The sequence below is a fragment of the Carya illinoinensis genome, chromosome 4 (genome assembly GCF_018687715.1).
Source record: "Carya illinoinensis cultivar Pawnee chromosome 4, C.illinoinensisPawnee_v1, whole genome shotgun sequence".
NCBI lineage: Eukaryota > Viridiplantae > Streptophyta > Magnoliopsida > Fagales > Juglandaceae > Carya > Carya illinoinensis.
Genome location: NC_056755.1, coordinates 28524525 through 28596613, shown reverse-complemented (window position 1 = coordinate 28596613; position 72089 = coordinate 28524525). Strand labels below are relative to the sequence as shown.

The 72089-nt window shown below is 37.5% G+C and overlaps 1 protein-coding gene across 3 annotated transcripts; it reads right to left on the bottom strand.

Moving 5' to 3' along the window:
• Nucleotides 1–45810: 45810 nt before the first annotated feature.
• LOC122307712 (phenylalanine--tRNA ligase beta subunit, cytoplasmic-like) lies at nt 45811–61324 on the bottom strand. Of its 3 annotated transcripts, none has more exons than XR_006241801.1 (20): nt 60943–61324; nt 60721–60821; nt 58816–58945; nt 58587–58702; nt 57978–58044; nt 57215–57256; nt 56598–56639; nt 56381–56457; nt 55929–56055; nt 55679–55846; nt 54191–54319; nt 53950–54084; nt 53689–53823; nt 51890–51964; nt 49262–49369; nt 47154–47243; nt 46970–47053; nt 46498–46588; nt 46195–46371; nt 45811–46068 (listed from the first exon to the last, which is right to left on the bottom strand). XR_006241801.1 is itself a non-coding variant. In XM_043120765.1 (20 exons), the coding sequence occupies exons 1-19, from the start codon at nt 61153–61155 to the stop codon at nt 46520–46522; spliced, it is 1809 nt and encodes a 602-aa protein (XP_042976699.1). In that variant the 5' UTR covers nt 61156–61322; the 3' UTR covers nt 45811–46371; nt 46498–46519. The 3 variants fall into 3 exon arrangements, 2 of the variants coding, with proteins under 2 accessions (XP_042976699.1, XP_042976697.1); XM_043120765.1 differs by having other exon boundaries at nt 45811–46371; nt 60943–60998; nt 61098–61322; XM_043120763.1 differs by having other exon boundaries at nt 45811–46371.
• Between the last annotated feature and the right edge of the window lie 10765 nt (nt 61325–72089).

Genomic DNA, 72089 nt, shown 5'->3' with positions numbered 1-72089 from the left:
TGTGGCCATAAAACGCTGAGAAAAACATTCTGCAGCGTTGCTTCAATGTCGCAAATAACACTAAATTTGCAAATAATCCAGTTTATTTGTAGCGCTATCAAGCAACGCTGCCACTATCAGTACATTATTAATAGCGTTTTAAAATTACGCTGCAAATAAGTTTATGAACAACGCTATAAAACGCTGTAGAAGCCTGTTAGAACACTGCAAATATTCGTTAATTATTGGTAGCGTTTTAATATAACGTTGAGAATATTTTTTTAGCAGCGTTAGAAAATCTAATAACAGGAAAGCCAACATATTAGTTGCAGCGGGATGTAAAACGCTGCAAATAATATTCCTAAGCTAGAGTTTATTAACAGCGCCTCATTCAACGCCAAGAATGACCTTGTTTTTAGACATACCCAATACGTAATTGTTACGTACTGTTTGGTACCTAATTCAATCCAAGTCAGACCACAATCCAAGATAGAAGCATATTTGCCTTTTAACAACCATAACATTTTCAATATATTATAAATTCAGAAATCCAATACAACATTGTTACAATCTTTTAGTAATAAATACATTAGCTTGGTGCATTAATGGAAGGGAATTTTAACTACTATGTTTCGGAGTCAAGCTAACAGGAAATACATGTGTAAATTTCAAGTTCTCTCCATAAATACAACCCAATACAACAGGTTTAGGTGTTCATGGAACTGGAGATCATGAAGCTTCTACCCCGAGAGCTGCTGGAACATCTACAGCACCCCCCCATGCATGAAATTTTACCATAGGTTACATACCCCTTCAATGTTAGTTGTTGCAAACAAATTAGATCCAGCTGCAAATGTACAAAATTAATTTCATGCTTCAACTCTTTGGCATTCCCAGCCTCTGCATATGAAAACAGTCCACTTGAAACAAAGTCTGGATCTTCTGACAGCAGTACACCAATGTATTCTACATGGGTTACACATAGATCTACTTATCTGCATATAATATATACATATATATCAAATAAAACATGATTAACTACTTTGCATTTAAGATCTAATTAAAAACATCCAGACTCTATATATATACACATTTCAAACTCATTAATAAATGGAGATTCAGATTGGGGTGTATGTTTGAACTGACAATAGAGTTTAGAGATGGAAGGCCTTTAAAGCATGAGGTGATGGAGGATTGATTGAACAGGACATTGAGGCTTTTAAGCTGCTACATACAGGTCCTTTAAACAATTAATAGACTCTTCTCAGCAGCTTGAAAAAAAGATCAACAATTTCAACTACACCAAACGTGAAGTATACCTAATCACTGGCTGCATGGGCCTAATTTTTCTGTATTGTCATTCTCTTGTATGTCTTTTGTAGAATCATGGACGGTTTTACTTGCATATGGTTGTAGCAGGGTTGCTAGTGTTAGATAAATTGCTATTTATTTCTGAATCCCTACTCTTTTGATTTCTTTTTCTTGCACATGGTTATAGCATACGTTCCTTCAAGTGGTCTACCAAAGAAAATCCTGGAAGCTTAAGACTTAATGGGCTACAATCTAGTGATAAAAGAGAACACTGAAAGAATATACTTTAAGGCCTTCTGCTGCTCTTGTACCAGAGGTTCAAAATGTTGCAGAATCTTTATGTAATTATTAAAAAAAAAAAAAAAAAACTTCACCAGTCATTTCTTTCTCTCTGGATGAATCGCATCAAACAGATCAAAGCATTATCATGTCAACTATATCTAGAATACTATATCATGTCCATCATGTCAAGTAGACCCATCATGTCAACTATATCATGCCAATTATCAACAATATCTAGTTGTGTTCATCCTATCAAACACCACAATTAGTAACAGGGCAAAGAAATTAGGAATAAAAACAACCCATTTTAAAATGCACAACTTCCTTTGGTTTCAGCATTATAAGCGTGGGTAAATAACCACCCCAATAATCACACCAAAAACCTAAACTAGCAGAAAACACCAAGTTCAGCCCCAATAATCGACATCTACAAGAATCGACCTGAGATCAATGATTATTGGGACTAGATAAGCAATCTTTTATAGTATATTCATAATTTTTCATAGACCAATACATGAGGCTAATAACAAGTGTAGATGTTTGACAAATGAAACTTTTCCTTTCCTTTCCATTACATGTAGCAACATGTGTTTTAACAATTTAAACTCAAATGATATGGCCTGTTACTAATGATGTTATCATGGTGTTTATTTATTTATCCTTCATTTATTCTTGTAACGTAGGTATCTTTTGGTAAAATCCGACGCATCAAAGCCCTATAAGCAGAAGTTAGGTTCTACACATTTTTTTTGGTTGGCTGACAAATAATATTGAATATGGGCGTTAGAAACAGAGAGTTTTTTTGCGTGGGGAAGATACAAAGATAAATGTGCAAAGATCGAATCCTCAAGCCCAATAGAACCAATTCCAAAGCTGAAAATTTGCCTGGCGTGGAAAGTGGCCACTGTTGACCAAGTAGTGTCTATCCCTCGCTTGAGTCGCTGATGAAAACTCTAAAAGAAATTTGACTGCAAGTAATCTTGAAAATGGGGGTAAAAGCCAAATCTTTAATTGCACTAAGAATCAACAAATCCAAAAGACCTAACTCGACAAAACCAAGCAAAATCAATCAACCAGAATTCACTTCGAACATTCAAATTCTCGAAACACTGACTGGCTCATAAAAAAATCCAGTTCTCCAAGCAAAACCCGTGAGTATTTTTTTTTTTTAAAACATCCTTGTGCCAGCATCACCCAGACCAGCAAACTAAAAACTTGATAAAAAATTCTTTTTATTAAGATGAGGCTGTATTGCTTCTTTAAAAGAGCAATACATGAGGCTAGTTCATTTCTAACAAGATGAGCAATAACATTTGGGAAAAACGAGAAACAAAAAAATAATCAAATATGAGCAGAAAACTGAGCGGATTACCAAGCACAGTAGATGACATCAATGATTATTAAATGGAAGAAGACACCAATTACATGGAAGAAGATATCCCTTTTAACAGTACATATCTATCAATGAGAAAATATATTGATAGATTCATATTTATGTATTGTAAGTTAGGTTTGGGCAGAACGGGAGTAAATAGGGAAGTACTTCTTTTTGGGATGTATAATAATTACCTCCAAGAGAACTTACAAAAATCATTAAGGTCATTAGTTTCAATATATATATATATATATTACAAAACAATGTATATATATCATGATCTCAATATTAGGGGTTAACTAGGCAAGCTCGATTGAGGATCTGAATAAAAGTACTACTTGCAGAATTTTGGTATCTTTCATGGGCCCCATTGGCCAGAGACTTTAAGCCATCAACAGAAAGATCGTGTCCCTCCTCAAAAGTTTATTAAGCCAAACGACATATCTCATGTATTAGCTAGCAAATGGATAGGTGTGTGTGTGTGTGTGTGTGTGTGATGGCTTATCCCAACTTATAAGTTAGGTTCTACACAATTATGCATATTTGATAAATAATGCATTGGCAACACGGCACTACATGAGATGGAGATCATAGGGTGAGCTAGCTGTGGAATCAGGTCAAAAGAAAAGCAAGCAGCATGGTGGAAATTAATCCAATATGCATTAATTATATTGCAATATGTTTAAAGTATTCCAACAGACAAATCTTGACAAATAAATGCTGACTTCCAACAGTACTAAGTTAAAAATGTTAGTTTGCATTTTTTATTTTTATAACACAAAAATCATAGCTTACCTAGCTAGCTAGCTAGGTGCATCTAGGTTCAATTCCAACAATTCCTCAATTACAGCGCGCATATATGCTAATGAAGAAATAATAATATATATAACAACTACACCAAACATGGAAGTGGGTCTGCTCTCATTTTTGTTCTCTATATATATCCAATATCCTCATAACTTTTCCCTCAAAAAGATTCTCATTTCATATTGAATGTTTTCTCTTTTCTTAAATGAAAAGAGAAAAATAATACAAAAACAAGTAAGTGGGACAGTTAGTAGATAGAGACTTGAGATCATGTTTAATAAAACTGTGTATGATTCTCTATAAGCAAGCTGCAAGTAGGCCCTTGGCGTGTTGGCATGTAAGTACCTTCCCCATGCCAACACGCCACTCCTCTTTCTTCATGCTAATTAAATGGTGATCGGTTGAACTAAATCATCTTACCTAAATATATATATACATATATATATATATATATATGCATCCTTACATACCCTACAAGATCATATTTAAAGTTACTATATATATTTACAGTTAACTAACTTTTCTGGTGGGACGTTTTGCTCAAGTCTTACCTAAGATAAAGACACCCCCATTTATAATTAATCTTCCCAGAATTCATCCTAAATATATAGTTTCTATATAACTAGAATACTTTCTATTTTGATGTCTTGCAATCAAATGCAATCCAACTTCATTTCAAAGGTCCTTCAGAGAAAAGATCAAGAAGAAGTACTGCATACTGATATGAAAGAGTTGACTGTTTCTGAAAAAATAATCTGAAGTGGTTGGTGTATCCATATTAATGTCAACTATAAGACCAAAAATAAAAATTCAAAAATGAGATTGGTGGTCGCACGATACTAAGAAAAGGTTGAAAGGAATTGTTGGGTTAACAAAAGAACTAACAAATTAAAAAGCTTACATGTCAACAAATTCATCTTGGATGACATGAAATTGAGATGGAAGATGGTTGAAGGGGTATGAAGATTTTGTAAGACGCTAAGCTAGTGAAAAAGTTTTTAAAAGAAATTGTTTACAAAATGGAGCATGGCTTCTACCACAGAACTATGATGCCATGATTGAAAATAAGAAATACAAGTAATAGAAATTGAGATTGTTTCAAAGAGAAAGAGGAGAATGAGAGAGACAAATGAATGCATAATCATTGCTATATTCAGTGGGTGATGAATACATTTTGGTTAATTAATATTTGTAGAAATATTAAATGGAGATGAGATTTTTGTTAGTATCTTAATGGAGTTGTCAATAAAATCTCCTAATTTGGTCAAGCAGGAAACCAACAACTCTTTGGTTGATAATTATGAAAACCAAATCTCTTAAGTTGATACATATGAAAATCACATGTAGATAATAATTATAGCAAATCTTTGATTTGATATTATCTCTAACATACCAAAAAAAAAAAAAGCAAAACAACTCTAAATCAGTTTTTCATTACTTCCATTATAGTCAAGTTATAGGTTACAGCATTGCTTGTATGAATCATGGATGAAATAGTTATTAAGAATAGATATCTATTTCATTTTATTTTCTTAAACTAGATATATCTATTAGTCCCTATTTTATCCAATATCAGTAGATTTTGTAAAAGAATAAAACTTATAACATCTCTAGCGAACGTATGATCAACGTAGTTGAGGTGCATGGGTTTATTCAAAACTTGGCCTTTTGATGTAATTAAGTTAATTACGGAGATACATTTATGATTCAACAAATAGAGTTCTTAAGATCTTATGACTATCCTTCATTAATTCCAGGAGGAATTATTATCAACAATAATAATCACTTAATCTCATGAGCAGTACTTCATGAGATGAAACTACAAAATCTTTATCTAATTTTTTCATTCCAAATGGGTAAAAGAAGTTTTTGTGGGCGTGTTGGCTTATCCACAAGATCATATTGAGAAGGGGAGGGTTACACTTGTAGTTTTCTCAGAAAATGAAACGCTGCAAATAAAGAGTTCAGAGATCTACTTATTTATGTTTTCTTTTGCTAACTGGACACCAACAACAAGCTGCAAGTAAACTATGGTCAATGCTTTTTTAACACAAGTCTACACCAACCGAAGGTTAGCATATTATTTCAGATTCTCAATATTTGACATGAAAGATATGGGAGAGGTTGAGATGATTCTTGGAATCAAGATTGTGAGGACAATCATTGGTTTGTCCTAGACTTTTTTTTTTAGAACAAATGATATTCCATTTGCTAGACATAGTTTCATTATATTGAGAAAGTGATCAAGAAGTATGGTCATGAAGACCAAAAATTAGTCTTAATTCCATGCGATCCTAGTCTTAAATTGAGAGAAAGCACAAGAAGATGTAGATACAAATTAGAATATGTGATGACCTGCTTTCGCTTGTATTTTCGCTGAAATGATTGTTTTTGTTTTAATTAATATATTAGCTTATTTATTTTAAATTATTGTGTTTTAAAATTAGTTTTTAATTTAATTGATGTTGTGTTTTATTTCTATTACTTGTTTACAGTTTTTAATATCTTTGCGGCGGTTTAGTGTTGTTTTCCCGGAATGAGGATTAGACCTCATCTTCTTTCCCTACACCTCTTTTCTTTTTCCTTTTTTCTTTTTTCCTTTTTCTCTTTTTTTTTCTTCTTTCTTTTTCCTTAATTTTTCTCTTTTTTCTTTCTTTTTCTTTTTTTTTTTCCTCTCCTTACCACTCGACCCCCCGTCCCTCTCTCTCTCCTCCTCTCTCACGCTGGAAAGCTTCCCGCCCACAAACCGCCGCCGTCTGGCCACCGTGTGGCTCACCGCCGGCACCGGTCGACTCGTCTCCCTCCGGCGCACCTTCCCACCAAAACCCACCCCCATCCGGCCTGCCGTTTGGCCGGAAAAGCCCTTCAAAGCCTGCACGGTTTTTGCTCCGCTCCACCTCCGGCCACCATTTCTTCACCACTTCATCACCGGTCCCTTACCGTCCTAACCCACCTATTTCCGGCCTCCAAAGACCACCGGAACAGCTCCCACGAGCTAGCTTTCCTTTTTGGGAAATCCGGCCTCTTTCCGGCGTTTTCGCCGCCACCCACGGCCAACCACCACTTCCAATAGCTTCACAATCATCCCCAGACCATTCCCTATCGATCCCAAGCCCTGGTTTGTCCCCATTCAAAAGTGAGTATTTCACAACCCACGGCCACAGTGATTTTTCACTGTAACGTTACTTTTTTATCGCCGTTTGCAACGCCGGGTGTTTTCTAAAATTACCGTATAGCGCTGTAAGTATTTTCCAAACCCTATTTTTAGATTTAAATATATATCGCTCATTCAATCTATTTTATCTGCTGGTTGGTTGATTCTGAACTGAGTCCGAGGAGTTCGGGGGTCGGATGGATGGAGGAAGGAGTTGCTTGATTTATTGTTTTATGGTTGGTTGTTTGTTTTGTGCATTGATAATTGCATTTGCATGGTGCATGCACGTGTATTTTATTTTATTTGAGAAATCCTGTTTTGCTGGCGTGATTGGATTTTCGGGTGCGTGTGTCTCACGAGCCCAAGCCGGGATGGTTTATTATCTCGGTGGAGCTCCTCTGGTCACTCGGGAGTGGATAATACTGAGTGACGCCCCCTGAGTTGTCGCTGGGTGACGACGGGAGCGGGGCTAGAGGATGGCCCGGCCAGGTACGCGCGGGGCGCGAGTCTGGACATCGCTCTACTCACCGATTCTGTGGCCCTTCGCTGGCGAGGGCTAGAGGATGGCCTGGCCAGGTATGCGCGGGGCGCGAGTCTGGGCATTGCTCGTTTAGGTGTCACATGCGTAGTCGTTACCTGCGGTGTGGCACAGAGCCAGGGTGTGCGGATGATCCCTAGGGGAGATCATGGTGCATGCATAACCGGTTTGTTTTTATGGTGTTCGGATGTGGGCCATTTTCTGGGAAAATGGCGATGTTGGTTTTTTTTGAGGCTTTTGATCCATTTTCTGGAAAAATGGTGGTTTGGGCCATTATCTGGGATAATGGCGAGGCGTGGTTTTTAAGGATATGTTTTTATTGGGCCAAATGGGTTTTTGGCGTGCGTGGTAAAAATGTGGTTTTGCGGGACATGTGCTTTGGCTTTTCTTGCATCTATGTTGTTTGAGTTCTATGTGTTTTTATCTGGTGGTGTTTGGGTTTTGCTTACCTGCGATACCATTTTTGGTTCCGTAGCTTTTGGTGCAGAGTTCGAGGATGAGGAGGAGGAGGCTGAGCCCGAGGATGCGGCTCCGCCAGAGGATGCGGCTCCGCCGGGTTGCTGAGGTTATGCTTTGTATTTGATATTATATTATATGCGTGTTTTGTAATATTTTATTTATGTACATTTTGGAATAGCTTTGTATTAAACAAGAAGAATTCTGGTACTTAGTTATTGACTTGCTTTTCGCTGCGTTTTTCACGTGCACTTTGTTGCCTTTGCACACACTTGGCACACGTCGTTAGGGTGGTGACCCGTGATGTCATCATCCGGACGTCTCGATTTCCCCGTGTCCGTGCGTGGGGATTTGGGGGCGCCACAGGTGGTATTAGAGCGGTTTGGCTCTGGGTAAAACCACATGTCCCGTAGGTAGTACCAGAATGCTTTTAAGGTTGTGTTTTAATTATGTTAAGTACAGTTAGTTTATTTGTTTTATTTGTTTTATTTGTTTGAGTTTGTTTATTTGTTTTATTTATTTAGTTATATTTTTACAAGTTGTTTCTTTTGTTTTGGTGTGATGTGGTGTTGGTTTTTGGTTCTGTTTTGTTGGTTGTTGGTTTTATTTGTTTTTATTTTTCTGAAAGGGGGTCAAAAGTTGTGGTGGCAGGAAAATGGGAAGGCCAAAGAAATCTACTCAAGAGCCACGGGACAATACATCAAGAGATGACTCCATAGCTCAAGCCATACGGCAGATGACGGAGTTTATGCAGCAAAATTATAAGCCACAACAGACAGGGCCTTGGCCACAACCAGGGGGACCTTGGCCACAACAAGGGGGTCCCTGGCAGCCACAAGGAGGGCCTTGTCCGCAACAAGAAGGATTTTGGCCACAACCAGGAGGTCCTTGGCCATATCAGGGAGGGCCTTGGCCTTACCCGGGAGGATCTAGCAGCATGGTGCAAGCCGAGTGCACCTATGAGCGCTTCCTGGCGCATAAGACTCCACACTTCACTGGAGAAGATGATCCGCTTCGAGCTAGAAAGTGGATCAAGGACCTGGAGAGAACATTTAAGGTGTGTGGATGCACCGAGGTGCAACAGGTACTCTACGCCAGCTATCTCTTGCAAGGCACGGCGTCTGATTGGTGGGATACCAAGAGGGTGATGCTGGAATCAGAATTGGGATCTTTCGCTGCGGTGACCTGGCAGCGCTTCAAGAAGGAGTTTAATGACCGCTTCTTTCCCGCATCGGTAAGGAAGCAAAAGGCAAGAGAGTTCTCAGATTTGGTCCAAGGGGGTGCGACAGTGGAACAGTACGCCCGGAGATTCATAGAACATGTGCCACAGAGAAGATGCGAGCTGATCGTTTTCAGGAGGGACTGCGCCCTGATATACGCCGTATGGTGGTCAGCCATCAGATATCCACTTTTCAGGAATTAGTGGATGTGGCCACCCTGGTGGAACGAGAGAACAATCTTAGTATGGGCTCCCCTCCAAGACATAAGAGGCGGAGTTTTTCTGGTGAAGGAAGCAGCTCGGGTTCGCCTAAGAAATTTGTTCAGCGGACCGGGACTCGACCGCAAGCATCCTCAAATGTTCGCATGGGGGGACGTGTGCCTGTTTGCGGAGTTTGTAATAGAGCCCATGTGGGTGAGTGCCTTTATGGTGGGGCTCGATGTTATAATTGTGGCCAGCAGGGTCACTTTGCCTGAGAATGTCCAAGAACAGTTCAAGGAAGCCGTGGAGGTAGACGCGGTGGAAGAACAAACCCGAGACAAACAGTGCAAGCCCGGGTTTATGCTGTCACACCCGGAGAGGTGGACGATGAGGCGCCAGCGACCCATGATGCTGGAGTAATCACTGGTATGGATTAATTTAATTTTAAGTTGGATTTAATTTTTGGTTTATTCTTTGCTTTTTGGATTTCATGGGTTGATGTGTTTGGTTCAGGAAGAGTCCATTTGTATGAGTTTTATGCTTGTACTTTGTTTGATTCCGGTGCATCGCAGTCATTTGTATCTTCCACATTTGCACGGGTGTGTAATTTGGTCACGGAACCGTTGCCGAAGGCTATGGTAGTGGCTCTACCCGATGGTGAAATGGTGTGGTGTTCCAAGGTTGCTTTGGGATGCCCGTTAAATTTTGAGGGGAGATTCTTGGATGCTGATTTGGTGGTGTTCAAGCTGTTGGGTTTTGATATCATCCTCGGAATGAATTGGCTATACCGATATTCTGCTAGTATTAATTGCAGAAGTCGGAAAATTAGCTTTCAGCTTCCAGATGGTGATTGTCTAGAATTTGCAGGGAGTAAGTTAAAGGAAAAGCCGGTAATTATATCGGCAATTCAAGCAAAAAGGGAGATTGCATGGGGAGCGGATGCATTCTTGGTTCAGATGGTGTCCACGCCGTCCGAGGAGAAGTCTTTGGCAGACATTCGGGTTGTGGAAGAATTCCTCGATGTGTTTGTGGATGACTTGCCCGGACTACCCCCTGTTCGGGAAATGGAGTTTGTTATAGACTTGGAACCTGGAGCGGCTCCTGTGCATAAAGCTCCTTATCGCATGGCACTGGCTGAATTAAAAGAGTTGAAGACTCAGTTGCAAGAGCTGGTAGAGAAGGGATTTATTCAGCCTAGTACTTCACCGTGGGGTGCACCAGTTTTGTTTGTTAAAAAGAAAGATGGAACCCTCCGTATGTGCATAGATTATCGGGAATTGAATAAGGTGACCATCAAAAATAAATATCCTCTCCCGCGGATTGATGATTTATTTGATCAACTTCAAGGAGCAGCCGTGTTCTCTAAAATTGATCTGAGGTCAGGATACTACCAGCTGAGGATCAGAGACAAGGATGTGTCTAAAACTGCCTTCAGGTCGAGGTATGGGCATTATGAATTTAAGGTGATGCCGTTTGGGTTAGCTAATGCCCCTGCTGCTTTCATGGATTTAATGAATCGAGTGTTTCAACCTTATCTGGATTCCTTTGTGGCAGTATTTATTGATGATATTCTGATTTATTCCCGAGATGTTGAAAAGCATGTGTATCATCTTCGTCTGGTACTTGGGAAATTGAGAGAACACCAACTGTACGCCAAGCTCAGCAAGTGTGAATTCTGGTTGGAAGAAGTTAAATTTCTTGGGCATGTAATTTTCCGAGACGGAGTGGCTGTCGATCCTAGTAAGGTAGAAGCCATTTTGTCATGGCAGCGCCCGACTACAATGCGCGAGATCAGGAGCTTCTTGGGGCTGGCTGGGTATTACCGAAGATTTTTAGAGGGTTTTGCTCGCTTATCCGGACCTCTCACAGCTTTGACTCGGAAGAATACAGAGTTTGTTTGGTCAGAGAAATGTGAGAGAAGCTTCCAGGAATTAAAGAACCGGTTGACGACGGCACCGGTGTTAGCACTCCCAGAACCGCATAAGCCATTCGTAGTCTTCAGTGATGCGTCTAAGTTTGGTTTGGGTTGTGTCCTTATGCATCTCGTCAACTAAAGGACCATGAGAAGAATTATCCGACGCACGATCTAGAATTGGCTGCGATTGTTGTTACCCTCAAGATCTGGCGGCACTTCTTGTATGGGGAAGCTTGCGAGGTCTTTACTGATCACAAGAACTTGAAGCATTTGTTTTCCAAGAAAAATCTGAATATGAGGCAGAGGCGATGGCTAGAGCTAATCAGTGACTATCAGTGTGAGATCAAGTACCATCCGAGGAAGGCTAATATAGTTGCTGATGCTTTGAGCCGGAAGTCACACTTGGAAGATGAAGCCGAGCCGTCAGAATTGGATTCGTTGCTTTGTGGGATGAGAAGGCTCCTTATAGAGAGTTCGCAGCAAGAAGAGGTTTTATCTTCAGTTCTTGATATTCGGGTAACTGATTTTGAAGAATTGAAGACTCTCCAAAGGAAGGATCCGAAGCTGCTGAACATCAGAAAAAGAGTCAGAAAATCTCAAGGGCCGTTGCACTATAGCATGGATAATGATGGGATACTTCGGTTCCGAGATCGCAGAGTGGTCCCCAAGGACTCAGATTTCAAAGAACGGATCATGGCAGAAGCTCATGCGGCCCCATATTCAATTCATCCCGACAGTACAAAGATGTATCGGGACTTGAGGAAAAATTACTGGTGGGATGGAATGAAGAAGGATATTGCCTTATATGTTGAGAAATGCCACACATGCCGTCAAGTGAAGGCCGAGCATCAAAGACCTGCAGGTATGCTCCAACCCCTCCCTATTCCTGAGTGGAAATGGGATGACATCACGATGGACTTTGTAGTGGGTTTGCCGAGAACGCCTAGTGGGAAAAATTCTGTTTGGGTAATTGTTGACCGGTTAACGAAGAGTGCTCATTTTCTGCCTGTTAATAACACCGACTCTTTGGCTAAGTTGACCCGCTTGTATGTCAAGGAGATAGTGCGGCTGCACGGCATACCAAAGAGTATAGTGTCGGATCGAGACTCGAGGTTCACGTCGCAGTTCTGGAAGAGTTTATAGGTAGCTTTGGGTACTAAGTTGAAGTTCAGTACTGCATATCACCCGCAGACAGACGGCCAGTCAGAGCGCACAATTCAGACCCTTGAAGACATGTTGCGAGCATGTGTCATGGATTTTCAAGGGAGTTGGGAAAACCATTTGCCGCTCATCGAGTTTGCATATAATAACAGCTTCAATGCGACCATTCAGATGGCTCCCTATGAAGCTCTTTATGGGAGAAAGTGCAGGTCGCCCTTGTGTTGGGATGAAGTCGGGGAGAGTAGGATATTTGGACCCGAAATAATTCAAGAAATGCAAAGCCAAGTCCGGATCATCAGAGATAAAATGGCGGCAGCTCAGAGTCACCAGAAAAGCTACGCTGATACCAGGAGGAGAGAGTTGTCTTTTGAAGTTGGTGATTGGGTTTATCTCAAAGTCTCTCCCATGAGAGGTGTTAAGCGTTTTGGTAAGAAGAGGAAGCTAGATCCGAGGTATGTCGGCCCTTTTCAGATTCTGGAGAAGGTAGGGTCCGTCGCCTATAGAGTTGCTTTGCCAGATTATTTTGGGGATGTTCATGATGTCTTCCACGTATCATCCCTGAAGAAGAGCTTTGGACAGCAAGAGCCACGCTTTGTCGACCCAGCGGGTATTCAGTTGCAACCGGATCTCACTTATGAGGTTGTTCCGTTGCAGATCATGGATTGGAAGGAGCAACAGTTGAGGTCTAAGACGATACCTTTGGTTAAAGTGGCTTGGGAAGATCCGTTAGCTCAAGATTTCTCTTGGGAGCGAGTAGCTGACATGAGGGAGCAATACCCATACTTGTTCGAATAATGAAGGTATGTATCTTAATCTTGGTCACAGTTGGTTTATGTGCTTTATTGTGGCTTGCTTTAAGTTGGTGATTGATCTTGCAAATTTTGAGGACGAAATTTGTTTTAAGGGGGGGAGGATGTGATGACCCACTTTCGCTTGTATTTTCGCTGAAATGGTTGTTTTTGTTTTCATTAATATATTAGCTTATTTATTTTAAATTATTGTGTTTTAAAATTAGTTTTTAATTTAATTGATGTTGTGTTTTATTTCTTTTAGTTGTTTACAGTTTTTAATATCTTTGTGGCGGTTTAGTGTTGTTTTCCCGGAATGAGGATTAGACCTCATCTTCTTTCCCTACACCTCTTTGCTTTTTTCCTTTTTTCTTTTTTCCTTTTTCTCTTTTTTTTTTCTTCTTTCTTTTTCCTTTCTTTTTCTCTTTTTTCTTTCTTTTTCTTTTTTTTCCTCTCCTTCCCGCTCGACCCCCCGTCCCTCTCTCTCTCCTCCTCTCTCACGCCGGAAAGCTTCCCGCCCTCGAACCGCAGCCGTCCGGCCACCGTGCAGCTCACCGCCGGCACCGATCAACTCATCTCCCTCCGGCGCACCTTCCCACCAAAACCCACCCCCATCCGGCCGGCCGTTTGGCCGGAAAAGCCCTTCAAAGCCTGCACGGTTTTTGCTCCGATCCGCCGCCGTCGCTCCACCTCCGGCCACCATTTCTTCACCACTTCATCACCGGTCCCTTGCCATCCTAACCCACCTATTTCCGGCCTCCAACGACCACCGGAACAGCTCCCACGAGCTAGCTTTCCTTTTTGGGAAATCCAGCCTCTTTCCGGCGTTTTCGCCGCGACCCACGGCCAACCACCACTTCCAATAGCTTCACAATCATCCCTAGACCATTCCCTATCGATCCCAAGCCCTGGTTTGTCCCCGTTCAAAAGTGGGTATTTCACAACCCACGACCACAGTGATTTTTCACTGTAACGTTGCTTTTTCATCGCTGTTTGCAACGCCGGGTGTTTTCTAGAATTACCGTATAGCGCTGTAAGTATTTTCCAAACCCTATTTTCATATTTAAATATATATCGCTCATTCAATTTATTTTATCTGCTGGTTGGTTGATTCCGAACTGAGTCCGAGGAGTTCGGGGGTAGGATGGATGGAGGACGGAGTTGCTTGATTTATTGTTTTATGGTTGGTTGTTTGTTTTGTGCATTGATAATTGCATTTGCATGGTGCATGCACGTGTATTTTATTTTATTTGAGAAATCCTGTTTTACTAGCGTGATTGGATTTTCGGGTGCGTGTGTCTCACGAGCCCAAGCCGGGATGGTTTATTATTTCGGTGGAGCTCCTTTGGTCACTCGGGAGTGGATAATACTGAGTGACGCCCCCTGAGTTGTCGCTGGGTGACGACGGGAGCGGGGCTAGAGGATGGCCCGGCCAGGTACGCACGGGGCGCGAGTCTAGGCATCGCTCTACTCACCGACTCCGTGGCCCTTCGCTGGCGAGGGCTAGAGGATGGCCTGGCCAGGTATGCGCGGGGCGCGAGTCTGGGCATCGCTCGTTTAGGTGTCACATGCGTAGTCGTTACCTGCGGTGTGGCACAGAGCCAGGGTGTGCGGATGATCCCTAGGGGAGATCATGGTGCATGCATAACCGGTTTGTTTTTATGGTGTTCGGATGTGGGCCATTTTCTGGGAAAATGGCGATGTTGGTTTTTTTCGAGGCTTTTGATCCATTTTCTGGGAAAATTGTGGTTTGGGCCATTATCTGGGATAATGGCGAGGCGTGGTTTTTAAGGATATGTTTTTATTGGGCCAAATGGGTTTTTGGCGTGTGTGGTAAAAATGTGGTTTTGCGGGACATGTGCTTTGGCTTTTCTTGCATCCATGTTGTTTGAGTTCTTTGTGTTTTTATCTGGTGGTGTTTGGGTTTTGCTTACCTGCGGTACCATTTTTGGTTCCGTAGCTTTTGGTGTAGAGTTCGAGGATGAGGAGGAGGAGGCTGAGCCCGAGGATGCGGCTCCGCCGGGTTGCTGATGTTATGCTTTGTATTTGATATTATATTATATGCGTGTTTTGTAATATTTTATTTATGTACGTTTTGGAATAGCTTTGTATTAAACAAGAAGAATTCTGGTACTTAGTTATTGACTTGCTTTTCGCTGCGTTTTTCTCGTGCACTTTGTTGCCTTTGCACACACTTGGCACACGTCGTTAGGGTGGTGACCCGTGATGTCATCATCCGGACGTCTCGATTTCCCCATGTCCGTGCGTGGGGATTTGGGAGCGCCACAGAATATTCTAGTGTGATTGCATAATCTAATGTATGCTATGCATTGTGCTAGACCTGATATTCCATTTGCTATTGGGATGCTAAGTAGATTTATTAGAAATCTAGGTAACGAGCATTGTGATGCTATTTCTCGAGTTCTAAAATACGTGAAAGGGACAACGAATTGTGGTTTACACCATCATGCTATTTCTCGGTTATATATAATTGCAATTCATGACATTGTATGCATATCCTATATTATATATTTATCCACCTTGTGAGACCTTGCACACACCCTTCAGCTCATCCTGCAATGAACAGACAAGCATTGGGACATTTCCATGTAACACACAGTCAGGAAATGAGCTGTTGTGCTTTCCAACCTTCACACCCACATGTTCTAGCTACGGAAAAGGGCCATGCATTTTACCCAGAAAAGCCTCTGTTTTTAGCTAGAATAGGTCACAGAAAAATGGGTAGAGTCATACCCACGAAATAGACCACCACGTACACAACAAAAACAAGCCATTGGTGCAAAAGGAAGAAGATGGGAATTGGATTGACAGTTCCAGAAATCTATTGTGCAAACAATCAGGCAAGGTTCGAAGAACATAAATTCATGCATGAAGGGGGAGCTTTTATGCGACTTAAGGGGAGAAGAAAATATTATACCTTGCTAATAAAACATGTCCCCGAGAAGAATACGCAGGTCGATTCCCCAAGATGAACCCAACACCGTGAGTTCCCAGCCGAAGTTTTCTGGCACTTGAACACCCAAACTATTTGAAGGGTCTTCGCTGGCTCAAATTTACAGGAAAGCCGCCGAGAAAATGCAGACTTGTGAGCTCCGTGAGACTCCAAAAATGTAGAGAATGCAAAGAAGGGGGTGGGAAAATTCAACTCCGAAAATGCAGAGAAGTCCATGGACGTGTGTGTGTTGTGAGGCCTTCAAGCCGAGCGTTTGCACGGATGGAAAATGCAGGGGATTTGCAGAGAATCGCTCCAGAGATTCGGTTTTTCTGAACATGGGTCGGGGGAATGATTTGGGGAGTGTCTTGGCCGGATCTGTTTGGGGGGAAAAGTGATGGGGGGAAATAAAGTAAAGTAGAAGTTTGGCGCCTCACTTTTTCCCGAAGTAATAAATCACTGCGCTAAATATTTTTTATCTGCAGCGCCAATAGTTGCCGCTATAATACCAACAGTCGCTGCAATAAAATAAATATCTTATTCCTTTCAATTATAACACGATTATCATGAGCGATATAAAAATCGTTGCAAATAAGAATCATATACAACGATTTTATTTGCAGCAATTAGAAAAATGCTGAGAAAAGCTTATTTTCTTGTAGTGTTAAGGGTATTAAGGTCTATAGAAGGACTCCTCAAAGGGTATTAAGGGTATTAAGGTCATATGCTTTTTGCAAATGACAGTGTGATTTTTTGCAAGGCAGATGTTGAAGAGAATAGAATAGTTCAAAGGCTACTGGATACCTATGAAAAGGCATCAGGATAGAAGATCTATGAGGAGAAAACATCTATGATTTTCTCAAGTGATTGAACTAAAATATTGCATATTTTATACATTTAGAAACAACATATTTTAATCATTTCATGACATTATTATTGGTTTTAGATGGAAAATTAGTTAATAGGCATAAATTTGAGTTATGATTTAAATTGATTAATATCATGATTTACGTTTAATTTTATAACTTATGATTTAATTGGGTAACAATTCTTCACATGCACAACACATTTTTAATATTCTAGTCTTGCTTTTTATTTTTATTTTTGTGGTTTCTAATTCTTTTTTGCATCTGCTCTACACACAAGAAGAGAGAGTTCTACATGTGCTTTCCACAGGCAGTTTTTTTTTTTTTTTTTTGGGACTCTGATGGCTTCAGCTTTCAAGAAAAAAAAAAAAAGAGACAGCAAGTGGACTTGAGCTAAAATAAGGGCAGCTTCATTTTTCATGAGGGACTTACAGACCTAAGAGGAGGCTCAATAAGCTTTTAGAGAATAGGGGGGATTTTTTTTTTTTTTTTGGAACAAAAAGCATGACATTTTGGGAGAAAGGTAGAGATTAGGAAGCTGAGGCTCTAGGTCAGTTTGGACAAAACGGGAAAGAAAAACAAAGCAAGATGCAAGGAGGGCTCTAGCATGAAAAAGGAAAAATGCATCACAAGAGAGAGGAACTTTTTCGTCTGGACTTTGGGCAAGAGCTTTTGGGGAAAAATAGAAGGAGAGCACATGGAGAGAGCATGGGAACTTTTTCATCGGGGCTGACTGGCTGTTGGAGAACCAACGGATTTAAGGAACGGGAGTCCAGAACGAGGAGAGTTCTTATTTTATGTTTTGGGTTTATGGGGGTTGAACGGACTGGAGGGAGAGTTAGTGGCACTTTTCGTGGGGAGGCAACTTTGGTCTAGGGCTTTGAGAAGGACGAGGCCACGTAGCTTGGAAGACCTGGGATGCTGGGCTCTTCAACAGGGAGGAAAAAAGAACATGCAGCAGGGGCTTCTACTGACTAGGCGACGCTGGACTAGAGAAAAAAAAGGACAGTTTCAGTTGAGATTTACATGGAGTTCTTTTTTAGCGCTATCTTTTCTCCATCCTTGTTCTCTTGCGAGGGTTGTTTTTTTAGTATTGATTTGTATGTTTTAATTTAGTTTTCAGATGGAGAACATTTATTTGATTTCTATGGTTCTTGTGATGAACATAGTTGCCTAAATCTCCGTACTAAGGTTAGAGATGAAGTCCAATGATTTAGACATTGTTTCAGATCAACAATAGAATTTATATTGTGAGTTTGATCTATATAATTATCTTAATTCATTGTGATTTCTGAATACATTGGATGTTTAAAAAATCCCCGTGATATTAAAACGGGTTTGTGAATATTTTAACCATCAATTGTTCATACTTAATCATTAGTGATTAGTTTTCATGGCCTTAAATGCTTAATCTTACAATTAAACAAAATCTTTATTCTAGTTTAATTGAAGTAAATTGATCAGAGACAGTATTCTAAATTATTAGGGAATCATTGAAATCTTAGTCATTCTCCATATCGATTTATTTTATCATTTTAGTTTTATTATGTTATTTTAAAGATCTTGATCTCAGTAATTTTCTTTTCTCTTTGATTGCACGTTCATTTTAGTAATTTCCTTTTATTGTTTGAGTTTATTTTCTTTATCATATAAGTCAATCCTTATGAATACGATCATATTAGGCACTACAACACCTATATACTTGTAGATAAAATTGTCCTAAATTTTTGGTTCACTAATTTGAGTCAAAATTTAAGCGCAACATCAAGTAATGTATCAAATGCAATGAAGGAAGATATCTTGTAGCTATTGGGGGTCACTAGTGCTCAACAGTATGAGAAGTATTTAGGCATTCCTCCAATGGTAGGTCAATCCAAAAGAAAGGCTTTTTAAGAAATAAAACAGAAAGTTGAGCACAAATTGCAAAGTTAGAAATATCAACTTCTTTCACAAGGGGGTAGGAAAATTCTAATAAAAGTTGTAGCCCTCTCTATCTCCACCTATTCAATAAGTTGTGATTACACCCAAACTATTACACGGTCGGTATAGTACAGTTCAGGTTGTCGATCCACAAGGAGTCGGAATAAACACTACAAGACGCAAGCTTACAGGAAAATATTAAATGACAACATGAGGAGAATATGAAAATTCTACCTAAAGTACATAATTAAAATGAGATTAGGATACGGATAAAGAGGTAAGTAAAAGGTTCGGGCTTTAATCAATCGGATCCAATATTCTGACTTTTTCAATCCAAACTATATACAAAATTAAGAATTATAGTACCAAATTCTTAATTGGAAGACATGACGTTATGTTCATCTACTTTCTCAAATTTAATTCTAGAATCTATTCCCCTCCAAACCACAACTTTCATATATAAAAATAAATATTAGGTCTAGAGATGACACTATGTTCACAAACAATAGTGCAATAAGAGATCACATCAATGGCATGAAAAACTTGTTTAAGTCACAATCATATATTCATAATCCTGTAACTTACGAAAAATCATAGCAAGATTTAATATAATTGTCTCAAACTTATAAAAATCCAAAACAAATAGAGGAATTCAATCCTAGAATCTTAAACAATAAAACTTAATCTATGAATTGAAATAATTCAAAATATTTTCACCAGTCAATCTCTACCCTAGGCTTTACCCAAGATTTAGTTCTCCATGGGAGAACTCAAAAAGTATTAAAATAAAAATAATTTTCTCCTCTATTCATATCTGTCTCTTGTATCTCTTCTTCCTCCACATTTTGCGCTAATGATATGCTTATATAGGGTAGGAAAGAAACCATAATGTCTTCATGATTTCCGTATAAAAAATCGCCTAAATTTTAGGACTCGTCTTGGCAGCCACGTATGTGCTTCATGAGGAGTTTGAATTTAGAAATCTTTATTAGAGACTAATTTATAGCTATTTAAAATATCTTTCCATCGCATTAAGAATTGCATCGATTCGATATGTGAGTAGAAAGTTATGATCAAAATACTAAAGCATGTCCAAGCTGTCTCTTAGCGAATTTCTGACTTGGACTTCTTATAATTTCCTTTTGTGATTTTTTTTCCTTTTATTTTTCTTGATCCAAATTGCTCTCAAACTCCATGAAAATCCTCATTTGAATTTGACTGGACTTTGACTTACTCTTTTATAGACTCTGAAATTAAACATAAAAGCCTACTTAGAAGTATCACAAAGTAAATAGAAACTCAATTCAAGAATACACATTGATTTTTGTAATTTCTATTTACATTTTAGCATTTTAGTCCAATAATAGAGCATTTAGATTACACTTTCGTACAATCATCAAATTGCTCCTTATTACTAGGAATTTTATGCAATGAGCTGGAATTTATGATAGCTAGATTTTGGTGGCATCAAAACAATGATGAGAGGAGGATACGTTGGATCAATTGGGAGAAGATGTGTGTGAACCAAAGTCTCAAGGAGGTTTGGGCTTTAAGGATTTGCATACTTTTAATATGGCCCTACTAGCTAAACAAGGATAGAAGATCTTGCAGGCAGAAAGTTCAGTGCTTCATAAAATAGCTAAGGCTAAATACTTCCCATGAGGCACCTTCTTTGATTCTAGGCTGAGCCACAATCCTTCATACACCTGGAAAGGAATATGGACAGCCAAGAAAAGGCTTCTCAAAGGCTGCAGGTGGTGGATTGGTGATAGTAAAATTGCAAAACTGTGGTCTGATAATTGGGTTCCAAGACATCCAAGCCTACTAAGGGATGGAAATGCTACAAGGATGGAGGATGAAACAGAGACAATTAATAGTATTATTGATAGTAACTCATGATGGTGGAATGTGGAGAAAGTTAGAACTCTCTTCAATCCAAAGGTAGCCACTGATATTCTGAAGATTATTATTGCTCCAGGAGAACAGCCAGATAGATGGGTATGGGGGTAGGAAAGAAGTGGCAATGTCAGTGTGAGAAGTGCATACAAACACATCAAAGGGCAACAACAAGCCAACATTGGTGAGTGTTCGTCTGCTAGCAGGTAACAGTCATTGTGGAAGGCTCTTTGGAAGATGAAAATTCCTCATAAAGTTAAGGTGTTTGCTTGGAAAGCTTGTAAGGGAGGCCTTCCCACTCTGTCCATTCTTAAAAAAGGAAAGTTCTAACATAAGACATTTGTTGCTTCTGCAATGTAAGTGTTGAAAACCTTTCTCATGCTTTATTTTATTGCCCTCAAATAAATAACTACTGGAGTAGTATATTGCCCATGATGGGTGAGATGGTAAGAGAGATGTCAATGATGGATATAGCTATGAAAATACATGAGGTTGGAAGAGATGAAGATGTGGCTGTATTTTTTCCTTTTAGCATGGGGTTTCTGGTTTCGGAGGAATAGGATGGTGAATGAAAAGATTTATATTGACCTTAGACAAGTAGCTAACTATGCTTTATCCTTAAAGAAGGAGTTTACTGCCATTCAAAATGTTCCTAGCAGTGGGTTGAAAATTCTGTAACTGGAAGCCTCCTAAAACAGGTTTTCTAAAATTAAATGTAGATAGAGCCATGTTTAGTGATTTACACAGAGAAAGTGTTGGGGCTATTTTAAGAGATGAAAAAGGTGATATCATCATGGCTGCTAGCAAAGTCGAGCATGCAGTTGCAAAACCAGAGGATATTGAACTTTTAGCAATTTTGAAAGGCCTTCAACGACGTGTTAATATGGGGATTCTGAAGATTATTGTTGAGAGTGATTGTTTATTACTTATTCAGGATCTTCAAGTTGAAGTTGGCTTATCATCTAGGCTTGGTATGCAAATGGCAGAAATAAGGAAACTTTTATCTCTGTTTAGTAAATACAAATTCTAGTATGTTGTTAGGTTACGAAGTGAAGTTGCTCATAGACTAGCTAGACATACTTGGAATATTGTTGAAACACTTGAGATGTGGTCGGATTGTTTTCCAGATTTTCTTTCTCAAGCCATCGAACTTGATAGATGTCTGTTATATCTTTTTTTGATGAATGATACTATTTTCCATTAAAAAAAAAAGCACCAATATTTATCCCTCCTAGCTGTGTGTGATCTCAACCAGTGTTTTAAATTTCGTACCGTACCGACCATTATAGCTAAAATATAGTGTACCAGAGTCCTAACCAGTACAGAAAATAGGTATGTTTCGTACTGATAAAAATATCGGCCGTACCGGTGTGTTTCGGCCGGTATTTCAGATTTCAGCCAAAATGATCTGGTCATTTTGGCCGATACGTATTATAGGGGCAGATTTGAGTGACATTTTTATGATTTTGTTAAAATGGTAGGGGCCATTTCGGACTGTTATGTTGCTGTCATTGCATTTGCATCTCGTTTTACAAAAAGAAAAGTAAAAAGTACAAATGGATATTACTGCACGTCTAAGTTGGTGTGACCTCATATTGAAAAGAATATTTTAATTTTTTTAATTAATTTAAAATATGTATGAATATTTTCTATTCTAAATAAAATAATAAAAATATATTATATCTTTTAATCATATTTTCTTGCTTGAAAGCTCATAATTATATTATTATTTTATGTGATCTTAATCAATTTTTTTATTATTTATTTTAGTTGGTACTATTATTTTTTACTTTTTATGTAATCTCAAGATGAATGCTTTTATTTTATTAATTGGATTTAAACTTATTTAATTTTATAAGTACGTGTATTGTGTTAAAACTTAAGACTTGTATTATTGAGTTTATGACTTATTTTATTTTTATTTTAAAATATAGTTTATATACATATATATATATATATATAATTTATACATATATAAACTATTTTGAAACAATATTAATATCGAAATATTTTATTAAATATCTTGACGAATACACGGTATCCAAAACTTTTATCTCATAACATGTAATTATGAATTCCCTCTAATTCATCACTTAAAGTACAGCAAATAGCAAACTTAATTCTCTCAATTAATAAAGCGGAAATTCACGGTAATCATGATGATGACGACTTTTGGTTTCATGATGACAGAGGGTATATATGATCAAGGAGCCAGAGGTCGTATTAGGGCTTAATTAAGAGTATTATAAATTAGTAGTAGCTAGCTAGACAAGTAACAACTGAAATGTATAACGTTAATAGAGTTAGCTAAATAGTAATGATGGTTTGCTGAGCTTTCATTTTATTTTTAATGAATTTAATCAATTATACCTATTCAAGAAAAACAAAAATATTAAAATGGAGGTCCTCTCCCCCAAATTTATCCAAAACAAAAAACTAAAATACAAAGTTCAAATATTAAGACAGTCTCATGATTCGGTCTGATGCACGCAATACTTGTGGTGGTCTATCCGTTGACTCTTCATAAGTATTATTAAAAAATAAAAACTTTATCGTCAAGCCAGCTAGCTAGCGAGACCCATGGCAACTTTTCCCAATATAGAGCGATCTCATTATATAAATAAAATTAAATGATAAACTTACGTACTTTTTTATTAACAATTTATATATAATTATATAATAAAATAATATTATTTTAAATTTTATTTTGACTTTATTAATGATTTGATAGGTTTAAATATAATAATATGATTTGACTTTATATTTAAAGTTATTTTTAAATATAATAATATGATTTGACTTTATATTTAAAGTTATTTTTAAATTCATATAAATGAGTTGATAGTATATCATTACCCTTATATAAACCGTATGCGGCATGATAGGAGCACATATTTCTTCAACAATTAAGCCTAGTCTTTGATCAAACATATACATTTCGATCTTCCTCGATCGATTAGCTGCTGAAAGCAAAGTATTCCAGTTCGATCTAGCAAAATGGGATTCCTGTCGTACTGGAGGAATGTTAATCTCCGCATTAATGCTGCGAAGGTGGTGTTTCTCGCGTTCTTTATCTTTACCACCACCAGTACTCATGCAAGGCCTTTGGATGACATGATGATGAAGTACTCATCATCAGTACTACCTGGTGCAAAAAAACTAGTGTCATCTCCAAATGAAGATCATCCAGGCCGACAGATGCTACGGCCTTCATGCCCTAACCCTCGCATCCCCCCCACACATGGCAATCTGCATAATCATTGCCACTAGCTCATGACCATATTAATGGAGCTTTATGAGTAGTTAATTTGTGTTTTTGTGGAGTACTGATCTAGCTCCTATATTATATATGTCACTCGAAATCATGTGTTACTTACTGCATAAAGAAAAGATGATTATAAGGCAAAATAATTCCCTATGTATGGATCGAAATGTTTATTTGATGTTCTTTTTCTATATATTATAATGTGTTCATTAAGCTAGAATTAATGTTGAGTATTGCACATGCATGAATTGATATAAGTAAACGATCCCAGCTAGCTAATTACAGAGAATGGTAATTTACATGATCAGTTAGAATTGTCTAGGCCGTACGCGTTATATCTAAATATATAGAAAACAACCCAGGCCGGCCGCTGAATGCATGCAAATTAGGTACTTAACTAAACACCGAACAAGCTAGCTAGTACTAGTTATAATTAGCCAGTTTTCCAGTTTCCAACGTACGTGATATTCTGGATAAGTTATGAGCAATACCAAGTGTTCAATAACTACTAATTGCGCGCTGATCTTTTGGAAATAATTATGTACTTCATGATCTTGTACCTATGCATAAATTCATGAAATGAACAGTAATTTTTGTTACAACATTTATGTTCCCATTTTATCCTTACATACATTTTAAAAACCTCTTTCATCCCTCATAATCCTCAATCCAAATTTTATTCTGGAAGATGAATCCACCACCGCTTATTGACGCACCATTTATTGAACTTGTTCCCCCCAACCACTTAGTGCTTAGTCAATTACAACTGTCAAAATCTAGAATATAACTTCTGCAATAGAACTTCACTGAGTGATTACCTCAGTCAAATCTAAGTTTCTTCACCGTCTTTTACTCTCTAGTTTTTCACACAAACTTCTACCTTTTTCAGCATTGGAAATTAAAACCAAACTGAGATGAAAATACATCACAAAACAATCAAACAGAAATTCGTACACATAATCTGGATTGAAATTTGACGAGAAATTGGTACACAATAAATTTTAACAACCAAATAGACATGAAACACATCATAAAACAAACATAAAAAAAATTAATGAGGTACACCCGTGTGTAGGGGTGGGCAACGGGGGTCCGCCCCCCGCTACCCCGCCCTCGTTCGCCCCGCCTCCGCATGAACGGACGAGGTACCCCGCACCGCACATGCCGGGTTAGGGTCCCCCGCCCCGCATGAAATATACTAAGCGGGGGCGGGGGGCGGGCAGGGCTCAACCCCGCCCCGCACTTTAGCTTATAGTTATAAATATATATTTATATTTTACAAATTGTATATATATAAATATATATTACAATTTGTTAGACTTGTTCACAAGAGTCACAAGAGGTAAGTCCCACATTGCTCAAATAAGACTCTTGTATGGCATTGGAGTTCTATATAAGGTGGCCTAGGGTGCCCGTGCCATTTGCAATCTTGTGAACAAGTCTCTCTCTCTTGTGACTCTTGTGAATAAGTCTAACAAATTATAAAATTAAAAACATAATTTTTATGTTAATAGTTTTTAAATTATTATTATATATATAAGTTTTTATTTACGATTTAATTATATAATAATTTAGGTCTAAAAAAATTTTTTTTAGATCCAATTTTTTTTAAGCCCAACGAAACATAGTGTTCCTAAAGTGGGCGGGGGGCAGGGCGGATGGGGTGTTCGCTCCACCCCCCCGGCACCGGGGCAGGGTGCAAGATGGAATTTCATCCCCCCGCATATGCGGGGGCGGGGTGCGGGGAAGGGGTGCCCCCGCACCTGTATATGCAGGTAGCACCCCTACCCGTGTGCTTGATGGTTAAAACCGAGAATAATTTCTATAGAATGAAACTTTATTTTGCCAAAACAAAAGTTAAAAGTTATAGATCTTAACAATAGACCAAAAAAAAAAAAAATTACCCAAGTACATCGGCAGATCTAAAGTAAAACTTCTGAGATCTAAACTAAAACGTTTATATATTTGTTGAAGTTTGTAAAGAAAAAAAAAAATTACCCATATACACCGACACCCAATGGATGCCATCTTCGTCGTGTTGGTTTGTTCAAGAAAAAAAAAAAACCATGGCGGTGAAACAGGGAGCTTCCGCGAGAGAGAGAGAGAGAGAGATGAAAAGCATGGAGAAGTTAGGTGAAACGAAACGTCGAGATCTTGTTAGTACGGTTGAGAGAAGGAGCAAATCGTGGTGTGTGGCGTGATGGTGTGGGTGTGAGACAGACAGAAGAAGAAAGAGAACAGAGAAATCGAGAAAGAGAGGAGAAGAAGCCCCTGAAATGTGGTTCTTATGAGAGAGAGAGAGAGAGAGAGAGAGAGAGAGAGAGATGAAAAGAATGGACAAGTACTTAGGTGAAACGAAACGCCGAGAGCTTGTTGGTGCAGCTAAGAGAATGAGTAAGTCGTGGTATGTGGCGTGATGGTGTGGGTGTGAGACAGAGAGAAGAAGAGAGAGAACGGAGAAATCGAGAAAGAGAGGAGAAGAAGTCTCTAAAATGTGGTTCTTATGAGTGTGTGTGAGAGAGAGAGAGAGAGAGAGAGAGAGGGGTAAGGATAATGAGAGAGTCGGCGGAGGAAAAGAAACAGAGAAAAGGAAAATAAGTTGGTTTCTTGGCATTGGCAAATGGGCTGTCAGATATCCTTAGTTTAATCGCTTTAAATAATATCTATATCAAACTTCTGTCTATCTAAAAGAAAAGTTGTACCGTCTCCCAAAATTAATTAAAAATTAATTATAAAAGGAAAACATTAGAAGAAGATGGCTTCACATTGTAGCTATTTCATGCGTCTCTCCCCTCCCTCGTTTTTTGCACCAATATTTTTTATTATATTATAATTCTATTGACATCTAATTATTTGAAATTGTCATATACGTTATATCGAATAGTCTTTTACTTAGAAAAGTCAAATCATAAAAAACTAAAAAAAAAAAAAAAAAACTATACCAACATGTAATTTGATTAAAAATAAATTCAATTTTATAAAACTTGACATGTTCTAAAATTTTTAATCTAAATTCAAATAGTAAAAAAAGAATAAAATAATTAAATAGTTAAAAAATAAAATAATAACAAAAAAAGTGTAAGTTATCAATACCTAATTTAAAATATGCCACTATTTAATTAGTGCATCCAAAGTTGCAAATTAAAATAGAAAATTTATATTCATCATTCTCACACACCACATTTGTTTTTTCTTTACTAAATGTGTAGTATATGGATAATGACTAAAAAAACTTAATTAATTTAAAGGTTATGCAAAATAAACTTATCCATAAAATTGCAATAAGGAAATAAAATATTTAAAAACCATTTATTGTTTTAGTATTTTATTTCCTTTAATTTGTACTTTAATAACTAATCCAATATTAATAACAATATTTGAGAATTTATAAAATATCTAATATATTACAATTTTTTAAAAATTGTTTTTTTGTTGTAAATAATGAAAATTTAAATTTAAATTATTTGATTAAATTATTTAGCACTTAGTAATGTACTTTCTAGGTTTAAAATTAACAAATTAGATATATATATATAATTTAGAAGTGAGAATTATACAATATATGCATTCGAGTGTAATTAATAAAATTAACAATAATAGTTTTATTAATATAATTATAAATTTTCATAACATAAGAAGGTATATTTTATTAATGAAGAGGTTTGATATTTTTAAAATCTAATATTAATTACTGAATATCAAATTTTATATTAGTAACAAATAGGTCTATAATGTTTTTTCTCAAGAGGATTGCAACAATTGTAAGACAATTACTATACTTATAAATAAATTTTATAAAAATTAATATATAAAAATATGTTATTTTATATTTTATAAAATAATATAAGAGAGGTCTAATCTCATAGTATTATTATTATTTTTGAAAATACAAGTTGAGAGGTGGGGTCGGTGTGACTGTGACCATTGAGCAAGACAATTATTTTTAAGATAGTCTCTGTCTCAGCCAATGTCAGTTGGCTTCTAGCTTTTGGTTACAAGTCAATGGGATTTGTTTCTATTTTATTTTTTATCTTTCCTTTTCCAATTTGGTAAATATTTTATTATAACTACTCTATAGTAATTTTATTTTCTTCTAAATTCATACTGCATGTTAGTACCTGGTACATGTTTTCTAAAAATAAGATATCCTTATATATGTTAAATTATATTTTCCATTATACATTTCATAACCGTTTTTATTTTCCAACATTTATGATTTCAAATAAAAATAAAATCTTATATTTTTAAACCAACAAAATTCTGGAATGCTTGGAAAAAATTGTGGATATATTAAGCTTTCCATACCATCGAATATCTTACATATTTTCATACTCCTCACAATTTAAACATAATTGATGTCGAACATTAATATTGACAATATTTTGTTGCTTTTATTATTATTTTCTTAGGTATAAATATAAAGATAAAGGGACCAGTGAAAGGGAGAGGCTCGCCGACGATGCAGATAGTAGGAGAGAGGATAGGGAAAAAAAAGAAAAAGATGATACGGGAAAGACAAAGAGGGGAGACAATAAAAGGGAAAAAAAAGATGAGAAAATGTTGAAGAAGATGAGAGACAAACATTTTTAAAGAAATAAATTAAAAATTTTCTAACATTATTATCTAATTTGATTTAGATTATTCGAATCCTATTGAAAGAAATATACTGGAAAATGATGTTAGATTAATTGATGATAATGATTTCCTCAATGTGTTGCGCAAAAAAAAAGAAAAAAAAAAACAACACATTTCTTATGCTGCTAATATGAGGCATGAAATATTTTCTACAAAAGAAGTCGGATGTTCTTCCAATGTTACTATACCCATAGTGACTTCATAAAACAATTCATCTATACCATTGGAAATGGATTGTTTAGATTTCAATAGTCCCACTCACAAATTTTATCTACCATGTATTCACTAGCCATCACCGTAGCTCTTGTTTTTTCTCAAAGCAAACCACCTTTCTTTCCACCACGATTTCATAAATTTACACCTCATGACCAGTTTTGCTGATCTATTTCACAACGGATTCCATTTTTGTGTAAAAAAAAAATTCAAAATTCAGCAGTTGCTATGAAAACACGTTTTTTAAATGCCACCCGAAGAGATTGAGAAACACAATAAATGGTAGAAATTGAGCACATAAAATTGGACATATGTGCCTTGCACATAGGTACTTTACTAGTATATATATAGATATATATATAAAGTTCCCATGTCATATATATATATATATATACACGTTGGCGGCTAGCTTTAAGGTGTAATTTTGAGGACCGTAGAATCAAAATTTTCTAATGAAATGGAAAGCTTTAAGGTGTCATTCCTAAAATTTCTAAAGTACACCTGATTATGCACACTAACACTCACCATAAACTATTAGCACCGATTAGTAACCAATATATATTAATAACTTTAACACACTATTTGGTTACGAAGGAAAACCCTTTGAAGAACTTCCTCAAAGGGTTTACCAAACCAAGGAAAGCCAATTTTATTGATTGAAAAGATTACAGGTAAAACGTTTATAAAATCTTTGTAATCAGACACGTTTACCCAAGACATGTGACCCGCTTGTCTTCTACCGCAGTAGGTAGTCAGAACCTCTGTCACTTTTCAATCTTTGTCTTTCCTACTAGAATCTCTAGTGGTTGAACTCGAACATTGCAACTTCCCCTTGGAGTATGCTCTCACTCAATCTCATGGATTGAGATTTTTGGAAAATCCTTCCCTCAAGAATTTTCTCGTACACAATCTCTTGAAGTTCTACCCAGATCTTCAAGATCTCAATGCTTGTGAATATGTACTGTTTAAGTTTCTTTTTAACCCTCAGCCGACTCCTTTATAAATAAACAATGCTGACAGATTTATCTAGAATCTCAATCATATATGTTGCTAACGATTTGCGAACATCTCAAACTAGATCACTTCTTCTAGGTCACATTGAATTCAGATATGCTTCAGTTTCTTTAATAAAGCCTGCGTCCTTATCTCTTCAATTGATTTTTAGACTTGAACCAACATAGGACACTTGTAAACTCTTATCTTATATTTTAAACAAGATTTGATAAGAGTTACAACTCGAATACTTATCCTTATCGAATACCCTCTTATTCAAAACTCATCTTTATCGGATGTAATCCTAGTGTCCTATTAAAACTTACATTCATCCATGATTTAATTTTAAATACAGACTCATCTAATCTTAGCCAAACATAAATAACATTTACAATCTCCCCATTTGGCTGATTGATGATGCCAACTTATAATAGATGAATGTAATCTAACCTGCAAAAATAACTAACCAACCACCAACAAAGATCTCATATAGACAATCATACTTCATATCAAATTACATCAGAGCAAAATATGTGAAGTATCAATAAGTCTAAACCTACACACAAATATCAGTTTAATGTCGTACGCAAAATAAAACACACAAATCATTGTTTAATGTATAACCCAAACTTGAAATAAAATTTTTCAAAAAATTTTCAAAAGACATGGTGGTGGTGGTGGTGGTGGCATGTTGTCAGCACTGCCCAGCTCCCAACTCCCTCTGCCCGCCCTTCATCCCTTCTCCCCCTATGTCTGGCAGCATCAGTCAGAGTCAAATTTTTCTTCATCCTCAGGTGGAGTGACTGTTTTTAAAATCTGGTCCACATCCAATACAATTTGCTACAGCCTGTCATTTATCTTTTATGATTCATCTTGCTGATCTACAAGCATTTGATCAATCTTCCCCATCTTTTCTTCCCATTTGTCCACAAAAGAGTCAATTTTTTATTGCAAAAGTTGAAGTTGTTCAACTACTTCAATGGATTGTTTTGGGGGAGGATTAGAGGATGTGGATGCCTCAGCATGACTCCTTTTCTTTAAACCAACTACTGCTTCTAGCTTGGATACAGTTTTGGCAGAGATGTTCCCATACATTTTGATTGTGGCCTCGGTGCTTCTCAACGGAACTTTAGATATTCTGACCAATTTAGTGATAAGACCTCCAAATGGCAAACTTTCCTTATCTGGCATAGGAAATCACATCAACAATATGGGAGGAGAGGTCTATAGGTATACCTTTCACTAAAGCATACATAAATTGGCCTTTCTCAACTATAAGTTCAGAATGCCTAGAGATGGGCCACGGATTTTTCAAAACCACTTTGGCCAAGAACCTATATTCGGGGAGCATAGATTTTATAGAGAGTCTATGAATTTTTGGGAGCCATGCAGGTGCGCTATTCCCAGCAAACAGATCTTTCATTTGGGCCTTAGATGGGGTCCCCATACCCTTGTATGAAAAACCTAGGTTTTCCACACATGGGAGTTCATAGAACCTTTTTATGATCTCGAGAGTGATAATCATGTCAACTCCCCTCACCACAAATGTAATGAAATTGTTATCAACACTTAGTAAAGCATTAACATAGAATTCTCTAACAATTTCAATATAGGGAGTAGAAGCTCCCTCAGTGATCTTGTCCCACTCCCTGTCATCAAAATTATGGGCGATAAATTCAAACTCAAGTTCATTCAGGTCATTTAAGGTTACCTCTCTTTCTCCAAGTACGTTTCTTTTAGAGAAAACTATGTTGTATGCAATCTCAGCTTCCTTACTAGAGAACTTGGGTGGTTTTGAGCCTGTGGAGGAGGGTTTTGAAGTACTCCCTACTCCCTTATTCGGAGCTGACCCTTTGTCTACTACCTTAGCATTCTTTGGTATTTTCTCAAGTGATTCAGATTCCTCCTTACTCGAAGATTTTTCTGGAGGTACCTTCTGATCGAATTTAGCTTTCTTTGCAATAGTTCTGTATTTCGTCTACACAAGAAAATAATCCTTTCTGAGTATGACAAACACACAGTGTCATAAGGTACCTAGATTCACTTTTCTTCACAAATATTGACGTAACCTGATCTCAAAGGGAAATAATATCTCCTAAAAAAATTACCCATTCATACTCATATTTCTAGAAAAGTTTCCAGAAATCACATATACGTTCATAAATTTTTATAAGGTGGGAAAAATTATGAAAAATTATCTAATCCTAGAAAAATCATTCAGTACAGAGTGAAGAATAACAACATTAAGACTAGCCAAACAAAGTCATACAGACTCTATTCATCACATTTCTCAACAAAACCCAACATGCATGTTTTTTTTTTTAAATGTATCTAACCCCTTCTAACAGATCTGAAAGCTTAAGCTATTTTGAAGAAGCACGATCAGTAAATCCCTAAGAGGCATCCTCAAGAGACAAACAACCTTCAGAAAGTATATTCAGAAAAGATAACTCACCTTGAGGTCGTGTAGAAAGATTAACACGAAGAAGGAAGTTTCAGAAAGCACGAATAGAGTTTGGGGTTTTTCTTTCTCAATGAGTATCGGAGAAGGCAACCAAGGTTATGGGAAATGAGAATTGGGGATTAATGATGGATTAGTGGAGATGTCATGCAGTTAATTCTGCAGAGCAGCTTTATTTCCAACATCATGCTCAAAGCCTGAAACGTGCCATGCACATAGGTCCCCTTTTTTTTCTCAACACGTAGAGTATGCCTTAGAGGGAACTCTCCTCATTAAGTCCAGTTATTTAGGCCCCCTTTTTTAAATTAAAAAAAAAAACAGACAAGGAAGAAAAATTTAAAGAGCCAGAAAAGCAAACCAAAATATCACATATTTTTCACAAAGCATGGGCCTTTTTTAGTAGTTTCCTTGTTTGGGCATTTTTCTTAATAGATGACCTGCTAAGGATTCATGTGTGTGTGAGTGAGGAATAAAAATCTTTCCAAAATATTTCTATTATTTTTTTTATCTTTTCTGTACTCCCCCTTTCTTTGATTTTTTTACTTTTATTTTTTATATCAATAGGAGTGAGCTTTCCTTGAAAGTTAAACTTTATACTATGGCCTAGATACCTGAAAAAGCAACTCCCTCCAAGCACAAATCCATCTTCACTCTATATGTCCAGTTTGTATTGCACATCTTTTTCCATAATGACTGATGCAATGATTTTTTCTACAATAACTTTTGAACACTCGACTTTTTCTATAAGGATCGGCCTTAATGCATGGCAAAAGGAGACCTTTTTCAATTTGGCAATAGGTTCAACTAGTTTTAGTCAATTCGAGGCATAGACTCTTGCCCCTCTTTTTTATAAGCATTTTGTGATCAGGTTGTTAGGAGGTCAGACTAAAATTCCTCATAGTCCTGAGAGTAGAATCCTTGGGTGGTCTTCTTTGAGAGTGGTGCATCAAAAGCAAAAACACATACCAGATAAGATCAACCTCAAACCCAGCCAAATAAAATTGTGGAGTCATAAAGCTCAAAGACTCAGTATAGTCATAATACCTATACTGTGCAAAAAAAAGTAGCACAAAGTTTTTGAAAAAGGAAAAAATATGTAGCAAAAAGAACTTCCATTTTTATTTATTATATATTATATACATTTAAATTTTTATTATGATTAAAAAAACTTTAAGGCATGTTACACACACCAATGACCTTCCTTAGAAACTCAAACCTTAGACCATCTAAATGTTTGGTGAACAAATCTGCCAATTGGTGTTCGGTATCAGCATGTTCTAGTGACACTACCTTTGTTTCAACCAAGTCTCGTATGAAGTGATGCCCTATATTTATGTGCTTGGTTCCTGAATGTTGCATAGGATTCTTCGAAATACTAATGGCACTTGTATTGTCGCAATAAATAGTCATAGTATCTTGAGAGAACTCATAGTCCTCAAGCATATTTTCATCCAAAGAAGCTGAGTACAACAACTATCTGCCGCAATGTATTCGGCTTTAGCAGTAAATAGGAAGATGAAATTTTGCTTCTTGCTCATCCATGCTACCAAATTGCTACTGACATAAAAACAACCATATGTGGTGCTTTTTCTGTCATCAACATCACCAACCAGGCTTAGATTTGAATCTTTGGAATACCAGATACCAGAATTAACCATAGCACTCAAGTATTTCAGGATTCTTTTTACTGCAGTGAGGTGTGATTCTTTAGGATTTGCCTGAAATCACGCACAGACGCCTACACTAAAAGCAATATCAGGTCTGCTAGCAGTAATGTAAAGAATACTTCCTATCATGCTTCTGTAGAGAGTAGGATCAATGCTCTTACTTGTAGAATCTGAACATATTTTAACTGAAGTGCTCATCGGAGTGTGAGCATGTATCTTCCCTTCCATGCCAAATTTCTTAACAAGATCTTTAGCATATTTAGATTGTGAAATAAATATTCCTTCTTCAGTTTATTTAATTTGAATTCCAAGAAAGAAATTTAATTCCCTAATCATACTCAGTTCAAGTAAAATGTTTACAAAATCTTTGTAATCAAACACATTTACCCAAGACACGCGACCCGCTTGTCTTCTATTGCAGTAGGTAGTTAGAACTTCTGACACTTTTCAATCTTTGTCTTTCCTACTAGCTTTGGGTCAGAGGCCCCTAGCGAGAGGAGGGGCCATCCGGTCGGGCTGGGCTCCCCATAATTGGGCTTATCCTCTGGGCCTTTGGGCCATGGGAAGGGGGTGGAATCCCCTTATAGTTACCCCACCAATTCCTATCGTTCAATGGGAATTTCTTCTTGCATTTTTCTTTATGTCTTCTAGCGGTTGTTACCGTTTGATCTCCTCTTTTCTCAAAAGGGGCAACCATTTTACTTCCCAGATCTTCGACATGTCAAGTTCCCCACCTCTGCTTGGTCTTTTCATCATCTAATGCAGCGTTCAATAGTCTCCCTCCCAATTTTATCAGCACGTTTTCTAATGGTTGAATTCCAACACTTGATTGCATCTGTTTTGTCCCTTCCGCATTAATGGTGTCAAGCGGCTCCCCCCACGTTGCATCATACAGTACACGCCGCGAGATTCGAGTTGGGCTCGCTGGCTTCATGGGGCACGTGTGTTCCCATGCCTCTGAGATTCCAACCATTGCCTAGAGCCTATTTAAGCATGCTCCCTTTGTAGTTGGCTCGCTTTATCTCTTCTCCCTTTCTTAGAGTGCTTTGAGTTTCTTTCTTTCCTCTCCAAACTAGTCTGTGTGCTCTGCCTTTTGTCTTCGCATTCTCATAGCTCCCAAGAATTCTTCATGTCCTACCCCTAAGAACCAAGCCTTCTGGTCCCTCATGAACCCCTGGGACCTGGACCTGCCTAAGGTCCGCATTGAAGCTCAGAGATTTGATGGCTTCATGTGGCGATTGGTGGTGACTCCCAATGAGTTGGAGTTGTTGAGAATGAAGTTAAAGGTTCCTGGTATTGTTGAGCTGAAGGCGTCGTCACCCAACGAGGGCTTAGTGGATTCTAAAGGGTACCCGTCGAAGATGGCTCTATACCTCAACATGTTCTCCAGCAGCCTTAGGCTACCTTTTTGCCGACCAGTCCGCGATGTGTTGGACTTTCTGAGTTTGGCTCCTGCCCAACTCTGCCTAAATGCATGGAGAATCCTGGTGTGCTATTGCGTCATATGGCAGTAGGCTTTGGAGGAGGTTGGTTCTAATCAACTCGACCTCACCGCCCTAGGGTTTCTCCTTACCCACAACCTTTTGAGGTAAAGTGGGAATACCTCCAGTTTCCACTCAATCCAAGCACTTCTTCTTTGTGTCCAGCAGAGGATGGGAGTTCCCAGTCGGGCAAGTCAATCAGCGCAAGTACCACGTTCGAGCCATTTGGGGGGTTGTGAGGGACAACAAAAGTGTCAGGCCCATGGCAAATCCCAAAGCAATCAGTCGTATCAAGATTGTTCGGGCTTGGGTGAAGGCCCATTCAAATGATGTTCTCTCAGAGACCTTGCTGGATGACAACAACTTATAGCAGTAATTGCCTCCCCTAGCCAACTCACATTTTACAGACTAGGGCATCCCAATGTAGGCGATTGTTCCTCAGGTCCACAGGTGTTCCCTTAGTCCACCTATGGAGGGGAAGGGGAAGAATGGAGGGAGTCTCCTGCCAATGCCGACTCTGATGAAACACCCATCCCCCTTTCAAGGAAGACTTCTAAGAGGGTGCCCCTTCAACAGCCCTAAGATGTCATCACCGAAGAAAGAGGTGGTGTCCATACCACCTCATCGGGCTGCGCCTTCTTCTATTTCTTCCCGTGGTAAGGGTGGTGTTGCCCCCCTTTAGCAAGTCCGTGACAACTCTCCTATGGTTGATCTAGATCAGCCAGGGAGAATGCTCCCCATTACTTTAGTCTCTAACCCCACCGAGTAAGAAGGGGATCGTGGAGCTTTCCCTCGGTAAGGAATTGCTCTCCTTGCGATTCTACTTAGTTCTTCTGGATTGCCCCATCCAGGAGTCATAGGTAGTGCCATTGTCCCTAGATATTGACCTTGAAAAGGTCCCTTCACCCTCGCCTGAGAAGTGCCTACTAAGGGCGAAGACCTCTTTGATTGGGTGTATATCCCGGATCTCCCATTCCTTACTCTCTAAAAGTTGAGGTCGTTTTGACCTAGCCTAGTTTGGTGGGCAACAATGCGGAGGTCGAAAGGGAGATAGCAGGAGCCTTGTCATGGGCCAAGGAGGTCTTGGTAGTTGCACCTGATACTGAGGTCACGGTGGAGTTAGTAGAGGTCAATGAAGTTTCAGCTGTTACGGCCAATGGCAGGGCTGAACTACCCTCCACTTACACCATCTCGGCCCTCAGCTTCAGTAGAGGCTGAAGCTGGAGTTAAAGTTGGTGAGGGCAGTGAGCCCCCACCATCCCGGCTTTGGTGTCAACAAGGGCTGGTGTCGAAGCAGGGGCAAGAACGAAAGCTACAGAGGAATGTGGGGAAGTCTCCCTCGGTCTTGGTATTGACACTTTGGCAGCTGTTGGGGCGCTAGTAGTTTCCATGGGTCTAAGGGTTGGGGAGATTCCCAAACATGCCATGGAAGGCAAGGGCGAGGGAGGTCCATCCTTGGTGGAATTTGTAGTAGATCTAAATCCCCGGCAGGTGATGGAGACATGATCGGAAGCCTTTCTAAGGAGAGGAGCAGCATTGCTTCATGGCTAGCCGCAGATGAGACTCGCCTAGGCCTAGTCCACGAGCTGGCTTGAAAGCCAACGGAGCTCTTCTCAGAGATTAGCTATCCATTATCTATCATTTCCTTTTAAGCTTTCTTTGCATGTCCCCCCCCCCCCCCCCCCCCCCCCCCCAAAAAAAAAGCTAACTTGGATTTTTCATGGTAAAGCATGGAGCAGTTGGTAGCGTTCATTGTGGATGGCTGGGAGGAGCTGGAAAGCTAGAGCCAAGCGCTCTGTTCTTTGGCATGGTTGACCCTTCGTTGTGCCAAAGTAGAGAGAGAAAGAGAAAGGAGGAGCTAGAGGAAACCCTTGTCAGGCGTGCAGTTCAACCGGCGGCAGAAGTAGAAGAGGATACTCTGCCTTCATAGATGCAAGGCCCAACTCAATTTCGATTTGGCAAGGTTCCAAGAAAAAGCCGTTTCACACAGCCTTGAAGTAGCACTTTCAACAAAGGCAAGGGACAACCTTTAGGAGTCCTTTGACCACTAGCAACAGGAGCTAGAAAAGCTTTAGGCCAAGAACTCGTGACTAAATAAGCAGCACAACTCCGATGCTCGGTCATACAAGTGGATTGAGGGGAAGTTTGATGAGGCCTCCAAGTCTCTCCAAGAGTAGAAGGATTCTCTCAAGAAGCAGTCTAAGAGAGTGAAGGCCTTGGAGCCCAAGAAGATTGAGGCCAACCTGGTGATAGCCGCCCATGAGACAACCATCTGGGACATGTGCTTTCTCCTCGACAGTGCCAAAGTTGCCCTGCCCCCACTGCGCTAGGAGTTGTCTCACGTCCATTTGGTTGGTGATGATGCCTGGAATTACGGCTACCTGGAGGGTTTGGAGAAAATAAGGAATCATGTGGTCCTGAACCCCCAGAGTAATATGAGAGCTCTGAAAATATGAGATCTCCCTCCTGATCCGGCAGCCTTGGAGCAAGGTGACTTGTAGGGAAAGAGCTTATCCTAAGTGCACTCTCAAACAACCCTGCTAGCGCCAACCCCGCCAGCTGAACATTTTCCTTGTGCTGATGTATATTTTTTGCTTTCCTTCATTTTTACTTTGTAATATTAATGAAATAATATGTTCGTATCCTTCTCCTTCTTATGCAAGTTCGCCTCCTTCGCTTTCCTTTGTTTGTATTTTGTATATATATTTTCTATTTATTATGCATGCTTTGAGGGAGTGTATTGAGTGAGGGATGACGCCATTCGTCTATGAACAATCCATAAGCTAGATTGACCCTTCAACATAATCGTATAATCCCGATCTGGTAGAGCTCTTAGGGAGTTAAGCCGTGTTGTGGAGAGATTGGGCCCACATCCCTTGAGGAGAAAGGCTAGGATGCCTTGGGCTAAACCTTACTCTTTGGCCTCCTTGGGGAGGGACAAGTCATCACATATTCGAGGAGTCTAACACATCTCTGGAAAAAGTAAACAAGTTAACACAACTCATCTTTAGTCCACAAGTGCCAAATTTCAAATCTGGGCTACATTGTCGAAGAGGTGAGGCGTTAGTTGTTTGGCGTTCTCGAGTAGTGTCGGGTAGTCGAAGGATTGTTCACGCACTCCGCTGAGAGAAAGGCATGGATGCCTTAAGCTAAGCTCACCCCTTTGGTCCCTTCGGGGAGGTAATTAGTCAAACAATTGAGGAACTGGTCCACACTTCGCCGTGATGGGGCAAGGTAAGTTGTTTGGCCATCTGAGAGGTTTGACCCTCTCTTCTCCGTGAGGGAGGTCAGGCCATTGCAGGGGCCTATCGACCCTCACGGGGAGGTAAGTTGTTCGGATAGTTTAGGACTGGACCCGCTCCTGCCCGCTGTCATCGCAGGGAAGGTAAATGTTGGGTCAGGTTGGTGCTGGTCCCATTTGTAATGCCCCCAACTCCCACGTATGAAAATGTGGGAATTGAGGCGTCGAGATGATGACAACATGAGTCATACACTCTAACGACAAGTGTTAAGTGTGTGCACATGCAACACATGTAAGACAAAAGACGCAGCGGATAAATTAAAGTCAATCAACTAAGTACCAAAATTGTTAAATACAAATTCGTTTAAATACAAGCGTTTCAAAAGATGTTACAGTTATCTAATTAAAAACATATATAAACCAAAATATAACAACCAAAAGCGGGACATCAATCCCATCTCACGAGAAAGTGGTCCCTAATCACTCCTCCGGCAGAGCCGCATCCTCATCTGATCAAAATCTACAGTACCATGAAACAGTACCACAAGTAAATAATAGACCAAATAGCCCAAGAGATAAAAATACATTCATGCAACAACAATTATGCGTGCGTATGATGAAATATTCATGAAACCCCAAAACCTCATTTTTCTAGAAAATAATTATTTTTCAACACACGCCAAAAATCTCATTTGATCCAAAACCAGGTTCATTAAAATAACCTCCACCATTTTTCCAGAAAATGGCCCAATATCAAAATCCATAATTTTCTCAGAAAATGGTTCACATAAATCCAGTTATCAAAACCAATTATCCAATTTTAATCCGTATGCACCATGATCTCCCCTAACGATCATCCACATACCCTGGCTCCTTTCGCCATATCACAAGTAACGACAGTGCATGTGACTTCTTAACAAGCGATGCCCAGTTCTGCGCTCAGTGTTTTCATGGCCAAGCATCCTCTAGCCTCCTCCAGCAAAGAGGCCATGGAGTTGACACGAGAGCGTTACCATCCCATCTGATCCTGTTATCGCCCAGCGACAAACTGTGGGATGTCACTTAGTATATTCCGCTCCTAAGTGACCAGAGGAGCTCTACCAAGATAATACCCCATCTTGGCTTCGGGTCATGATACACACGCACCCAAAAACCATTTCTCACATAAAAACTAAGTTTTCAAATATACACATGAACATGCATGCAATTATGCAATGTATAACATGAACCCAAGCAAGACATAAAAATACCTAACACAATCCAACCTCACACACAACTCTATCGTCAAATCCAACCATCCCCCAAACTTCTAAGACTCAACGTCCGGCAAAACCAACCAGGTCACAAAGAATTGTTAATGCAAAATATATGTAAATCTTAAAAATGTATTTGGAAAATTACTTACAATGCTAAAGGCAAATCTGAAAGATGATGGCTGGAAAAATGTGGCTAACGGCAGGAACCAAAAATCAACAAAATTGAAAATGAAGCTCACGGTAGCACCAAAATACCAAGAAACCAAAAATGCAACCCACGGATTTAGACCAAAAACAGGGCACAGTTGGAGGCCAAAAACACCAAACAATCTCAAGGGTTTCACTCAAGCATAAATACGAAAATACTAAAGGAAAAATAAGAGAGAAACTGAACATGAAATTGGGCAAAAAACAGGCAAGACCCCACAAATTGACCTGCAAAAATCAGCAAAAACATGGGAAAAATAAATGCAAGAGAGAAGGGTAATGCACAGTTTTACAACCCAAAGAAAACTTGGAGATGAAAATGCAAGCTAATACTCAAACAAAAGTGGAGGAGGAGCTTCGGCAGTCCAGATGTAGACAATACATGAAACCGAAGAGGAAGAAGGCAATCAAAGCAACAGCGGAAGAAAAGAAAAACAAACGAAGGAGAAGAAGAGAAGCAGCAACAGTGGCGAAAACAAATGAGAAAATGAATGAAAATGATGAAGAAATAAGGTAGGGCATGTGGTAGAGGAAGAGGAAAGAAAGAAGAAGAAAAGCCCTAAGGGCTAGGTGCAAAACGGCGCCGTTTTGGGGAAAATAAGGGGCTGGGTTATGAAGCACATGGGCTGGGCCCGAAAATGAAGGGATTTTGGCCCAAAAACAAAGAACAACCCACTAAAAATAAGCTCAATTTGAAAATAAGGATCTAAGAAATAAAAAAGCACAATAAAAATAAATAAATAAAAGCCAAGTAAAAACACTAAAACTATACATTAGTAAATTAAAATAATTAAAGCAAAAAGTAATTTAAATGTAAAACAATAATTAATATCAAGAAAGCACATTAAAATAAATTTAACAACTTAAAAATCATAAAATAAATCAAACAATTAACACGTTAAATTTAAAACAAGAGAACCACTATTTATAGTAATTTAAATAATCTTTTAATAAAAATACACGTAAATACGGGATATTACACCACTCTTCATTATGACGAAAGTCGGGATAAGTTGTCTGGTAGCCGAGAGGCTAGACACGCTCTCTGCCGCGTGAGGGAGAAGATGGCCTTAAGGCTTATCTCGCCCTTTGGGGCCCCGCGAGGAGGTAAGACATCGGGTAATTTAGAACTAGACCAACTTCTGCTTGTTGACACCTACTAGGAATGTAAGTTGTCAGGTAGCCAAGGGGCAGGAGGGATAAAGCTACACTTAGGAGTGACTCATCCCTTTGGTACCCTGTGGGGAGGTAAGTAGTTGTTAGAGATTTCGCCGATAGAGATAATGTTGGCAAAGATTACGTTGATGGCAACAATGTTAGTGGAGATTACGTTGGTGGATATTATGTTGAGGGAAATAGGGAGTTTACATGTTCTATTCCTGAAAAGTCACACTTACATTAATCGAATTTGTGTCATCAACATGGAAATATAAATTACAAATCATAAAACTTTTAGCAATAAAACTTCCACAGGCGCCCAGTGTTCCATGGGTGTGGTGGCTCGTTCCTTTGGGAGTCTCGAAGCCAGTAGGAGCCCAAGTGGTTGTTGCCAGTGACTACATAGGGGCCCTCCCATTGAGGGCCCAGCTTCCCTTTGTCTCGGGTAGTTGTTCCCTTCTGCTTCAACACAAGGTCCCCAACCTTGAATGCCCTAGGGCATACCCACTTGTTGAAACCTCGTTATGCCTCCTCTTATTCATAGCTATTCTCACTTCTACTTCAAGTCTGACCTCTTCCAGTAAGTCAAGCTGCTCTTCTAGTCGCTCATTGTTGGAGTCCTACTTGAAGTGTCGCACCCTTTAGATGCGAGGATCCCAACTTCAACCGATGTCATCGCCTCATGGCCATAAGTGAGGGTGAACGGAGTTTCTCCCATCAAGATCCTCACCATGATTCAATATGCCCATAGAACTCTGGGGAGTTCCTCTGCCCAAGTGCCCTTCTTGTCACTAAGTTTCTTCTTGAGTATTCCCATCAGCGTCTTGTTCGTCACCTCCACCTACCTGTTGGATTGGGGATGAGTAGTGGGATTTGATTCTCAGTTCCTGGAACCAATCTCAGTAGTGGTTAGAGTCAAACTGCCTCCCATTATCTGACATGATGCTGTGGGGGATGTCGAATCTGCAGATGACTGTCTTCCACAGAAAGTATGTGATGCTGCTCGCCGTGATTGTTGCCAATGTCTCGACCTTTACCCACTTGGTGAAATAGTCTACTGCCACCACTACAAACCGTACTCCTCCTTTACCCGAGGAGAGGGGGCCTACCAAGTTAGTTCCCCATTGGACGAAAGGCCATGGCAAAATATCGATGTCAGCTCTTCTGGAGGGTGATGGGACACTATGGAGTACTCTTGGCATTTTTTGCACTTCTGCACATGCTCCTCATCATCTTGAAGAGCGCATGGCCACTGATACCCAGCCCTCATCACTTTTGCCTACCAACACCTTCCCTCTAGAGTGGTTGCCACAAATTCCCTTGTTTACTTCTGCCAACATATATTGGGCTTCTTTGAATGAGATGCACCTCAAGAGAGGTATGAAGTATCCCCTTCAATACAGGACACCCTCGACTATAGTCTAACGAGCTACTCTGTTTTTGATCTTTATGGGTTCTCACCTGTCATCGGGTACCTTGTTGGCGTCTATGTATTTGATACTATCCAACACCCACTCTGGGGCTCTCGGCTTGACTTCCACTACCTCAATCCCCACAACAAGTATCTCGACGGTCCTAATTACAGTTCGCTTTGGTATGGGAGAGTGTTCTTGCTTGGACACTGCTCGCACTAACTTGTCTACCTTTTGATTCTCGGCCCTTGGAACTTGTTGAATCTGGAAATATCTGAAGTGGGTGCGCTTGGCCTCTCTAGTGTTAGATACTTTTTCAATTTTTCACTCTTCGCGGCAAATTCCCTTCATACTTGGCTGATCACTACTTAGAAGTTGGCTTGTACCTCTACTTCCTTAGTGCGACTTGGTGATCATTAGGTCAGGGAATAATGCCTTGTACTCCACCTTGTTATTCATAGTTTTGAATGCCAGCTTAATGGCGTAATCATATTTTTCACCTTTGTCTATAACAATATGCACCCCCACTCCCCTCTAGCCCAACAAGATGAGCTATCGATGACAACTTGCCAGGGCTTTTATAGGATGTGTATGTTCATCCTCTTCAGGGAAGCTGGTGAATTCTGCCACAAAATTTGTCAACACTTGCCCTTTGATTGAGTTCTGTGGTACATACTCGATGTTGAATTCGCTCAACTTCACTACCCAATTTGTGAGGAAGCCTAAGGCATCTGGTCTTTGCAGGATCCTTCTTCAGGGGGGTCTTGGTGAGGACCTTTATTGGGTGAGCTTGAAAATAAAGGTGGAGCTTCCGAGTGATTACCACCAAGGCAAAGGCGAGTTGATCTACGCACGGGGTATCTAGCCTTTACTCCCCAGTAGGCTCGGCTAGTGTAGTACAAGAGTCTCTAGAACCCGTTTCGTCTCATACCAAGGTCGAGGAGGCCGCCTGCGGGGAGGCTATTAAGTACAAGACTAAGAGTTTTGAATAAGACCTTGTTTGGATGTAGAGATGAGATAAGAAAAAAAATAAAAAAAAATTATGAATAGTAGTGAAATGATTTATAAATAGTAGTAAATTAGTTTGAACTCAGATGGTTTATAAGATTTTAAAAAATGAAAAAAAAATTGAATAAAAATATTATAAGTTAAAACATTGTTAGAATTTAATTTTTTAATATTATTTGTCTTAAGATTTAAAGAAGTTGAATTATAATTTGTATTGTTTGAAAATTAAGAAAAATTGTATTTGATTAGATAACGATTAGATGAAAAAATTAACGATTTAAAATTAAAAAATATTTATTTGATTAGTGTTTTGATGTTAAGTTGAGATGAAACCATCTCTATATCCAAACAGGGCCTAAGTTTATTAATAGATACAAAACGAGGGGTGAAGAGCCCATTGAAACCTCATCACAACCGTTACAAAACTTTTTTAAACAAGACGACAAAACCAAAATATTAATTAGGGTCCATGATTCTCGGCAAGAGCGAGACAAGGACTATCAAAAGAATGTTTTTTATGCAAGAAAAATGTTGAATGCAATCGCGAGGGGTAAACGCCGCATTGTCGGGTCCTACGTGCCTTAATGAAACCATGTGTTTCATTCGATTTGGATATGCAACCCACAATTACAAAACCCATGCTCACAACTCCACTTCACCCAAACACTTTGCCCCTTTCGTCTCCCCTCATCTTCTCCATCTACCCTAACCTTTCATCTCCTCTCATCTTCTCCATCAACCCTAACCCTTCAAACCCCACGAAGACTTGCTAAGACTATGTGACCAAAAATGAGAAACTAAGGGAAAACCAATGACCTTTCGCAAAATTATTTTTGCACAAAAATAATTTGTTTTTGTACATAAAATATATGATCTTTTCTTGGACGATGAAAAAAGACAAATGAATCAGTGAAAATAATTTTTGCTAGATGATATGACTTCCACCACCATTCTCCCACCTCCACCAGCATACTATCATGATTTACACAAAGGATCTTGTATCAAGTAATAAACATTATCTTCGTGACTTCGTCCAATCTTCACTCCCAAAGCATCTCTTTCACTCTCCACCCATACCCGTAAAGGACACGCTGATTCTCCAGCCAGCAACTCTGCAACACACCTCTCTTTTGCTCCAAAGAAAGCTCGACTTGCTTATCTATGGACAATGGCAGTTCAGCCCTTGACAAGCTCAATCATCAAGCCACAAAGACACTCACGAACAAAGACAAAGGAACTCTGGAAGCTCACTCTTCCTCTTTGCAGCCAATGGAAGCATAACCCATGATTATGAAGACGAAGACCAAATCCCAGTTCTAGCTCGCTATTGCGTTTCTTTCCTTTATTCTGTTTTGGTTGTGTTTTATTTCTTCTTTCACTGTTTTCTATTTAAAAAAAAAAAAAAGGACATACATGGAAGTGCCGGTTCCCCCGCATTTACCCATCCCGGCTGTACTTAGAAGAATTGTTTATGCAATACCACATAGGTTCACCGACCTAAATTCCCAGTTAGAGTAATAAATATGACCTAAAGTTATGCACCTCTTCCCTCACACCGTTGGTGAAGAATATCGCACCCCATCACCATCAAAGGGAGGGACGGCAAATAATGTTTGCTTTCCTATTTCTTTATATTTTTCACTCTTTTTATGTAGATTCCTGTTTTACAATTAAGGACTTGAGCTTCCCTTACGGTACTATGACTAGAAGAATGATTATAAGCTTTCATTATCATTTTCCAATTGCCCAAGACCAAAATCAGGAAATTGTTGTGCTGATGGAAACAGAGCTCCAGGTTTTGTCGGTCTTGAGTGATTTCTCATAGAGCAGTGCTACTCTACCGCCTGAGTAGCACTGCTCCATTTGACTACTAGCATATTTGTAAGTTTTTATTTTTGTGTTTTTTTTTTCCCATATTTTTTTAATATTTTTAAAAAAATTAAAAAAAATATATACCAATACATTAAAAATCACTTCCTTAATCATCAAGTAAAAAAAAAAATCAATAATATTAAGCGGTACAGTACAAGGGGCAAAGTAGAGTTTCTATTTCCCAAATTATGCTCAACAATGTTAGTCTGGATTGGATGACATTCTCAAGCTGACATTTTTCAGAGGCTTAGATATATGAAAGTATGAACTTATTGCAGAATGACAAATAAAAAAGTTATCTTTTGATTATCCACCCTAAAGCCCCTTCGAAGCTTAGATATATCTGAAGGCAAGGGGATCATGACATCAAACTGGAATCTGCAAAACAGAAGCTTCGGTAGAATGTAAAGCGGTATACAAAATCTTTTCCTCGTCGATCATAAAAGTTAGGCAACAACAATACACATCTAATGTTCCGAAGACGGACACTATATTAAATCACACCTTATATAAAGCTCCCCCAATACTGGGCAACTGAAATGATATTCCTCCATTCCCATCATCATACATGGTTCCAAAATGGAGAGAACCAGAGGATTTTGCAAATGGAAGCCCTTGATATGGTAATTTATGGCACTAGAGCCACTAAACGATAGAGTAATCGAAGTAAAGCCAATGTTCCTGTAGTTATTAAATAACACAAACCAATTAAGGCAACAATTACAAGCATACTAAAGAACTCAGAGTGAGAGATGATAGATGAACCCAAGAAGGTTAGTAGAATGACAAAATGATCAAGAAACTTACCTCTGCTGTTACAAAATAAATCCTACAAAAAGCACTGGATGTTGAGTTCAAAATAGGAGCAAGGATCAGGGATGTCACACTTGTTCAAGACCTAAAGCCACAACATATTCTCAAATAAGTTGACTGTAATTGCAAATAACCATGAAAGAGTTTAAAGCTGTATCCAAATTTACTCAATTAAACAAATGCCAGAAACCATTGGTCCATTTGTCAAAGTAGCAAAAAAGAATGCTTTGACGGAAATGCAGAATGACACAAAGCATCATTTAACATAATTAACTTAATTATCTCCACAAAACTGATGAGAAATAAACTGACCACAACAGAAAATGGTTAGATGGTTCTTTTTAACATCTAAGTTTGGAATGGTTGGGCAGACAATTGTTAGTTCAAGTTCTTTCTAAACATATAGGTTTGACATCTGGTTCTATGCTTTCCACACCAACCAGCAAGGTTACGGAAAAATAATTACCTCAGGGTGCACTATTCCAGAAGTTCCAATTTGCTTCCCTTTATAAATGATGCTAGCTTGTGTACCGTGAAGGAACTCAGGCTCCTATAGAAGATAGCAAGACAGAGGTATATCATCACCAAGTACTATTACAAAAAAAGAAAAAGAGGAACTGCAATGGGCAGGAGGGAAGACAAGCCCTTACATTAGAAGGCTTTAGATAGTAGGTTGTATTGTCATCAGGTGGAACAAGCCCAATCACTTGCATGATTCTTTCCACCAGACCATGAATTATCTGCAAATCTTAAGTTAAAATTTACACATGCTGTTGAAATGCTTCACATGTAACACATGAATGTACATTTTTTTTATGCAGATATTTTATAGATAATAATTCTATTCAGAGGACATTTACATACACACATGAATGATATGCTTAATTAGCAGTTTATCCATCCAAAAAATTAACAAATAAATTAGGTGGCTTATATTAAAAAGTGGAGAGACCCCACACATTCATAACGTATCCAAATATTCCCCCAAATAATTAGATAATGAGGTTTAAATTATCCACACAAAATCAAGGAAAGAGACTGCTATAAGCAGTAGACCACTCAGAAAAAAGAGTGCAAGCATATAGATTCTAAGTTTCAAGTAAACAGTTTGACACTGATTAAATTTATGATCCCCTCCATCCCGTCCTCCAAATAAAACTGCTGAATTATTCCACTATCCCTACCATCCACATAAAGCAAAGAAGAAAAGCGCTCCAAATGAAACTGCTTTCATGCCGTCCAAACAATCTTCTTTGGCAGTACCCATAAACCACTCTTGAGGCATCCACTATGGCCCGAAGGAAACACTAAGAGATCATGGCTCTCTTAACAAGGGTAATGAAGCAGCAGAAGATCAACGACCTTGCTCTTACATTTACACATGCCAACTATTCATCACAAAAATATCCTTTCGGTTCTATTATCCAAAGTTAAAACTTGAAAGCCTCCTAAAGCAGCAGTCCAAAAGGGAAAAACCTTCTTCCCTAGAGACTTTGCCATCCCAAATACGTCTCCATGAGAATTGAGCATCATTAACGCCTCCTAATGCCTCATAATAAGAAAAAATTTCAAATTTAACCACGTTTCAGCTTCCAACATAATTGATCGGCCCCTTCGCGAACCAATATAATTTCATATAACAAACTACAAAGTGAATCCGCTAGTCTAATTCCCAAATGATAAAGAATTAAAAAAATATATATATTGTAAGAATGGATCCACGCATCCTCAATACAGAAACTTGTATCTTCGGTTGTCACAAATAAATCATAAAAGAATTATTTTAGGGACCCACAGATGCACAAAGCACACCCTTCTATCATCTCCTACCAAACACTGGACAAAGCACAGAAACCTTTTCCAACCTGCCTGATACTTCTGCATAAGACCTCACCAAACTTAGTCCATTGTACCCAAGGATCCCCATGTTTTGCATTAGTGAAGTGTCTCCAAAACTGATCCCCTTCTTGTAACCATCTATTAAATAGCTCTTAAATGAATAAAATGGCAGATGCCCTACCTCAGAATGCAGTCTGGCCTAAGTCGTGTAAGTGTATCAACTTATTAGGTACCCTTCGAATCAAATGACCAATGGGTATCATCACCCGAGCACTAATCAAATTAATATTTTACTTTATATTATGGCCATGATGCCACGATTACTTATCCAGCATTGCATTGGAAGTGCTCAGTCTTCTCAACCCCAAATTTACATGTATGAAAAGGTGAACACACCAAATTTCAATTCACCAAATGAAACGAAATCCTTCCCCTATCCCATGCATAAAAATTGCACTGCAACTATTCTCAAAAATTTATAGTGGGGGAGCAAGCGAAGAGCAAAAGAAAATGATAAGTTGGATAAGTACTGACAGCCAGGAGGGTTTCACAATGACAAGTGTCAAAACGCAGGGTTCTAAACAGGTTGTCTTATTATATAAAAAAAATGACCGTTTTTTTATTATTCTAAAAGTTGACTGTTTTCTTCCTCGAGTGAATTGTAAATCAATTCTCGATGTTGGAACATTGCTTTGACAATCGCTAAGTTTCAATGGCCACTCAGTTTGACTGCTCCCAACACTTGTTCGGACAAAGCCAACTTGAAAATGCAGATTTTTTATTGGTAAAAATCTAAATATAGAAACTTGAATTGCCAGAAATGCAAGTCACAAACAATAAATGAAAACAAACTGAGATTAGCCATTCAAAACAACTATGATTAGTATAAATAATTAAACTGAGTAAGATATCAATGCACCTCATATCCAGCAGTAGCACCACAATATAGTGCAGCAAGTTGGCGACGATTTGTTGCCCCTACATCTTTAGTCTCATCCAACCGCACTACGTCACCAACTTCAAAAATCTAGAGAGAAATTGGGGGGGTTTGGGGTTGGGGGGGTGGAAGAACTTTGTTGTTAGACACAAAAGATAAAATGACGGAAGAATATTACTTTGCCTGAAGATACAAAAATTAAGCCAATATATATAAATAATGATAAAAGATCACTTTTTCCTAATAAGTGAGATACTTTTTTATGAATCATCTCAAAAGTTCTAGCCAATACGACGGCGTTGGTGAAAATCACATCCATATCACATAATGCTTTGATTAAGGGGCAAAACACCTTAGACTCAGTTATAGTAGCTAAAGAATGTCCGATACCATAAATTTGTATTTTAATTTATGGTTTTCTACATTATGTTCTTTTCTAAACATTCATATTGACAACAGTATATCAAACAAATATAATCCGATCATGAATAAATGTATCTATTACTCTATTCTATAGACTTAGTTTTTTTATTTACTTTATTCAAACGATGGGTTCTTTCATTCTTGCTAAGCCATAAACTTGTGGATAAACTTCCTTGAGTGCCCTATCACATCATGCCAAAATTTGACCTTCACTCCGTTGCCCACAGTAAAGCAAGTATTTGCTGCATGTGTCCCAAACAAGGTTTTGTTGAAAGATTTCAAGTTCTGGAAGGCCACTTTCAAGGCTAAGTTAAGAAGACTTTCAGGAGATATTTCATTCATTCCTTTGTAAGGAGGCTTCAGTTGAATAACACTTGTCCCAATGTAAGGAGATGAAGTTGTTCTCTTCATTCTTCAGGCTGGCTGTATTTCTTTGGGTGATGGCGTTGATCAAATATATCTGAATCTCCAAGGTGAAGTCTTCTTTAACGCGCTTGTCACTCTAGTTGGCTCTTCATTTCCTTGGAAGTCTATTTAGAGAAGAAAGGCACATTCAAAGGTTTTGTTTGGATGGACGTCTTGGAAAAGATCTTAATACTGGGAAGTTTGACAAAAGAGGCATATCAAAGTAATGGAGTGGTGATGTTTGTGCAAACAGGATGATGCAAGCGTTGATCATCTTATAGTAATTGCAGGTTGGCCGGCCATATTTCTTTAGGTGGAGAATAGATGGCAATGATCATATATATCTAGATCTACAAGGTAAAATCTTCTTCAACATGCTAGTCACTCTAGTTGCCTCTTCATTTCCTTGGAAGTCTATTTCGAGAAGAAAGGCACATTCAAAGGTTTTGTTTGGATGGACGTCTCAGAGAATATCTTAACACTGGGTAATTTGACAAAAGAGGCATATCAAAGTAATGGAGTCGTGATGTTTGTGCAAACAAAATGATGCAAGCCTTGATTGTCTTCTAATAATTGCAGGTTGGCTGAGGACTTATGGGCACGATATTTGGCACTTTCTCATTGTGTGGATATTTGGCACTTTCTCTTCATTCTTCAGGCTGGCTGTATTTCTTTGGGTGGAGAATAGAAGGCAATGATCAAATATATCTGAATCTCCAAGGTGAAGTCTTCTTTAACGCACTTGTCACTCTAGTTGGCTCTTCATTTCCTTGGAAGTCTATTTAGAGAAGAAAGGCACATTCAAAGGTTTTGTTTGGATGGACGTCTTGGAAAAGATCCTAACACTGGGTAGTTTGACAAAAGAGGCATATCAAAGTAATGAAGTGGTGATGTTTGTGCAAACAGGATGATGCAAGCGTTGATCATCTTCTAGTAATTGCAGGTTAGCTGGCCATATTTCTTTAGGTGGAGAATAGGTGGCAATGATCAAATATATCTAGATCTCCAAGGTAAAATCTTCTTCAACGCGCTCATCACTCTAGTTGGCTCTTCATTTCCTTGGAAGTCTATTTAGAGAAGAAAGGCACATTCAAAGGTTTTGTTTGGATGGACGTCTCAGAAAATATCTTAACACTGGGTAATTTGACAAAAGAGGCATATCAAAGTAATGGAGTCGTGATGTTTGTGCAAACAAAATGATGCAAGCCTTGATCATCTTCTAATAATTGCAGGTTGGCTGAAGACTTATGGGCACGATATTTGGCACTTTCTGATTGTGTGGGTTTTGCCTTCACAAATATCCTAGAAGCCCCAGATAACAAAATAACAAGAATCATTTTAATACATTCGAAAATTATTGCTATAAGCAACTCACTTGCATGGCTTTTAAAGAATGCTAGAGCTGTCTATTAGCATATGAAGATTACATATAAAGATGTTATATTTAATTCAATACTTCTAAAGTTTTAGTATTTATTTATGATATAATTAAACAGCATGACTACATGAACAGAAAAATTACACAAAAGATTGTAAATTTTATGTCTACCAATGTTGTATTTATTAATGACAATGAAACAACATAAGATTCCATAAAGAGAACTAGAACTAAGAATAATGACCCCACTAAATTGAATGCCATGCACAATTCAGAAATTATTAAATCTCCATGCTCACAACTCAGCTAACATAATACAAACTAAATGTGACTCCCTAATAACATGGGCAAAGTCAGACCCACCCACGGAAAAATTAATGGCCTATTGAGAAACTACAATGTACCTTTATGGGCTTTGGATGGGCTTTGTTCTGTCCAACAGTTTTCAATAGACCAGACATAAGACTGGTACGAGCAGTCTGTAAATGAAGCAATATGTTAAACTTCAATCAATAAAAAAAAGTGGAGAAAAAAAAGGAAGATAAAAGAAATAACTGACAGTGAAAACCAAGTAAACTAAGAAGCAAACCTAGAGTTTAGTTGTTGGTAACAATATACTAATTAGTAGGAAAACACACAAACCCCCTCAAATACCACCCAACTTGCAATCACACCCAAACTAATAACTAATTATAATGTACCTACTTTCCACTTAAAAGGACAAAATTACACCCAAAAATTCTAAAAACTAAAAATCCCATATTAAATTAAATATTAAAATTTTCATAAAGATTTAAAATATTAAAGTTCAAAACTTTATTTTTAAAATGATTTTCATTTTTTACGTTTTAATATTATTTTTCAAAATTAAAAAAAATTAAATTTTACTTTTTTATTTGTACTTTGCTATAATTATTTTATATTGGGTTTTTAGATTTCTTTTTTAACTTTTTACTAAGGGTATTTATGTCAAAGTTCTTTCTTAACTTTGTGAAACAATCCACACACAATTCTGGTTATATACAATTCATTATTAAGTTGGCAGATACAACTTCCAGTTTAGCTTTGACTTGAGTTGGCATGCATATCATGCAGTGATTCATCCTAATCTCATATTTATCGGGCATGGATAGATATGCAACACATAAACATGTTTTCAATTAAATGCCAATAAAAATATGATTTGGAGAGTTGTGTGCAAGGGTTGACTACCAACCCCAATGACCTTGTTGATATGGAACAAATCTTGGCATGGAAGCTTCACAGCAGTGAGTTTGACAAAATATGGATCCCATAAAAAATTGTGAATGTAAAGGTGAAAAAATATCACCCTAGATATAAGTATATAAATAAATGACAGTAATAGTATCAATCTTATATGAGCTTTGTGCATTAATAATACATATTACCGGAGGTCAGATGTGGAACTGAAAAGGGAGACCTAACCAGCTAGCAAATCTACAAATGTCTTTTACATTAACAGAACTTTTTTTCTTTCCATCCATACATCCAAACTTTTTTTCATTTAATCCTTTGCCTTGGCATAACCTTTTCTTATAAAAAGTAATAAGATGAAGTGGCTTGAAGTGGACGCCACCAAAAAAAAAAAAACACAACATAACAAAACCTAGCCAAAAACCTCGGAAGATTTTCTCAACAAGCATCAATTCAGTGGACACCACCACTTTTTTCAAAATGTAGGAAAAAAAAAAAATCCAAGAAATTCCTCAATCCAAACATTTTTTCTACAGGTTCCACCACCACTTTTACAAAACCCAAAAGAAATCAATTTCTCAAAAAGATTTTAGAAGTTTTGAAGAAAATCTTTAGTCCACAGAAGACCACTAGTGTAAAAAAGGGTATAAAACAGAAGAAGAAAACAGAGACAAATGACTTAAAAAAGTTATAACTGCCTTCTAAAGAAATGAAGTAGTTCATGATATGCATTAAGTCTTGATTTTGTTCAAAACAATTCTTGATTTGAAAAAAAAAAATAAAAGAGAGGGAGAATAAAAATAGCAAGGGTAAGGACAGCAAAATAAGACTTTTCAAAAAAGAATGTACCTAAACTGAGTAAAGAGACAGGATATTATATCAGTACAAGTTACAGCAATCATATACAGCATTCATACCCTTCCAACAATTATACTAGCAAAATCCACATTATCAGTGTAATTAAGCACATAAGATTGAGAATACAAACCTCATTTTCAGATGAACGAGGATTTTCAATAATCACTGCAGTGGAACCGTCATCTTCATGATTTAACATTGCAAAATTATCATTGTTTGAGCACAAAATAAATGATAAGACCTCGGTAAACCCACACATTGCCATCTAATAAGAAAATAAAACCAAAAAAATGTTAAACAAATAGAATGCAATAAAAAGAGAGTATACAAGGAAGAGTATCACTAATCAAGAAAAAGCTGCAATCTTATTTGTATCTTATCAGCTCTGTACCTCCAATCTGACAAGATGACTGAACTCTTCCAGGGGCAGTGGCCTCAAAGACACAGCCCTACCCTTTGAAATATTGTAACCCTTAGCAATCGCAATATCCTTAATATTATTGTAGCCATAAGCAATTGCAACATCCTTAGCAACAAAAAACATGTCATGTCAATACAAAATACAAGTAAAAACATGCTTGGTGCAGAAAAGATGCATTAGTTATATGACCAGGTTTAACTACTATTAATACCTCCATAACATCACATGGATGAAGAACATCACTTCTAGTTGGGGGTACAGATACAGTAATACCAGAGCTATTATCACCTGATACAGACTGCACAGCACTCAATTGCATCCGATTTAACAAACTAGTGACCTGCATGATAGGAAAGACAGTGAGGATAAAGAGCAAAAACAAGCCAAGCCATTGCATACAAGTAGTTACCGTCACTGAACATATAGAAATATAAAGTATCCACATCATAACATGGCAGCTACTAAGATTGCTAATTAAATGCTAGGTTTTACAGGAGCAATGAATAAGGAAAGTGTGCACCCGAACTTAGAGCTAGGACTTGGCGGTCATGTTAAGTCTCTATTGGGCCTGAGTAATTATAAAATCAGTGGACCTAGGGCTCATAGAGTCAAAATTTGCTTTTTAAGAAGTTTATTTCCTTGCATCTTGGAGTAGGCCGCCCAAGCCCACTTAGGCTCTTTAAGCCCATGTAATTTTCGTCCATTAACATAAGGGAGACACTTGGCATTCATGCAAACTGTTCCCTAGGGTCTGAAGGATAACAATCATGGGGAAGATGAAGAGGTCTCGCGTGCCTTCCAAAGTAGCTTTTTTTGTATGGACCGCTGCTCTTGGGAATATTCTGACCACGGACAACCTAAGGAAGAGGGGACTCATTGTGATGGATTGGTGCCATTTGTGCAAAAATCACAGAGAATCAATGGATCACTTACTATTGCATTGTGAGGTGACAAAGAGTGTTGTGGAATGAAATCTTTAGAAGAGTTTGTCGCTTAGGTAATGCCTTTGAGGGTGGTTGATTTATTTGCTCGCTGGAAGGAAATTCAAGGCTGTCCCCAGGTTGCATTAGTTGGAAGATGATTCTGTTGTGCATTATGTGGTGTACTTGGTCGAAAAGAAATGCACGGTGCTTCGAAGATAGGGAGCGCATAATGATGGAGCTTCAGAATTTTTTTGTGCACACGTTATTGCTCTGGTTTTCAGCCATTTTGCTTAATGGAAACAATGTTCATGACTTCTTATCTTTAATTTAGCGTTTCTAGAAAGTATTAAGCGTTCTTCTGTATACCTCCTATGTACATAGGCTATGCCTATTTCATTCTTTTCAATAAAATTTACCTCTTACTTATATAAAAAAATAATAATAAGTTGGTGGAATTTGCCATGTTGTAATGGGAGAGATTCCAATGTCAATCTTTTTCCAAGTGAGAGAATGTTAGATACTCGTTTGCGTCCAGCTATAGTGGAAAACAAACATAAAAAAAAAATATACAAATATATGTTGCTGGTTGGTGACATACATAAAGACCAAACAAATAAAAAAATACAGCGCCAACCAGCCCCATTATAAATAAAAAACTAATATAAGAAATGAGCACTCCCACACACACAAACATCAATAACAGCCTCAGCCATGAATGCACATTTAAGGTTTCATAAATCAAGAAATAGACATATAATGTAAAGAAATTGAAATACCTTGTCAGCATCCAAGGGGACTCCAATTGCACCAGTAATATAGGACAGAGAGACTTCCATGCTGTAGACAGACAAATCAGGACAAATATATGACTTCCCATCTGAGTATATCACTTCAACTGGCTCAATTTCAAACTTCCTTTCACAATGTTCTGAAAAGGTTGTCACCTAGAACAATAGAAGAAAATCATTCATTCATCAACTCTAAACCATAACCAAAATCCAAAGCAGCCAAAAATTTCCAGGTTACCATTGTGTTCAAAACAATCTTGGCTTTCGTCAGATCAGTGGCAGTACATTCAATGAACACATTCTTCGTTTTTAGAGTGATAGCTGAATGAGCACTATTGATAATTGGGGGCAAAGATACAACAGTTCTGCATCAAGAATAGAAGAGCATATAAATATCTACAACTATGCATTCAGTATATAAAGGAATTAAAAGCATGTACATAGGCTAAAAGATCTTCTTGTTCCATGAAAATTCAATAAAGACAATAGAGTTATATTTTTAGTACTCTCAGTATAAAGGGCAGTATGAACTCAATGTCTTCAAAACAGATATCTTCAACTACTTAAGACAAGGAAGTAAGGGGAAAATGATAAAACAATAAAGAAATAACAACAATTAATAAAAATGGCAGGTAAAAGGGCTCAAAGTCCTTAAAATTGCATAAACGTAAAAGAAAAAAATCATCATACCTGTTACTGTCATATATAACAGGGAACACTGGTGAGCTCTCAATTATGTGCAAAAATTTCTTCAGTTTCAAATCTGTCTGCCGCATCAAGATTAAACATAGATCAAGAAATTATATTCTAATATCTCCACAACCAATATAAAGTATAATATAGAAGCTCCACTAATAGTACACAAGCAATGTAGGTGCAATCACCAATATCTTAATCTAAGACTCACTTTGTAAAACTCCATCAGCTCATCAGCTCTGAAATTCTTCACCTAAACTCCAAAAGAAAAAAGCTTTAAGCAATTAGTTCTAACATTATACACTGCAACTTCACAATATTTTGCCATTCAAAAAATGAAGATATAGCATGATAAAGACAAATTTTCTTACACCACTGCCATCTACAAAAATATAGGAAGTTCTGATGAATTAGAACAACAAGAGAAGAAGAAAGGGCTCTCATTTGAGGCACAAACTCTCTTTGTTAAAAGTTTTCAATCACATGCTTCAATTTCTTTGAAATGGATACCAAAGCAGAAGAAATGATGGCTTATATTCAAGTATAATAAATCAATGGGAACAAGGTTGGTTTAAAACTCTGAATAACAACAGGGAAACCTATTACTTGCTACATGAATCCAATTTTATTTTACCCAGTAAAAGACCTTTCTTCAATGGATATTTTAGGGAAGACCCTCCAAACATTCTGTAATTCTTTTCAGTCACAAGCCTGCGTGCTCATTTTGTATAATATGTTTCTCATGACTTTATCAGGTAGCACTGATTCTGACAAAGTAACAATATACTTCGACAGTGTTTAATAACTGAACCAAAATATGAAGATTACCTGCTTCAGTGGCACAAAATTTATACTTGAAGGAGGCAAAGCCTGCAAATAAAAGAAAATTTTAAAAAAAAAAAAAAGTGAAATTGTAAGTTACTGATGCAGTACATGTTCTCACTTCAGTTCACACAACCTTTTAAGTATTACAAATTAATGTGGAATGACCTCGTTTGTTTTATAACCTCATACAAAAATGAGAGAGAAGTAACTTCCCAAAGCAAACATGTTTGTGGATATGCTCAACACACCAAACACTTAAAAAGGGGGGAGAGAGAGAGAGAGAGAGAGTAGAAAATCTTCACCGCATGTCCTAACATAGGATTGGAGGAGTCAAAAAGGTGATCAAAAAATTAATCTAACCGTCCAAAATAAGGAGTTTTTTTTTTTTATTGACACCGGATGTCCGAGAACAAAATCCCGACTAATCCTAGAGATGCACAGGCCCTTGGTAATGAGTTTCTTGCAAGTGCACCTCAAGAGAACAAGGAGTTAATAACTTAAAAAGTACAGACCACATAGAAAACTTCAGACTGGAATTAGATGGTTGTCTTGTTTACAAGCAGATAATATGTATTGAAGGGCCAAAGGGGTGGCAGGTCTCCAAAAGCCTTTGACCTAGGGCATAAACTTGTCCTTTAATTCCAAAGAGATATTATCAACGAGAGAACTAACAGCCCACATATGTCCAGCCATAACCCATTATCCAAGACACCAAAAGAATACATAACATACTGTAACAAGAAGAATTAATATTGGAGAAACCTACCTCATATGTGAAAGGGCCATGTAATGTATCCAAGTCGTGAGTTCCAATGGCAACTAGGGTTCTTCGGCTAAAAAATTATCAAATGCAAGCATGTGAAATGATAGATTACATAAAATCTTTAAGGAAACTTTAGATAAAAGCTCCACACATAAAATCTTTGGGCCATGTAACTAATTGATGCTAGTTTAGGCAGATGGGGGGATCTGCTAAAAACTACATAAGCAAAAAAGACTTTATAAACTTTAGGTCAAAATTTTTTTTTTTTTGATAAGTAAAAGGAAATATATTAGAACAAGAAAAGGGCAAGGCCCGAGTACACAGGGGGTATACAAAGAGCCTTGCTACAGGCTAGGTCAAAATTAAGGTTTAATATATAAACTCATAAGATTTTTCATAACTTCGTGCACTCTTTGATGCTTGTGTTACTTGCATATCATTTAAACAGCCATACATAAAACATAATAAATTAACCCTGTTCTATCTAGATTTCGTGAACAAACACAATCAAAAAGGAATCTTCAACTTTTAACAGGTCCAATCATTTTATTGGAGATAATAATTATGCCAAGTTACGTATTATAAATGAAGCTGTGAGTTAGGATTCATTACCGGCAAATGTTTTGATGGAGCTTTTCTTGGAGATCAATAAAGCTGTTATAACTTCCTTCATCAAATGTTATACCTCTTAAAATAGCACAAACAACATAGGGACGAATTGAAGCTGTCTGCAATGGGAGAAAAGGAAGAGTTCATACCCCCCAGAAAATCAGCTGTCACAATAAGAATTTAGAAAAAAAAAATATAGATCATGGGCTTGTGAATTTTGGGGATAAACAACCTCTGGTTTCACGTGCATTTTAATCATTGATTCTCTACTAATGTTAGCCACATTATATTTCGGCATCTCCTGCTGGCCATTGAAGATTCGAAGAGCCTGAGCAATTCCTTCCAAGCAAAGCAAATCATATCTGTGCATCTCAAAACAAAATAATTAGATTTCTTATAAGCAATAAGGAGTAAGAAATTTGAATTTATCTTGCATTTTTTTAATTACCCTCATAAAATAAAGGTTAAAAACAATAAAGTCTCAAGATTTTTCTGTGATACCCATATGATGTGTAAGGGTAAGGGTAGGTGGTGTATAAGACCACACATTACTTGGGAAAGAGAATTTCATGCTTTTTATAATGTTCCAATGGGTCTCCAATTGTAACATTAACTAATCCTTTTGGAATATAGGCCATGTCGTTTGGGCTTTCCATTGGGGTGTTACATTTGCACATTTACCTTTTTGCTCCTGAGTTTTCAATTTTTTCATCTTGCTCCATGGATTTTACAATTACATCAATCAGGTCCCTCCATCATATTTTTGCCACCTAAACTATTGGAAATGCTATCCAAGAATGCCAATAACAAACATGCCACATGGCTAAAAACGTTTAAAAATATAAAAACCATTGTTTAAAATATGAAAAAAAAATCATTTAAATCATTCTTACCAAAATTGTTTTTTTTTTAAATATCATTTGAATCCCAAAATCATCTAAATTTATTTGAAGTACAAAAGAAACTACAAAACACATTTAATATAACCAATTTTTAAAAACACAAAGGAATTAAAAATTCAAGATACAAAAATAATAAAAATTTAAATCATCTAAACCTAAAAATCATTTGAAATTATATGAAGTAAGAAGGCACATATAATCCTCAATCTTCCTTTCTCAAATTTTTTCAACAAAAAACAAAACATTTAAATCTTAAAATCATTTAAATTATATGAAGCAAAAAGGCACTACAAAACTTTCCTATTTTTTGCATTTGGGATGCCAACCTAGTTTTTTACATTTATAAAAAAATCATTTTTTTGCACTTGGTACACCAACCTAGTTTTTGGATTTTTGTTTGCATTTATTTTGCTTTTCGATTTTAGATTTTTTTTTTTTATTTAGGACACTCACCGCAGTTGCATTTGGAAACAAGAGGGATGTGAAATTCTTGATCCTCACATCAAATGGTTGTGGACACAAGAGGGAGTTTCGAGTTTGCTACAGTTGGAAAAAATATTGCTGCTTTTCTCTCTTGTATGGAATGAGAGTGCACTGATGGATTTTCTAGTGATGATTGCCGGAAATAATTCTCTGTTTCATTCCCTTTTTTTCTTATAAAGATCGCAGACTTTTTTTTTTTAAATGTCGGGGAACCTCTCCAAGGCAGGGCCTTCGGACCCACCCCTGCAGAGATTATTATGGGTCAGTTCTGTGCGCTTTTGGGTGGAAGCAAAGGCTTTCAAGTTTTCACCAGAAGCATGTAGGTATAATAAGAAAAGTTGTAATGTAACGCGTGAACCCAATATAAATCAATTAGATTATATTAAGCAAAGCCAAAAAGTATTTAATGAGGGGGGGAAAAAAAAAAAAAACTAGTAGCAATTAAGCGGAAAAACCAATCCTACTAGTAAACCAGTCAAACTGAGCAAATATAAAGATAAACTCTGTAGCAACTCTATAGCTACTTTTGTAAATTTAATATTCTAATAAACCTATACTTAATAATTAGTAAATGAAAATCTCTGCTATCATTTAAAACTTCTACTTTCTTTTTATAAGTAAAAGCAGTGGGATCTAAGGGGGATTAGTCCCGGAATTAGTCAGGACTTTGTTTGGACAGCCGGTGCCAATAAAAACACATTTATTTTAAAAAAAAAAAAAAACTACATTTTGTATATGAAATAGTAAAATACCTATTGGCAGGGATCTCAATCTTGTAGATAACTTCTTCATCTTCGGCGGTTTCCTCCTCTTCCAAATGCTTTTCCTTTCTAATAATCGCTTTCTCAGTAGTCTGGGACAACCAAAAGAAATATATTCTCAATAAAAGTACCCATAATCTCAAAATCATTAATATTAACAAGAAGGAAAAAAAATAGAGAGAAAGAAGAGGACAGAGTGCACTAAATGCTTACGACGTCGTCGAGCTCGATACCGAACCTGAAGCAAAGGTCTTCGAACTCTTCCTGCGCTGTGATATTCCAAAACAAAAAACAAAACCATTTCATCAAATTTTCTTCGAAAAGAGGAAAATGTAGGGAAATACATATAAAAAAATCATCAATCTCACTGTAAGTTCTTCCGAGGGCTGCGAACAGTCGATCCCTTCCCACGCTGATAGTAGGCATGGTTGATAATTCAGGAAGATAGTCTGCAATTGCAAATGATGAGTCACAGGCGGCGCATCCTAGGGTTTGAACCAGTTTACAGAGAATAGGAAGGGAAGGCTCGGGTGAAGGGGGTGCCTCGAGTAGACATCACGTGGGGACTTCAGCTATTTTACTTCTGTACTTGCAAATGGTCAGCTGTTAATGGCCCAGGTATTAGTCTGATTAAGTTTAGAGTTAATGGGTCGGGCCACATTGTAGTCTGGCCCAGTCTATCAGTCTTGATATTATTTCCGTCAATTGTATTTCGGCCCATGGCCACAGCATGTTATGTTCTTTGTTTGTTGTCTTAGGCATGTTTGGTAGTAGAAAAATTCTATTCATAAGTCTTATACACCATATATTATTTTTTTTTATTTTTTAAATTTTTTTCTCTTATCAAATGTGTAGTATATGAATGATTAGTAGAAAAATTCAATTATTTTAAGAAGAATAAAACTAAATAAAATTTTAAAAGAATTTTAAAAAATAAAAAATTATGTGATGTATGGAACTTATGAATTGCAAAACTCTAGTTTAAAATTCATCATTACAACTTTTTCAAAATAATAATTATAACTTTTTTAAACTTTCAAACAAAAAAATAATTCGACTTTTTCAAATTTCAAGACAAAATTAATATTAAAAAATTATATCTTAAGAATATTTTAAGTTTATAATATTTTTTATTCAAATTTGTCTCTTCTTTCCCAAAATCTAAAAAATACATAGAAAAATGATATTACCACGAGTTTGCCCTCTCATTTTGAACACTCATGTATTTAATTTTTTTTTTTTTTGCTTAATAGTTAAGAAAATAATTTTTAGTGTATTAATATACTTTTTTTAAAAAAATATATTTAAAGATGTTTAAAATATATGAAAAAGAAAAGAAAAAAAAATTAAAATATCAAATTTGCACTAGTTGATGGTCAAAGTTGGATAGCACACTAGCTGCATCCAAATACTTAGTTCAAACTATTTCATTACTATTCACAAAATATTTTACTATTATTCACAAAATTCTCATTTCTTCTCATTCCACAAACATCCCCTTAATCTAATCCATGGCCTTAGGAAGGAAATGGTAGTGTATATGATAATATATGTGTACTACCGAAAAGCTAGAAACTATCTGGAATGTAATGGAAAATTTTCCTTTTTCCTTGAAACTAACTTTCTGTTCTTGTAGAGGTACTCCTCCTCAAAGAGAGCATATTTCTAGTAATTTTCATATATTCAATTAGGTGTATTACAAATCTCATATCAGATAAGCACTGGTTTCTGTGCAAAATAATACAAAGCATGGTAGAAAGAACTAAACTAAATCGACTACAGGATGGGCTACTGTCATAAAAAAGCCTACGGAATCCCAATACCAAGACCTCAAAAAGTCTAGCGATACCCAATATCTACATCTTGAGGCAAAGATGATAACTCTCAAGAGGCAAAATAAATCAATAGTATAACATCTAACTATCACAACAAGAGAGTTGCAGAAAAGAAACTTCAATGTCAACCCTACAAAATCTTCCTCAGGCATCCAAATGAGGGAAGAGACTCGAAATCCACAGCAATAGCAGTTTCATCAAAATCAATAACAACAACAAATAAGGGAGGTACAGACTAGGACAGTGCACCTAGACTTCCCTGTATTTCATTATGAGGATTCTGCGGGATGGATTCACAAGATAAATTAGTTCTTTACATTTCACAATACACTAACACATAAACGGATAAGGCCTAGAGCTAATTAGACAAATTTATGATTGTGACTCTTTTATTACTTCTTTATTGGTGAGATTTGGGCTCAATGCATACGATGATCCAGTGGAATCCCTTACTAGGCTAAGACAAAGTGGATTTGTGAAAGACTACAAAGTCAAGTTTGAGACTCTGTCTAATAGGCTGAGGAGTCTCTCAAACACTTACAAATTTAGTTTTTTTTTTAGTGGACTAAGAGATGATATAATGCTACCAGGCAGAATGTTTAACTCACCTAATTTAACAACATCTTACAACCTAGCAAAGATCCAAGAGAAAAATATTAACATGTCCAAAAGGGTTTCAGGAGCAATATTACATATTCCCCAAACCCAGGTTTACTCAAAAACACGAATCCCACCCTAGTAGAAAAACCAAAAAATGACACAAAACCCTCCTTGCCCATTCAAAAAATTAACCAAGTTCAAATCAAAGAAATGAGAGATAAAGGTCTTTGCTACTATTGTGACGCTAAATGGAGTCTCAGGCATTAGTGTCAAAGACCTCAACTCTTACCTCCATGAGGAAGTGATGTGGGAACATAACGGAATCATGGAAACTGAGGAAAGGGATAGTGGAAGGAGAAGGAGAAACTAGAATAGTAGAGTCTTAACCCCATTTGGAAAATCCTAAAATATCTTTACATGCATTAATAGGCTCACACAACTCAAAAACTATGAGAATTAAAGGGAACGTAGGCAACCAATGGGTGACCATACTCATAGACTTAGGGTCAGCTCACAACTTCTTGGACCCAACAGTGATCAACAAAGCCAAGCTTCTTCTTGATTACATAGATAAAGTAAAGGTTAAAGTGGCAAGTGGAGAACTCATCCCTAGTGGAGGGAGGTGTAGAGGAGTCACAGTAAAATATACAAGGCACAATTTTTACAACTGATGTATGTGTCTTATTCTTGGCTAGATATGATATGTTGTTGGGAATACAATGCTTATGTGAGTTAGGGTCCATTGTATGAGATTTTGAAAAACTAACTATGAAATGAGTTATGGAGGAAAGGATGTTGAAGTGCAACAGTTGGCTACTTCTTTAGACTTCTTGTTCAATTGGCATGTTCTCCCTTTGTAGTGATAAAGGGGAGGGTGGGGTCGTGGGTTCTAATCCCCTTAAAAATATCCTCTCTTTGTAAAAACGAGAGAGAGAGAGAGAGAGAGAGAGAGAGAATTAACAACAAAGAATTCCAAATTTACATGGACGCTTGATGGAAGGTGAGCTATCAATAATTGAAAAGGCATTCAACCTCAACATTGATATGCTATGATGCTTGCAAGAAGGGATTTATTTACGTCCGTATATAATAGAGAGGTATGATGAATTCTTACTTCAAATTTTGTGTTTTTCCCCATGCGCTCCTCATTATTACAAATTTTCTAGGAACTCACATACATAAGTGCATGGGAGGGTGGTGTGTGGCATTTTGGATTCTAAAATCCTCTTTTTTCTCTCTCCCTTCTTCCACTTTCATGTCCATATTTAATGTACCTTAGATGTAGGTTTGCGTGTTGGCCATATGGCATGTGAGTAGGTGAGATGGGCGTGTGCCCTAAGTGTGCTGAGCGCTATATCTTCTTCCATCTCTTCCAAGTGTCAATAATGTGCTAACCAAGACGTTTCTTCCCTAAAGGCTTTTTCCGTCTTCCAATTAGGTGCTTCCCATGCCAAAACCCTAATTAGGGTTTCCTAAGCCCTAGGTCCTTGGTTGTCGATTACCACTAGCCCATAATGGGCCTCTTAGTGGGTTTGGGCGCCTCTCTTACTTTGAGATGGGTGAGACCCTTGTTGCTTCTTTTGTTCTTTTTAGGCCAATGTTTTGACAAATATCTAAGTGGACTAAGACTAAGGTTGTTCAAATAGTGAGATGAGATGCGATAGTTTTATATGAAAGTTAAGAGTTGAATAAAATATTATTAGAATATTATTTTTTAATATTATTATTATTTTTGGATTTGAAAATTTGAATTGTTTATTATATTTTGTGTGAAAATTTGAAAAAATTATAATAATAAAATGAGATGATGATATGGGTTGAAAGTGTTTTCCAATCCAAACAACATCTAAAATAATAAAAGTGGCAAGTAAAGATTTAGCAAAAGTCCAAGTCAAAACATCTTTGCCCTTAATAAAATATTTCATCCTCGTAATCAGTGCCAAACTACGGACAAAAAAATCAAACAAAAGAAGAAAAAAGGGTGTCAACTCACTAAAGGTATGTCGTTTGTTAGTGGCTATCAAGTCCTCAAATGATGAAGAGGATAGAGCCCCTCCCATCTCTTCCATCACCGAGTCCTGAGACAAATAAAATATCACATTTAGATCGGGGTCGTAGTACATATTCACCCTCATCTCATTCAGCTTATGATCTATGATGACTTCATTATCCTCCATGGGTTGGCCTTCCTCACGGAAGCAAATACGATCGGTAGAGGTATCCAAAGTTTCAAAGGCCGTATACCTTTTGGTGCGAGCTTCAGCAACATTGCTTGTTCCAGCCTCCTGTTTAAGCCAGAATACTTGTATCCTTGTAGCATCTCTTCATACTTATGGGTCATGTAGAGCTTGTTGTTCTTCATGCATTAACACTCTTCGTAAGAAGATGTTCCCTCAAAAATCCGCATCCAGCATGGGTGCGATAATACTCAAACTTTTCCATGTTGCCAATGAGTTGTAATTATTCAATCCCCCCTTTCTTGCCAAATCCTACATCTACACTCTCTCATATCCCTAATCCTGGCTACTGAGAACATGGACATGCATGCGGTGGTCCTAGTTAGTGCCATGCCCTGTTAGCATAGGTATGGTTGACGTGAACAACAACACCAAAATTACAAATAGGCAGACATTCTTATTACTAAATCATCCAAGAGTACAATCATCAAACATAACATCCCTTAGCTATTCTATTAGCCTCAATGGTTATAAGATACAAACAAATGAGGATAATTAATCCTTATTGAATCCTCCCTTTCCCAACTAGCTTCTTGGAAGTCTGAATTATTCCAAAGTACTTTGACCAAGGGTTTTTTTCGATTCCTCAATTCCTGTTCCTTCCAGTTTATAATCTTCATTGACTGGAGTTGGCTGGAGTTGAATGCTGCTTGGCTCTATTATCACTAGTCGCCGTTCTCTGAAACTCTTCTGTAGAGATTATACGTGAAATACGTCGTGTACGCCTTATATATCAGCTGGTAAGTCCAAGCGATACGCCACCTGCCCAATCATTTCTATGATTTCATAAGGTCCTTCATGCTAGGGGCATAACTTCTCTCTTTTGCCAAAACGGACAACTCCATTCAGGGTCGACACCTTCACATATACCCAATCGCCTACTAAAAATTTTAAACTTCATCTTCTACCATCAACCTAACTTTTCTATCGGTTCTGAGCTGCTTGCATCCATTCTTGAATCAATAAGATCTATTTCCTGACTTCTCGCAAGTATTCAAGATCGAGTATCTTTTTTTCTCCGACCTCGTCCTAGTATAGTAGGGATCTACATTTCCTTCTATATAAGGCCTCATAAAGTGTCTTTTGAATTGTGGCCAGAAAACTATTATTATAAGCAAACTCTATTGTGACACCTCGAACTTAGCCAAGTCCTCACCTGCTTTTGCCACTATGATATACGTAAGTTGAACCGTGCATAAGGTTTAGAGCCCTTAAGAAATCTTGGACATGCTAGAGACATAAAGGGATCACAATCACTGATGTGGCACATTGTGTTAGTGCGCCACCTCTCTCTCTCTCTCTCTTTTCGCTGGTGTTGTCTACCCTTCTAGGGTGGCTCTTGACCACCACATATGACCAATGAACGGCAACCATTGACCACGCAAGCCATCAACTCAGATCCCAACCACCCAACCATGCACACAGTGTGCGAAATGTGCACCAACATGCACGGTGAGCTGCCGTAAGCTCCATGTCGACGATGCAGCTTGGACTGCCAGCGTCGTTTGCTTATCGTGAGGTGGTCCCTGACTACCATGGCCAGCACAGAGAGGGCACGGGGAGTGGAGGGATGGTAGGCACTGGGGTAAGGGGAGAAAGATAGGAAAAAAAATAAGGGAGAGAGTTATGTGCCACATCAGTGTGTGGAATCCCTTTGTGAGATCCTTTGTGTCTAAATTGTTTTCCTTGTCAATATGGTTAAGGCAAATCATGAACTATCGTATCATATTGTAAATATAGTGAAGGCGAATAGCAAATGCCGTAACATATTGAATTGAATATACTCACACCCGGTCAAAGGGCCGACAATGTGATGTGGTAACTAGTAGGGAGCTCATGGCTCCTAAGGGCAGTTGTGAGGTGTCTACCTACATTGTTATATGGATTAAGATCACGAGTGGATAAGGAGAAATGGAACTTTGCTATTTTGTTTTATTATTATTTTGTTACATGGTTACAAGATGAGTGATTAAGCTGAAATATTGCATATTTTTATACATTTAAAACTAATATATTTTAATTCTTTTATTACATTGTTATTGGTTTTAAATGGAAAAATGATTAAGATGCATAAATTCGAGTTGTGATTTAAATTAACAAAGAGCATGGTTTTTGCTTAATATTATAACTTGTGATTTGATTGGACAATGTTCCTTTACATGCATAACATATTTTTGATATTTTATTTTTTATTTTTTTATTTTTTATTTTTTTATTTTTTTATTTTTTATTTTTTATATAGGCTAAGAAAGGCAAGGGAATTAAAGAAAAATTCATGTTTTTTTCATTTGAAAAAGTTGATACACATGGCAACACATATTTGAAGGTTTGACCTGGATGACAATTGATGCATATTATTCCCTTAGGCAATTCACACGCATGGCAACACACATGTTATGCATTCAACTCACACGTGGCATGAAAAGGGGAATTCACTCTTTACTTTTGACCTGGGACTACATGACAAGAGAATATTATTCTATTAGGTTCATTCATGCCGCAAGACGATTTATTCTTCTCTTGGCATTTTTTCATTGAGCGCCGCACACCTACCTACACAGCCAGTTTCAATTTTCAGCCGCACAACTTTTTTTCTTTTGGGCATTCATGCAGCGCCGTTGAAGAGCTCTTTAAGGGGTCCAATTGCTATTACAATTTAGCCTCATTGACTGCTTTCAATCTTCATCTCTGTTCAATTGGTTTGATCTTTTCATTCCTTACTTTTTATTTAATTTCTTATTTGATTAATGCCTATTTAACCAAAATTAATAAATAAAAATTAATGTCTAGTGCACCATACTTTGCAAGTGGATCGGTATGAATTCAAATCTCTTGATTGCGAGGGGAAAATGTAAAAGATGTATGTAGTGTTCACCCTCATAAATCCCTGCCAAACTTATAAACTATTGAAATAAAGAATTTAAGCTTTATAGTAAGCTTGCACTACTAGTACTACTACGCACTTTGAATTGTATGTAGTAATTGTGTGCATGTGTATATACTTTTTCTTTCTAGCAACATTAACCTCTCCCTCAAAAATTAACTGAAACAGACACAAATACTGTCCAATCATTAAAAAATTGAAAATTTTGAAGTCTGCTTATTTATTCGAAACCCAAAATTCAACATATTGAATTTGGTATATCCTATCATCAAAGTTCTTTACCAATGTCCTTCTATGTCTCTCTACACACAAAGTACAACTTATCCATGACATGAAGAATAGCAATGAAAGCTATGAAGCCAATGCTTATGACAAGAACAACATTTGGATAGACTCAAGATTTATGGAATATTACATCCAATGTAAAAAGAGTTCATTTGTATATACATATATACATACACACACACACACACACACATATATATATATATGTATGTATGTATGTATGTATATATTTCTCTTGGTACCTTTTGATCTTTAGAGCTTAATTACAATATTAGTTAGCACATACATACGACTAATACCATTGAGTGTAGGTGAGTTGGGATTATATTTACTGTGCATGTCGGCCGGTTTGTGGGTAGGCTAATTTCTATGTATTGAAAGGGCAATGGGTGTGTTTTGTTGAGCTAGCTAGCGATTGAATTGATAACTTAATAAAAACATTCAAACCAAGAAAAGAAAAAAAAAATCAGGTTCTGGATTTAAAACTCGACACCCGGACCAGGTTTACCCAGGTTTTTCTATACGGGTACCTAGTTAAAACCTTGATAACTGGGTTCTAGACCAAGCTAGCAAAAACCTAGTCCATATGAATAGTCGAAACCCTTATGTTATTTTTATGTATATTTTTTGTTTAACTTGTTAAGATCTTTTAAAATTTCACTGTGGTAATTTTCACCATCATTCCCCTTCAGAATGATAAAAATTGTGACAGGATTAGAGGATAAGGAGTGGAAAATTCAAGCGCGAGGATCTCCCAGTAGTTAAGGAGGTCCCAAAGAGTTTTGAGCATTCTTCAGACCCTTCAATAGTAGAGCGACTCGTAGCCACTAAAAAGTTTATATGCGAGGCTTTTGAGCTTTTTGCTAACAGCTAAGAAATTATGAAGAAGGATTTCTAGACTATAGTAATTGATACACTTAAGCCTTATTTAGATGTTGAACTTAGTTAAGATGAGTTGAATTTTTTATGAATAGTAGTAGGTTGAGATAATGAAGTTAGTTTTGTATGACCTATCTAAGATGAGTTTAAATGTATTTATGAGAAATTGAAAAAGGTCGTGGGTCCCACGTGTAAAAAGGTGTTGAGTTAAAAAAAGTTATAGGTCTCATGTATAAAAAGATTTTGAGTTGAGATGAGTTTAGTGATTTGAAATATAAGTGTTTAGATGTTAGACTTAGCTTAAAATTAGATTAAATTAAAATCAACTCAGTTGAGTCTAAGTTCCAAACGGGACCTTAGATGGTTTTTGGGAAAATTGGTCGAGTTTTAGATCCTTATTTTGTATTGAAAGAATTTACGATCAAGATACTTTTGGGATAAATACTTTTCTTGTTGGTAGCATATTAAATTGCTCAAACTTTGATTAGTTTTGAGTTTTTCCGCTACGATTATTACTTATTGCAATTAACATGCTATGTGCATTACATGTTAACTGTCAAAAGTAGAGCCGAGTATTTGTCTGCTTTATCATCAGAAATGAGATTTCTTCTCAGTAACATAAGATGTTTGTTGGTCAAAGATCATAGTTAGGATGTGGTTCTGACCTTAGTCTAGAAGTTTTTCTTGTTGGATTGGGAAGAACTAAAAAATCGTCAGAGGAGACAGCAAACTAATGGAAATCATTAAAAAAATTGAGAGAAGGCTGAAGGGCCAAAAGACTTCAGCATCAAAGAAGACAAGACTTTGTATTACAAAGACCAGAGAGTACTAGCCGAATAGAAGTTAACAAATAGGATTTTAAGGGAGGCTCATAACACTCCCTATATAGCCCATCCTAGTAGTATGAAGATGTACCAAGATCTAAAATATCAATTCTGTTGGGAATGACTGAAAAATTATGTGGCAAAATTTTAAACAACTGTTACATCTGCAAGCTTGTAAAAGCAGAATATCAGAAGCCGATAGATGTGTTGTAGTCACTGTCAATCCCAAAATGGAAGTGGTAAGATATCTCGATAAATTTCATAGTGGGTTTTCCAAGAATTGCAGGTAGAATAATACTATCAGGGTAATAATTGACCGGTTGAATAAAAGCACTCACTTCATATCTATCAAGAATATGGATTCCTTGGAGATTGTTAGATTGCATAAAGTGCCAAGGACTATTTGGGTAATAGAGACCCTTATTTCACGTCTTGATTTTGGCAAAGTTGGTAGAGTTTGATGGGCACCTGTTTGAAATGTAGCAGTGTCTGCCATCCTCAAATAGAATGACGGACTAAGAGGAAGATTTAGACTCTGGAAGACATGCTTAGGACCTATGTCCTAGAGCATGAAGGAAATTGGGAGAAGCATCTATCTTTGGTAGAGTTCGTTTCAACAACAACTTCTAGGCTACCGTTCAGATGGCACCCTATGAAGCTCTGTATGGAAGGAAGTGTGGATCCCCGCTGTACTGAGACGAAGTTGGAGAAAACAAAGGGATTGGACTGGAAGTCTTGTAGGAGATAAAGGACCAAGTCCAAATGATTAAAGAAAAAATGAAGATGGCACAAAGTCACAAAAGAATTATTCCAAAAATGGAAGAAGGAATCTAGATTTTGAAGTCAGAGTGGGTCTATGTGACATTTTCTCCTATGAAAGAAGTGACCTGATTCGACTTTAAGAGAAAGTTAAGTTCAAGATACTTAGGATCCTTGAAGGTCTTAAAGAAAGTGTGAGCAGTTGCATACCATTTACATTTACCAATTGAGTTTCATGGAATTCACAATGTATTCCACATGTCCTCACTAAAGCAGAGTTTTAGGGATCAAACACCAATAGCCATGGACCCCGGGAGTATACCATTGCAATCTAACCTGAATTATGAGGAAAAATCTACAAATCATTAATTGGAAAGAGAAGGAATTGTGTAAAACCAAGACTCCACTAGTCAAAGTACAATGGCAAAAGCATATTGTTCAGGAAGCAACTTAGGAGAAAGAAGTTGATATAAAAGCCAAGTACCCTCATTTGTTAGATCTAGTATAGTTTTGTTTTGTCTATAAACTAGCTCAGTTGATTTTTGTATTTACTATTTTGTACAAGATTGCACTGCATCAGTCAGTTCTTATACTTCATTTGTTGGTATTGAATAAAATATGTTCACCTCAAATCTGTTATGGCCCTTTGTATGATTGTGTTGTGAGTTTTATTTTCTATCATTGGCTCTATCTTTTGCAGATTTCATGGCACTTGAAGAGAAGACCGTGACAGAGTTGACACTTTCTGCACATTGGGTAAGGGAGATGAGAGGAGCATTGTAGGACACGACTCATTGAGCTGGAGAAGTGGGAGCACCACCATCACACCTATTTCATAGATATTGATAGAAACAAGAAGGGATATGACCAGAAGTAGCTTCCCCCATGTGGAGTGATTTCCCCCTTACCCCTCATTGACATGGGCTAATAAAGAAAGCTACCATGCTAGGAAGCCATTTGACTAGGTGGAGTCTAGCCACGTAGCCAAGGAGCATGCCGCTGATCTTGAAACCAAGACATTAGGGTCATCAATGTCATCAACACATAGGGGACGACT

Coding starts and splice junctions, on each gene's coding strand:
- LOC122307712 (XM_043120763.1), bottom strand. CDS start 61,155: ATGCCTACTATCAGCGTGGGAAGGGATCGACTGTTCGCAGCCCTCGGA. Junction 54,320..55,678: donor TCCCCTTGGATGCTGACAAG/GTATTTCAATTT, acceptor CCTATCATGCAG/GTCACTAGTTTGTTAAATCG. Junction 46,589..46,969: donor CTGGAATAGTGCACCCTGAG/GTAATTATTTTT, acceptor TTGTGGCTTTAG/GTCTTGAACAAGTGTGACAT.